Consider the following 72,089-nt stretch of genomic DNA (forward strand, 5'->3'; position numbering starts at 1 on the left):
CACAAAATAGTTTCCTACCACAAGAAATTTATTTTGAGAGTCTTCATAGTTTTATTTTTGAAATACACCAATTTTCATATACTGCAGGAAAAACGAAAATAAATATTATACTGATAATTTGCAAAAAAGCAGCATATGCATCAAAATAAACTATTTCCAGCAGTGCAATATGACTCCTAAGCATCCCAGAAACGACACAGAAAGTCATAAAGTCAAAGATAACTTTTAAAAACACAATTATAGGCTCATGAGGTCCTGATGGTAAAAAACTACATTTCCGCGAAAATGAAGTCACTTCCGGTTTCGGGCAGGTAATGGCGGACTTGCGAAAGTTCGCTCTGACGTCTATTCCAACGTAGAAAACCTTTATATTGCACATTAATCAACTGAGGACAAAGATGTTGGATCTAAACGGGTGCAGCCGAAGATAGCGTAGGCCCCGCTAGCTGTTCCCCGGCAGACCCCAAGCAGCTGGGGAAAAAGGGCGGCTGGGTGACGGTGAGGAGGAAGCATAGTCTTAATGTATACTTTATTGATCCCCGTGGGGAAATTCCTCTCTACATTTAACCCATTCACTCAGTGAAGAAGCCCCAAGTACACCACCAACCTGTCCATGTGTCTAACCGTTTTTGCCCACTCGGCGAAACACCCGCTGGGGGTCAAACTCTGGTAATTGGGGATTCTGTTCTGAGACATGTGAAGCTAGAGACACCGGCAGCCATAGTCAATTGTCTTCCAGGGGCCAGAGCAGGCGACATTGAGGGAAATTTAAAACTGCTGGCTAAGGGTAAACGTAAATTCAGTAAAATCATAATTCACGTCGGCAGTGATGACACCCGGTTACGCCAATCGGAGGTCACTAAAATCAATATCGAATCGGTGTGTAACTTTGCCAAAACAATGTTGGACTCTGTAGTTTTCTCTGGTCCCCTCCCCAATCAGACCAGGAGTGACATGTTTAGCCGCATGTTCTCCTTAAATTGCTGGCTGTCTGAGTGGTGCCCAAAAAATAATGTGGGTTTCATAGATAATTGGCAAACCTTCTGGAGGAAACCTTGTCTTGTTAGGAGAGACGGCATCCATCTCACTTTGGATGGAGCAGCTCTCATTTCTAGAAATATGGACAAATTTATTAAACCCCCCAAAATATGACTATCCAGAGTTGGGACCAGGAAGCAGAGTTGCAGTCTTACACGCCTCTCTGCAGCTTCTCTCCTCCTGCTACCCCCCCAAAACCCCATTTCCATTGAGACTGTGTCAGCTCCCAAACAGACAAAAAATTAACTAAAAACCAGCAACAAACAACTTAAACATAAAAAATCACAAAGAAAGAACAATACAGTATCCACATCTGAACCAAAGAGTAAAACAGTGAAATGTGGATTATTAAATATTAGGTCTCTCTCCTCCAAGTCTCTGTTACTACATGACTTAATAATTGATCGACAAATTTACTCTGCCTTACAGAAACCTGGTTGCAGCAGGATGATTATGTTAGTTTTAATGAATCAACACCCCCGAGTCATTCTAACTACCAGAAATCTCGAAGTACGGGCCGAGGGGGGTGGCGTGATAGCAATTTTTCACACCAGCCTACTAATAAACGAAAGACCAAGACAGACTTTTAATTCATTTGAAAGCATGATGCTTAGCCTCGTCCACCCCAGCTGTAAAACTTAACCAGTCTTACTTGTTATCATCTATCGTCCACCTGGGCCTTACACAGAGTTTCTCTCTGATTTTTCAGACTTTTTATCTGATTTAGTTCTCAGCTCAGATAAAATAATTATTGTGGGTGATTTTAACATCCATGTAGATGCTAAAAATGACAGCCTCAACATGGCATTTAATCTGTTATTAGACTCAATTGGCTTCTCTCAAAATGTAAAAGAACCCACCCACCACTTTAATCACACTCTACATCTTGTTTTAACGTCTGTGAAGGTTCTCAGTCATCCAGGTCATCGTAGTCAAAGGAGCTTGCAAAGAAAAGCGTCTGGACTTCTTTAAGTTACTTGAAGACGTTTCACCTCTCATCCGAGAAGCTTCTTCAGTTCTAAGGTCAAATGGTGGAGAGTCCCAGATATAAACCTAGTGGGAGTAACCCCCCACAGAGGGACAAAAGGACCCCCTGATGATCCTCTAGTCGCCTGAGGGGTTAGTCTCTCTCTTCACTTGCATACCCACCACGCAGGCCGTGGAGACTGTCAGAAAACGACTACAAGAAGACAGCTCCTTGGAGGACAGGACCAACTTCACACCCGATCAGATCTGCACACTGTTAGACCTCTGCCTCACCACTACATATTTCAAGTACAACGAAGGCTTTTACAGATAAAAACATGGCTGTGCCATGGGCTCCCCCGTGTCACCTATTGTAGCCAACCTTTACATGGAGGAAGTGGAAAGGAAGGCTCTTGGCTCTTTCAAAGGAAGAGTACCCAGCCACTGGTGCAGATATGTAGACGACACCTGGGTCAAAATGTTTGCCTTTCCTGGACTGCGCCGTGCACATTGAAGAGAATGGCAAACTCAACATCGAAGTTTACCGGAAGCCCACACACACGGACCAGTACCTCCTCTTTGACTCCCATCACCCTTTGGAACACAAACTTGGAGTAATTAGGACCCTACACCACCGGGCAGAACATGTTCCCTCTAAGCCTGAAGGAAAAAAGAAGGAACACACACATGTAAAGGAAGCACTCAAAACGTGCGGCTATCCTAAATGGGCGTTCTTAAAGTCAGCAAAGAGGCAGAGAAAAGAAGACCAGACACCAGCAAGGGAGGATAAGAAGGACAGACGCAACAACATTGTCATCCCCTATGTAGCCGGTGTATCAGAAAAACTCAGGAGAGTTTTCTTCAAGCATGACATCCCAGTGTATTTCAGACCCAGCAACATGCTCAGACAGAAACTGGTTCACCCGAAAGACAAAACGCCAAGACACAAACTTAACAATGTGGTGTATGCTGTACAGTGCAGCGAGGAATGCTCAGACCTCTACATTGGAGAGACCAAACAGCCACTTCACAAGCGCATGGCACAACACAGAAGAGCCACCTCCACAGGACAAGACTCAGCAGTCCATCTGCATCTTAAGGATAAAGGACACTCTTTCGAGGATGCCAATGTTCACATTTTGGACAGAGAGGACAGATGGTTTGAAAGAGGAGTGAAAGAAGCCATCTATGTCCACTGTGAGTGACCATCTTTGAACAGAGGCGGTGGTTTACGACACCAACTCTCTGCCATCTATAATCCAGTTTTGAGATCCCTTCCCAGACGCCTTAACGCCCACTCACATCCTGGGCCATCTGACCTCAGGAATTCGCATGATAAGGTGGGTCCAGGTTTCACAATGAACACACCCGAAACTCTGGCTGATTTGGACCCACACCCAGTTTCACACCTTGGCTCAGGCGACTAGAGGATCATCCTGGGGTCCTTTTGTCCCTCTGTGGGGGGATACTCCCACTAGGTTTATATCTGGGACTCTCCACTATTTGACCTTAGAACTGAAGAAGCTTCTCGGATGAGAGGTGAAACGTCTTCAAGTAACTTAAAGAAGTCCAGACGCTTTTCTTTGCAAGCTCCTTTGACTACGATGACCTGGATGACTGAGAACCTTCACAGACATCCCTTAGTTATGCTGCAATAGACGTAGGCTGTAGGGGGATTCCCATGATGCATTGAGTTTTTCCTTTCTCACTTAGTATGTGTTAATAGACCTCTCTGCATTGAATCATATCTGTTATTAATCTCTTTCTCTCTTCCACAGCATGTCTTTATCCTGTTTTCCTTCTCCCACCCCAACTGATCGCAACAGATGGCCCCGCCCCTCCCTGAGTCTGGTTCTGCCGGAGGTTTCTTCCTGTTAAAAGGGAGTTTTTCCTTCCAACTGTCGCCAAAGTGCATGCTCATAGGGGGTCATATGATTGTTGGGTTTTTCTCTGTATCTATTATTATACTCTCTACAGTACAATATAAAGCGCCTTGAGGTGACTGGTGTTGTGATTTGGTGCTATATAAATAAAATTGAATTGAATTGAATTAAGTAATTGACTTTCAAAAACAGGTCTGTTGTAGATACTGCACTCCATGCTGAGGTATGGCACGTTTGTGGCTAATAGCTCATTGGGAATAACTGTGCTGATCCAAAATGCTCATAACCCCGTCAAACTGTTTTATTATTGTCGTACTTTTTAGATTAACCTACAAAATTCTTCCAATAGTAGACTGAATGAGAGGGAACGAAGCGACATGGACAAAGAGGAGGTGCTGTCTTTCAGATGGAAGGGGGAGGAGTTTTCAGTTTCTGATCTATTCCAGGAAGAGGAGTGGTTTGAAGCAGACTTTGTGTTAAACTTTTTTCATGCTTTGTCCCCCTGGAGTTTGAGCCTGCACATAAAGATGTATTAGAACTAACAAAACAAATGTTTAGTTCCCTTGTTTTTCCCCACACTGCACCACTACACTCAAGCTTAGTTCCCACAAGATTCAAATTTTACTTCAACTCTTAGTTATGATCACAATCGATAGAAAAATATCAGTTACAAGTAGCACACCGACATCAATAAAAACCTTGTTAACATTTGTCAAACAATCTCGAATGTCTTCAAGTACATGACTTCAAGTAAATGACTTTACTTGAAGACGTTTCAAAATGTTACACTTGTTAACACAATCTTGCATCATTTCAAGAAATACCAACAATATTTAATCTGTTGGTTAATTTCTGTAGATGAATTAGTCCTGCCAATGATATCAGTCTGCTTTCATCAGACGGGTCCATACATGTATCTACTGCAGTGATGGGTTGGTCGCAAACAAAACGGCTCTTAGAGCCTGCTCTATGAAGTGAACGACAGGAGCTGGCTCCGTATTGGGAGCTTTGTTTTTTTTCCTTTTCTTTCTCTCACCCTCTCTCACTTTTTTCTCTTACTTGTGCTGAGCAGAGGGGGGAGGGGCGGTATATACTTTCGCAGCATTACACAAACACAGCAGGAGGGAGCAAGAGAAAGAGAGCTAGGGGCAACAACAAGAGACAACATCGACACATTAGAAAGATATAGTAAAGAAAATTACTCACCAAGAAGCAAAATCTGGAACCATTTCAATTTTATTGACAATACAAAGGCAGAGTGTAGAGTCTGCAAGAAAAGTATATTGTATAGAGCTGGCTCCACAAACAATCTCCACAGGCACCTGAAAACTGTCCACCCATCAGTGCAATGGGAAAATAAAACAGTCAGTGGAGTGTGATATTAATGAAGGTGCCAGTGTGTCTATTGCAACTGTTGCTGCTGCTGCATAATCATGCAGTATACCACAATAACCACTTAAACCAACCCAGAGCTCTATGAGACAGTTTTTGCAGGAGTCTATGACCTCAGCAAGACACAACTCAATCGACGAAGAACAGGTAAGAACGGTTGCACTTGATTTCCAACTACTTTTAGTTGTGGACAGTGTTGGGAATAGGGATGGGTATCGTTTAGGTTTTATCCGATACCGGTGCCAAACCGGTACTTTTGAAACGGTGCCGATGCTTAAACGGTGCTCAAACCGGTGCTTAAAGAATGGAGAACACAAAATCAGTCCAAAAACCTCTCATGTTCAGCTGTTTTTTTGTAAAAAGATAACAATGTTAGCCTTTTCTGCAGCTATGGGGCATATATGGTATCACTCTTGGCTGGAAGCAGTGCTTAAACAATGGAAAAAACACAAACTTTGTCCAAAAACCTCTCATGTTTAGCTGTTTTCTGTCAGGGTTCCTGGGTTGGTAACCCAGTGTTTTCAGTTTTGTTCATGTTCAGTTTATTTTGCCACTTCCATGTTCTCACTTCCTGCTTTTCCTGTGTCAGTTCGTCTCGTGTCTGTTAGCGTTTGTATTTTTGATTGTCATTTATGCTTAGAAATATTTACTTATATATGCTTGGAGTTTATAATTAGTTGTAGATTGGTAGAGGTTTGATCATACTTAATAATCTGCAAACTTTGTGTGTATTAGACAGCACTTTGGGAGCATGAGAGGTCATACCGTGTCTTATTGTTTTATGGTAGGATTAACGTAGTTACGTCTGTTCTAGTCTAAGTGCTCTTTGTTTAGATGAATTGCAGGACTTCCTCACCGTGTTATCTAGGATGAACCATCTAGGGTGAGGGGGAGGCTACCCTCTTCCTGACCAAGGATATTTGACCCTTTGATCAGCAGTCCACACACACACACACACACACACACACACACACACACAGGCAAGGTACTCTTTGTTTGTATGTAGACGTCATATGTTAATGAACCTATGCATATTCATGTAACCTCAATAAAAGGGCAGTGGTACGGGAGAACGGACGAGAGCAACTGGGGTCAAGTGAAGGAACGGCACTCTGTCCGGTCTCTCCCGTGCACGAGTAACATGAAGAGCTTTGCCTACTTGTGTCTTGCTTTGCAGTGTAATTAATTCAACGTTCCAGCGGATGGGTTCAAGCTACAAACCTATCAGTGTCATTAGCCAGATTATGTTCAGCTGTGTACTCACCGGTCTCTCATTATCATCCTCATCAGTCTGTGTATTTAAGCCCTCTGTTTCTACTCGTTCACTGTCGTGTCATTGATGTTATGTTGTCGTTTCCGCCTGCGTTCAGTCAGCCAGCCATTCAGTCAGTCAGTCCTTTGTTCATTCAGTCAGCCGTCCAGCCAGCCATTTCCTACCTCTGTTCTGTTTGTTCACTCCATCGGCAATAAACACCCACCTTTACCTACCTACCTGTGAGTCCACGACACAAATCCTGACAGAATGACACGACCCCGCGTTGTGGACCCAGCAGACTCGGACCTTTTTGAGCGGCAGGAAGGCAGTGCTCTCCTTGTGGGCGGAAAAGCTTAAGGAGAGACAAGTTTGAGAGCACGTATTCGAGGGTACTTGCTTGGCTCTGGGCGGGCCTCGGAGACGCCATGTTCACCCACCTGCTACCTCCCATGCACCGGAGCATCTGCCGCGGAGAGTGGGCGTTTCGCGCCGTGCTTTGGCGGCTCCCTCCCTTCGTGGGTCCGCTCCTCGCTCACACGCCACCTGCCTCATTCACTGGACCTTCAACCTCGCCATGGCGCAGCGGCTCCGCCCCCCACCTCGGCTCAACAGAGACTCCCGCGCCAGAGGCTCGGCTGTGTACCCCGCCCGCTTCCTCTTCCCGGAAAAAGCGGCGCACACGCCGCCATAACAAGGACTATTTTCAGCAACTCCCGGTGGTGAGTTCTAGTGACTGTTTTCCACCCTCCTCATTTGATTTTTCACCTCAAATAACTAATAGACTCATCTCTGATTCATGGGGAGTCTCCCTCCTAGACGAGGACGTGAACTGGGAAGAGTTTTTCTGCTCTGCTCCCCCAAAGACTGTAAATAGTGGTGGCAGAAAAACCAGAACAATCCCCGATAAACCTGCCAGTATCACACACCCAGTCACAATTTCCACACCCATTACTCAGCCATTTCCCACCAGCACGGCGGCCCAGATTCGGCCTTCCCCTTCAGCCCTTTCACCTCCTCAGATGGCTAGGGCCCAGTCTACACCCACACCAGTGCCAGCTCCCAGGAGGAGGGCAGCTGCGACCCAGTCTACCTCCACACCCGCTTCTGTTTCTCGGGTGGGGGTGACTGGTGTCCAGCCACCTCCGGTGCCTGTCCCAGCGCCCAGGCTGAGGGCAGCCAGAACCCAGCCTGACCCCCCTAGAGGCTTGGAAGAGCTAACCGGTTCACCTGCTACTTCACCACTTCATCTACCTCCTGACCCAGCCTTTCACGCCCTCGCACTATCCCTAGTTAGATTAGCTGACCTGTCCCCTGCCCAGGCACCTGCTGTAGCTGTAGCTTTATCTCTGTCACTAGCTCAGTCTGTAGCTCAGCCATTAGCCACACCAACCTCAGCTCCGTCGTCAGCCTCGCCTACTTCTGTTCAGCCCTTAGCATCTCCACTCCAGTCAGTTCCCTCATCTGCTGTTCAGCTTCCACTCCAGTCAGTTCACTCACCTGCTGTTCAGCCTTCACTCCAGTCCCCTGTAGCTCAGTCTCCTCCTGTCCTCCTGTCCACTCTAGTTCAGTCTCCTCCTGTCCTCCAGTCCATCCAGTCTGCCCCTGTCCAGTCTGTCCAGTCAGTCCAGTCTGTCCCCGTCCAGTCAGTCCAGTCTGACCCTGTCCAGTCAGTCCAGTCAGTCCAGTCGGCCCCTGTCCAGCCTGTCCAGTCTGTCCAGTCAGTCCAGTCTGCCCCTGTCCAGTCTGTAGTCCAGTCGCCTCCTGTGTCCCAGTCGCCCGTCCACCATCTTGTTCAGTTCCCGGACCTGCAGCCACAGCACCCGGAGCCAGCTGTGAGCTCTCCTGCTCCTCAGCCAGGGGTTTTCGCGCCCGCTGGCCCGGCCGCTCCTCAGCCAGGGGTTTCCGCGCCCGCTGGCCCTGCCTGTCTCCAGCCAGGGGCTTCCGCGCCCACTGGCCCTGCCTGTCTCCAGCCAAGGGTTTCCGCGCCCGCTGGCCCTGCCTGTCTCCAGCCAGGGGCTGGTTTTTCTTTCTTTTGGCCGTCGGGTGCCAGCCTTTGAAGGGGGGGTACTGTCAGGGTTCCTGGGTCGGTGACCCAGTGTTTTCAGTTTTGTTCATGTTCAGGTTATTTTGCCACTTCCATGTTCTCACTTCCTGCTTTTCCTGTGTCAGCTCGTCTCGTGTCATTAGCCAGATTATGTTCAGCTGTGTACTCACCGGTCTCTCATTATCATCCTCATCAGTCTGTGTATTTAAGCCCTCTGTTTCTACTCGTTCATTGTCGTGTCATTGATGTTATGTTGTCGTTTCCGCCTGCGTTCAGTCAGCCAGCCATTCAGTCAGCCAGCCATTCAGTCAGTCAGTCCTTTGTTCATTCAGTCAGCCGTCCAGCCAGCCATTTCCTACCTCTGTTCTGTTTGTTCACTCCATCGGCAATAAACACCCACCTTCACCTACCTACCTGTGAGTCCAGCGTTTGGGAAATCCTCCTCCTCTCATCCACGACACAAATCCTGACATTTTCCACTTTTTCTTTGGTCATTTTAGCCTTTTTGGCCAGGGTGAAGGGAGTATCTGCCATCAAACAAGAAGACAGCCGCATGTAGCTATGATGATGTTTGCTAGTTTACCTTACATGCATTAATGTAATAACGTGGTTAGCCTACTCAACGTAAATTACACACGAACAACATTAAGCTACTCACGCAGAGAAGAACGGCTGCTGCTGCCATCATCATCCGTCATCATTTCTGCTACACTGGCAGGGCTAGGGGCCAGGACTCTCCTCTTCGGGTTTTTGGGGGATGTTGCTAACTCCGGGTCCAATAATAGGCACAACACCCGCAGTAGATGTGCCGGTGTGAGGTCTCGCAGCAAGCTATCAAATACGGCGCATTTCTTGGCTTTTAAAAAAAACGCTATGCGTCGCCAGGTGTTTCATCGGATTTGAGGTGTCACCTCCTTTGACTGTATCACAGTATCACCTTAAAGCACTTGTTGCAGGCTGCTGAGTTTGCATCTTTTGCTGTAAAGTACAGCCAGACTTTTGACCGCTTCGCCTTGGGCATTTTTAATCTTTAGCTCTGCTCTAAAAGAACATACGTACTTGGACCCGCCTACTATCCTCGGAAACGTAAAATGATTGCCTAGAATCTAAAGTGTATCACAGCTCAGGGAAAAAAAGCACCGAAATAAAGCACCGAAATGTCACGGGTAATGGGGAAATACAGACTCAGTCGCGGAGCTCTGGATGCGAAGCAAACAGTGCGTTTATTTACAGTGCTCAAAAACAGTCTCAAAACACAAAGCGAAGTACAAAAATCCAACGGTGATCATCTCCAAATTCCCAGTGGTGTGCAGGTGAGTCTCCCAAGTGATTATCTGAGTGTGTTTCTCCTCCGAGGGCTTAATCCAGCGGACTCCTTCTCTCCAACCTTCTGCTCCGTATCACATCCTCCTATAAACAAGTGACGACAGCTACAGGTGAGAAGGGTAGCCGGCTAAGGCTATGTTAAAAGTAAGAAAACACTCTTTACTACCGAGCCTCCAGTACAATCCAGCGTCGACTGCCATCCGGACACATAGTTAAGTACCTCAGTCCACAACGAGGATGATCAGTGACAGCTGGATGGCAAATTAGGTGCAGGTGTGTCAGCCACTGGGTGGAGGAGGAGAGAGAGAGACACACACATATACACACAGACAGGTCGCTCCGGGAAGGACCGTCCGACCATGACACGAAATGTGCAATGCTTTTCGGTCTGGTTACTACCAGTACCCATCCCTAGTTGGGAAGGTTACTTTTAAAATGTATTCCACTACAGATTACAGAATACATGCCCCAAAACGTATTTTGTAACGTATTCCGTTACGTTACTCAATGAGAGTAACGTATTCTGAATAATTTGGATTACTTAATATATTATCATGCTTTTTACAACTACATGAATGTACTATTGCTGTGTGATCTATTACTATTACTGAAGGTCCGCAGCTCCGAACTGTAGTAAAGGGACCTCTGGCTAAAACATCGGGTTCCGTGTCGGGCTCGTAGCCGAAAACTAGCTTTACTTTGTTGTCTGGGTCAAGTTTGCTAGCGAGAGACAGAGAGAGGCGTTGAAAGACTGCTCCAACGGAACTTATTGTTTTCGGAGGAAAACACGAACACAGTGTACAGTCGAGTCTTAATAGCTTACTTACAACTGGGCTTGTCAAGCACTCTTCTTGGCTGCAGTGGTTATTATTATATTTACATGCTTCCAGCTCCCGTTTTTGCTCAATGATAACTCGTACTTTTCCACTCTCCTTTTTCTCCCTCCTCGCGCTCACAGACACATAACGTGTATGGCAGTCCATTCTCCCTGCAGCACGGACTACACTGCCCATGAGGCTACATTCTTTAGGGCTATGTCTGTAACACTCTGCCTATTAGCTTAGCACAACAACAACAAAAAGGCGCTCTCTCACCCAGGAAATACACTCGCAAAGAGAGCGCACGTCACCATCTAACCATGGCAACCGTAACGCTGCTGCCTGGAACAACAGAGCATAGCTGTCAAACAAAACCCAAATAATCCTGACAGTACCGCCGTGTAATCCATTTATTTCAACAAAGTAACTGTATTCTAAATACCACCTTTTTAAACGGTAACTGTAACGGAATTCCGTTACTCCCCAACACTGGTTGTGGAGGATAAAGGATTCATGAAGTTTATTAATGTACTGAATCATATGTACGCAATTCCAAGCAGGAAAACACTCTCCCAGAAAAATTATCCCAGATCTAGCAGCTCGTCTTCTGACACGTACTAAAAGATGTGAACACATTTCCCCAGTGCTTGCCTCTCTTCATTGGCTCCCTGTCCGCTTCAGAATTAACTTTAAAATTTTATTGTTGACTTACAAAGCACTGAATGGACAGACTCCCGGGTATTTGTCTGACCTCTTGCAGACTTATACCCCCTTTGTCACGGTTCGCTTGAGGACTCACACGCAAGACTCAGAGGCACAGTCAGTATTTATTACAGTTCCACCAGGTGTATATACAAACAGTGCAGGGGATAGTGCTATATACAAAGCGGTGACAGGGAAAAGGCTCCGGGGAAATCTAGGTAGGGAAAAGACACTTGCTCCTCTTCTGATTCTCTCTCCAAACACTCACACAAAAAGGGAATCCGCTCGGGGAATGCAGAGTCGGGTCCAGGGGATCTATGTACAGAAGGAAACACACGTTAGAGGTTTTGCACAGGGAAGCAAAAGAGAACTTGCTCAGAGCCGGGCTGCACTGACGCGAGTCACACACAACGATCCAGCGATGAGTAGAAGCCACTCCCTGGCTTAAATGCTGGCTGCACTGATGAGGCCCAGGTGTTTCCTCTTCAGAGGGGCATGGGCCGAGGGTGTGAACCCACCATGAGTTCCGCCTTGGCGAGAGAGAGAGCAAGAGAGAGAGAGAGAGAGCAAGAGAGAGAACACTACTAGTCAGCGGCCTGCTGATCCCCTGGCCGTGACACCCTTTAGATCTCTTAGATCAAGTGATCTTTTGCTTTTAGCTGTACCAAGGTCGAGGCTGGTTCATATAGGGAGTGCAGAATTATTAGGCAAGTTGTATTTTTGAGGAATAATTTTATTATTGAACAACAACCATGTTCTCAATGAACCCAAAAAACTCATTAATATCAAAGCTGAATGTTTTTGGAAGTAGTTTTTAGTTTGTTTTTAGTTTTAGCTATTTTAGGGGGATATCTGTGTGTGCAGGTGACTATTACTGTGCATAATTATTAGGCAACTTAACAAAAAACAAATATATACCCATTTCAATTATTTATTTTTACCAGTGAAACCAATATAACATCTCCACATTCACAAATAGACATTTCTGACATTCAAAAACAAAACAAAAACAAATCAGCGACCAATATAGCCACCTTTCTTTGCAAGGACACTCAAAAGCCTGCCATCCATGGATTCTGTCAGTGTTTTGATCTGTTCACCATCAACATTGCGTGCAGCAGCAACCACAGCCTCCCAGACACTGTTCAGAGAGGTGTACTGTTTTCCCTCCTTGTAAATCTCACATTTGATGATGGACCACAGGTTCTCAATGGGGTTCAGATCAGGTGAACAAGGTGGCCATGTCATTAGTTTTTCTTCTTTTATACCCTTTCTTGCCAGCCACGCTGTGGAGTACTTGGACGCATGTGATGGAGCATTGTCCTGCATGAAAATCATGTTTTTCTTGAAGGATGCAGACTTCTTCCTGTACCACTGCTTGAAGGAGGTGTCTTCCAGAAACTGGCAGTAGGACTGGGAGTTGAGCTTGACTCCATCCTCAACCCGAAAAGGCCCCACAAGCTCATCTTTGATGATACCAGCCCAAACCAGTACTCCACCTCCACCTTGCTGGCATCTGAGTCGGACTGGAGCTCTCTGCCCTTTACCAATCCTTTACCAATCCAGTCACAGGCCCATCCATCTGGCCCATCAAGACTCACTCTCATTTCATCAGTCCATAAAACCTTAGAAAAATCAGTCTTGAGATATTTCTTGGCCCAGTCTTGACGTTTCAGCTTGTGTGTCTTGTTCAGTGGTGGTCGTCTTTCAGCCTTTCTTACCTTGGCCATGTCTCTGAGTATTGCACACCTTGTGCTTTTGGGCACTACAGTGATGTTGCAGCTCTGAAATATGGCCAAACTGGTGGCAAGTGGCATCTTGGCAGCTGCACGCTTGATTTTTCTCAGTTCATGGGCAGTTATTTTGCGCCTTGGTTTTTCCACACGCTTCTTGCGACCCTGTTGACTATTTTGAATGAAACGCTTGATTGTTTGATGATCACGCTTCAGAAGCTTTGCAATTTTGAGACTGCTGCATCCCTCTGCAAGATATCTCACTATTTTTGACTTTTCTGAGCCTGTCAAGTCCTTCTTTTGACCCATTTTGCCAAAGGAAAGGACGTTGCCTAATAATTATGCACACCTGATATAGGGTGTTGATGTCATTAGACCACACCCCTTCTCATTACAGAGATGCACATCACCTAATATGCTTAATTGGTAGTAGGCTTTCGAGCCTATACAGCTTGGAGTAAGACAACATGCATGAAGAGGATGATGTGGACAAAATACTCATTTGCCTAATAATTCTGCACTTCCTGTAGAGGCGATCGAGCATTTGCAGTCGTAGCGCCTAAGCTGTGGAATAATTTACCCCTATACATCGGACAGGCTCCCACTGTCAATCTTTTTAAATCTTCAAACGCATTTTTATTTACTGGCTTTTAATACAGCATGAGAGTTATTTCTTAATTCATATTTGGTGTTTGCTATCAATACTCTAAAGTTAGTTTATTAGGTATGTTGTATTCTTGTACAGTTATTTTATTATGTATGTTGTATTCTTGTACAGCACTTTGGTCAACGCTCCTGTTGTAATTAAATGTGCTATATAAATAATTAAACCATTAAACCATATGACAGAGACGTGCATCACTGCAAGAGAGAGTTAACAAAGCCACAGCAGTCTGTCTAACAATCAACAGCTAGACATCCCAAACCATCACATCCTTCTTGTCAGTTACATGTCACTTTATTGAAAATTATATAATGGTATCGTGTCTTCTGGATTGTTTTGAATACAGCGACAGAAACACTTCTGAGAACTTAGCAGAAGAGCTGCTCAAAGTGGCAAAAGAGTGGGATGTGGTAAAACAAAGTGGTTTGCTGTGTTACTGACACTGCAGCTAACATAACAAAAGCAATTAAAATCCTGAAATGGATCCATCACCCATGTGTTGCACACACAACTAACCTGGTTGTAAGAGATGCTTTGAAGGTGATGAAGCCTCACAAGTGAGGTGATAGCGGAATTTTTCCCCAGGAGCAAAACAGCCTCACACAAGCTCAAATCTACCCAACAACTGATGGACATGCCTGAGCTGAAGCTCAAACAAGAATGTATCACAAGGTGGAACTCCACCTTTCACAAGCTAAAATGCATTCTGGAGTCCAAGGATGCAGTCATCTCTACCCTGGCAGTTATCAATGCACCAATCGACCCTGTGAGCCAAGAGGAATGGGAGGTACTGCAGGAGGCATACACTGTTCTGGAGCCATTTGAGCAGGTCACTGTGGAGATCACTGCAGACAGGTGAGAGTGCAAATGTTATTGCATTATTATTATTATGATTATTATTAACATTATTAGTAGTAGTAGTTCCTTTTCTTGTTCCCTTTGCTTTAAGGTATGAAAAGCAGATTAGACATGATCATAAATAATAATATACTGCTGATTGTTAAAAAAGCATAATTTTGAAACTTGTTATTTACTCTTTTTCAACCATGTCACAGCCTCTAAAATGTTAATCCTGTGCAAGGGTCTGCAGAGAGTGACAGCTGAGCACCAAACCAGAGTAACTACAGGAAAAGTGAAAGAATTGGTGAATGCTCTCTGTGCATCAATGGACAGAAAGTTCCACAAAACGGAATATAACGCTCTTCTCTCTGAAACCACCATTCTTGATCCAATATTCAAGAAGCTGGTATTTAATCACAACAGAGCGGTGGCACAGTGGTTAGCACTGTTGCCGCACAGCAAGAAGGTTCTGAGTTCAATCCACCATCAGGCCGGGGTCTTTCTGTGTGGAGTTTGCATGTTCTCCCCGTGTTTGCGTGGGTTCTCTCCGGGTACTCTGGCTTCCTCCCACCGTCCAAAGACATGCAGCTTGTGGGGATAGGTTAATTGGATAATCCAAATAGCCACTAGGTGTGAATGTGAGTGTGAATGGTTGTCTGTCCCTGTGTGTTAGCCCTGCGACAGACTGGCGACCTGTCCAGGGTGTACCCTGCCTCTCGCCCTATGACAGCTGGGATAGGCTCCAGCACCCCCCGCGACCCTGAAAAGGATAAGCGGAAGCGAATGGATGGATGGATGGAGAGCGGTGGATGAAGCTCTTCAGAGAAGAGCTTCATCCACCAAAGATCGAGCCAACCAACTCCACTGCCAGGGGACCAGAGAGAAGAGGCAGAAGAGGGTGAAGAAAAGGAGCAGCAAGCATCTGCTGTTTTGAGGTTCTTTGAAGAACGAGCAAGTAGAGACACTACCAGAAGGAATCCCTCAGCAGATGTAATACTGGAAGTGAGATCCTAAATAGATAACGTGCAGACCCACTGAGCTGGTGGGAGACCTGGGCACGTCTTACCCAGGTGATGACACGGAGACTGTGCATTGTGGCAACATCTGTCCCCTCTGACAGAGTGTTCTCCAAAACAGGGCAGATAATTACTCACAGAAGAAACCGGAACAGCTCCTCAAAGCTCAGGCACTTGGTATTTCTAAATGTCAACCTTTACCTTAATGAAAGACCTGGGTGTTCATTTTTTTCTTTTTGTTTTGCATATTTTGATCTATATTTTATTGTGTTGTGGTTTGCAGTGTTTGGTGTTGTTTCACTTTAAATGCTTTTAGAAGGAAAAAGCTGAAAATTTAAATAGTTAAAAGCTGAACTGTAAATAGTTTTTTATTTTTATTTTATATGTTTAAATAATATATATATATATATATATATATATATATATATATATATATATATATATATAAAATCACCAAAAAGACAAGCAAATAAACAATTCCTCTAAATTAAAACATGGCAATGCATATACTTTAAAAGCTACACTGTTAACCTTTGCTGTATTTTTCACAGTAAAATACCACAAAATGCCCAGTAACTTACCTGAAAACATTTCTACAGTTAATTACTGTAATTTGCTTTGCATTATTGGTATATTAAGGTTATTTACATTTACTTACTGTATTTCTTAAAATTGCGGTACTGTTATACCTACCGTTAACACATTAGCAGTAGTGCTACTGTATTATGTGATTTGAATGGTTCATCATACTGTTTGTGTATTTTTACTCTTTGAGTGGTCGGTTGCAATAGTGCATTACATTTTAACTCTTTCACTGCCACCCATTTCCAGATTTTCCTCCAACCTATGCCATTTGTCAGTATGATACCAGTGAAAGTATTATGGTTTTGACTTTTTAGGGGACTTGCCTGTGTGTAAGGTTCAAGAATTCTGATCATCTAATCTGCTGCATGCAGTTGTATGCACATGCACAGCTGCTGCAAGTGTGTGCTTGCCACTGCGTTGCCAAAGGCGAACTTCAGTCAGTGGAGAATATTGTAATAATTTGGCGGAGGCTTCTCAGTCGAGCAGTAACTGAATTGCTCATTTACTGAACGTGCAACATGTACAGAACTCTTCTGGGAACTAGTCAACCCAACTTAGTGAAACACACACTGAATGCTTGCTGGCCCCGCCCACCCAACCACCTCTACCAACCACCACTCCATATCCTGACTGACATGACCTGTGATCCAGTGATTGACAGGAGAGGAAAGACAGGCCAACTTTGTTAACTCTTCGTTACGATATGCTCGAGAGGACAAAAGATTTTGCACCTCGTTATTGTTGGACCTCTGTGTGGAAACTGCAAACGGGACGTCATAAGGTAATGCAAAGGACTCTCCTACCTAACATACTCGTTTATTAATTCTTAAGAGCATATATATTTTTTGTGTGTGGGAGGGAGGGGGGGCTTAAAATCGGTGTTAGCTTGGTCGGAATAGCACATTAGCTGAATTATTCTGGAAAAAATAGGTTGTGTGTGTTTTTTTCTTTTCTTATTTAAATATATATTTAGATATATATATTTTCCACGGGGAGGGGCGAGGAACACAGGCTCAACGACAGTCTTTGTCTTTTTCCCGCCGAGTGTGGTGCATTGTTCTCCTGCGCTTCTGTTCTATGACTATTGAGAAGCTGGCCATGCTAACAGTGGGACATTTAGCTTCAGCTAAAGCAGCAGGTAAAAATACACATTTAATAAGAATAAAGAAAGACAACTTTTTTTTTGGAAATTTAGAGACTGCTAAAACAATCTTATCCAGTTTTGAGCTTGCTCATGTAGGTTAGCCTGCTTTATTGAATTTTGTGTGAGCTGCAGTACACAACATTAAAAAGTTAATATAACATTAGGTTGGTGGCGCGAGGAACTCCAACCTAAGTTTAATATTTATTATTTTTTTAAGTGGGAAGGGGAGCATGTTTTTTTTTCCTTTAATACAACGTCTTCCAGGGTCTTTTTCATAGGAAAACCATGTAACGTCTGTGTTAGGTTGGTAAAAAGAGCAATTAGTTGAATTATTCTTGAAAAGATGGGTTGTGTGTTTTTTTTCTTTTATTTACTTATGTAAATATATTTTTCAAGGGTTAAATAAATGCAACATTAAATTAACAATGTCTCTCTGTCTTTTCCCGCCCAGTGTGGTGCATTGCTGTTCTCCTGCCCTTGCTGGCTGCGCTGACAGTGTGATGTAGCCTCAGTGTTTGTGTTTTAAAGGCTTTTTCCACCAAGATGTCTGTTGAGAGAGAGATGACCTTACCTATCACACCAAGGGTAATAGCGCTTGGTAAGTAAATAGTTTCAATCCTCTTGTAATATTTTTGTAAAAAATCTATGTAATTATTGTGGTATTTGTACCCACAACAACTTACTTAACAGGGGTTTGTCTGTTTTATATTGTATAAAAATAGAATCCACACAGTTTGCTGCTGTTTCTCTTATTATTTATTATACACAATGACCAACAGGAAAAAACAGCCTAACATTTCAGCACAGGCCAAAATGCCAAAACATTAGGCAGTTTTTTCCTGTAATTGATCATAATTTTCATTACATAATAAATAATAAGAGAAACAGCAGCAAACTGTGTGGATTCTATTTTTTACAGTGTGAGGCCTGCTATCCAGCATTCTTGTGGAAACCTTATTTGTAAGGGTGAGCACATTGTCTTATTGGACTCTTGTCTGTTTTTAGGGAATAATTTCATGTCTGCAAGCCGCTGGATGATCAGTTTGGAGGGCAAGGTATTTTATGAGCCTGAGCAGATGCATGACTTTGCCAGCACCCTTGCTGTCTTCTTTGCGTCATACTACGTTTTCAACCTTGAGTATCAGGAGTCAGCGTCCATCACACAGGAGATGATACAGAGGTAAATACTTTACACCATTAAAGCTTACACCATTTAAGAATGAAATATATGTGATAGCTTGACTACAGTTGCAGAAACATATAGGCGATTGCTGTAATGTATGTTTTAATTTTGAAATTAAAGCAGCCTTTTTTCCGTTAAAAGGTTCTTTGTGAGGATCAATCCAGACATGGGAACAAAATGCCCTGCAAAACTTGGTACAAGCTGCAAGACAGGTCGTGTCGTAAAGAGGAAGGTTACAAGCATCAGCCCTCGGATCACCACCTTCCTCCAGCGGCTCTCTGAGTTTGAATGGAGAACTTCCAACTAGGTAAGAATACAGAGATGATAATATCTTTTACATAGCTGATAATTATATACATACTGTACACACATCCATACAACAGTATGAATGATCTCAGACAGATGTGAACAAGTGAATAACCTGAGCAAACATGAATATTGATGATGTGTCTTTGACAGGTGGTGATAAAGACTACGCTGAACCCGACCATCCTGGTAACGGAAATCTAAATCCCATGTCACATTCTATTTCCTGGGACCCACTGATAATTATTACATTTTGTAAATGATTTTTGTTTTACAATTGTAATAGTTTATTTAATGTTCATGCTGGTGGGTTTGTCCTGTTTTTAGTGGAATGAAAAACTGTTTTCCTTAAAAAAATCAGACAAAGTGGTTGAACTGTAAAACATCACAACAGTAAAGATACTGTAGATCAGTAATTACAGTAACTTACTGGCAATAGTGTTGCCAGTAAGTTGCTGTAAAAATACAATAAAATGTCTAACAGTGTATATTTTAATCAAACATAACAGCTTGTGTAGTTTATAAGATATACAAACTGGGTGTTTTACATTAAATCGCTATTCAGATCGATCCCTTATAAAGTACAAATATTTTACAGAGTTTAAAACAGTCTGTATTTTTTCTCTGTTCAGTGAATGGCACTTTTCCTGAGTTGAACAGATACATGTAAATGTAATTACAGATTTCTTTTTTAAAACAAAACAAATCATTTACTAGAAAACAAATAATAACATGTCAAAGTAGGACCCATAAAGTTTTACTGACAGATGAAGAAACAGCACATCAATGATCTCTGAGTAACAACAATGTTGACCGAAGATAGTGGAAACTAAAAAACTAAAAAAAACCTGTGTTAACCATCTGTCCTTCAATAATTTCCGTCTATTTCAGTTTAATGAACTCTGCGGTGTCATTGTCATAATAAAAGAACCGAAGTCCAGCATAGAGTGGCTGAGTGAATGTGGTCTGGACTCTGTGGAGGAGAGTCATGGTTTCAGAGACGCTGTAGAAAGACAGAATACCTGCTCTGTGATCCAGGTACACTCCTACTCTGGAGGACCGAGGACCTGAGAGGACAGTTTGGACTTCATTGTGCCAAAACTGAAAACCATTTGTATCATAACGTAAAGACCAAGATTTGTCGTTGAATCCAAATTTACATTCACTGAGGCTCCCTGTTCTGCTGATATTCTTGTATGCAACTGCAACACCAACCCCTCCCCCTCTCCACTTCACCTCCCAGTAACAACGTCCAGTCAGACTCTCTCTACTCAGGACCTGAAGCCATCCAGTGAATCTGCCTGGATTATCAGAATATGACTGTTGTTGTTTCATTATTGTTACTTCTCTGTTCCCCTCAGATAGTAACAGATGTGTGTGTGCTGTGTTTGGATCCAGTGTGATTTCATGTGAATATTTTAAGAATCCAGTTCTGGTCTTTGGCTCTGGTGGTGACAGTAAAACATCCACTTCAGCAACTCTCGGTGAGATATTTGTCCATTTCTCTTGCATCCCTGCAACTGTGCAGATGTTCTCCTTGAGCTTCTTGTGGGAACCTGCAGCTTGGGGTTCAGTCTTCTTCTGTTTCTCTACTAACTCTGCTAACAAGGCGTTTTTCTCTAGGACAGGCTTTGGCATGAAGTTCGTCCTGCACTGAGGGCAGCTGTGGATTCCCGTCTTGTCCTCTTCATCAAAGTGACTTTTGATACAGTCCATGCAGTAGCTGTGTCCACAGGGAATAGTCACTGGATCCTTGAGTAGATCCAAACAGCTTAAACAAAGTATTTCATAATCCATTTTAATTTCCTTCTGCGCCAATTTTCTTCTTAGTAACAATGACTTGCAGCTTTGTCCTTTGTAGAAGTGAAACTAGTCTGAGCTCTGATTTAATCAACAGGAAACAGAGGCTGTTAGCTCTTACATGTCACCACATGTCGGTAACGCCCTTCTTCAAACTGTTGACTGAATGGGAGGGAACGAGGAGTGTCTACAACCACTGTAACAAACAAACACAAACACACTCAGAACAAGTCCTAGAACTAAATTTGTCACTGGAAGTTCAAAAACGACAAAAAACATGTTTAGAACAATGCCTACAGCTACACAACACAACCCCCACAAGTAATACAACACTATAGCTAAACTAACCTGTGACAATAATGCAACACCTACAATGAAACAAGCAATCACTGACAGTACACCTGCAACTAACAATGGCAATGGCAGCATTAGAAACAGAAGCGCTGCACAAAAAAAAAGATCACTTTTCCAATTGAGATGTAGCAACTTTGAAAAAAATGCAACCAAAGACTGCAACTTGTATAAGAAATGTAAGAATTTTTAATCTGTAGCTCTGCTCTAAAAGAATGTATGTACCTGGGCTCGCCTACTACGCTCGCAAAGCGTGAAAATGATTGGCTAGAATCCAAAGTGTATGACATCTCAGGAAAAAAAGCACCGAAATAAAGCACCGAAATGTGCGCTGCTTTTCAGTCTGGTTACTACCGTTTGTGTCAGAACCGGTGCCATAATGGCACCAGATACCGGTACCCATCCCTAGTCGCAACTACACAACCTTCAAACTACAGCGGCATTTTCTACTAAACATGGTTGTTAGAGTTTGTATTGTTGATTGTCATTTATGCTTACAAATATTCAACCATGTATACTTAGAGGCATATAATTAATTGTGTGTGATCTTTAACAGGCTGCAAAGGCTTGGTGTGTATTCCACACTAGAATGCACACCCACATCCTGGGAGCACGAGAGAGGTCATACCTTCTCTTATTGTTTTATGGTAAGATTAACGTAGTTACGTCTGTTCTAGTCTAAGTGCTTTTTGTGTATAAATGAACTGCTGGACTTCCTCACGGTGTTATCTAGGATGAGGGGGGGTCTACCCTCTTCCTGACCAAGGATGTTTGCTTGTGTGCTTTTATGACCCTTTGATCAGCAGTACCCACACACACACACACACACACACACACACACACACACACACACACACATTCAACACACACACATCCAACACACACACACATCCACCACATAGGCCAACACACACACAGGCAAGGTACTCTTTGTTTGTATGTAGACGTCATATGTTAATGAACCTATGCATATTCATGTAACCTCAATAAAAGGGCAGTGGTACGGGAGAACGGACGAGAGCAACTGGGGTCAAGCGAAGGAATGGCGCCTGTCCGGTCTCTCCCGTGCACGAGTAACATGAAGAACTTTGCCTACTTGTGTCTTGCTTTGTAGTGTAATTATATTGTCTTCAACGTTCCAGCGGATGGGTTCAAGCTACAAACCTATCAATGGTAACTTCTGCATTTAAACCAGCAACTGAAACTACATATAGCAACTCCAATCAGTATCAATGACTGAAACTACAGCAGTTCATCAGAACATGTCACCCAGAAAACAACAACCCCTACAACTAGACACAGCAACTTTTGTACCAGCACATTTATCCCATTGTTGCATTATTTCCATTTGTTCCATGATGACTATGAATAAAAACTGTAATAACTGCTTGTTGTAAAAGATTTTCTTTTTAACTTTGTGACCAAATACTTATTTTCCACGCTGATTTACGAATGAATTCTTTACAAATCCTACCATGTGAATTCATGGATTTTTTTTTCACATTCTGTCTCTCACAGTTGAAGTGTACCTCTGGTGCAAATTACTGACCTCTGTCATCATTTTAGGTGGGGGAACTTGCACAATCGGTGGCTGAATAAATACTTTTTTGCCCCACTGTATTTAGTCAGCTTCCTTACTGATATAATTTGTAATAAAAATAGTGAACAGATTTCTGATATACTATATACTATAATATCACATCATGAATTATTTATTTATTTATTTATTTTAAATAGAGACATTCACTTAATTTCAATATTTTCCTTTTCTTTATAGTTTGAGAAGATCATATTTTTATAACTCTTTTTTAACAGTTTTATGTTTGGACATTGCTTTAATTCCATATTCAGACTGTTCCATAGTTTCACTCCATGAACAGAAACACAAAAGCCTTTTCTTGTAGTACGTACCTTCCCTGTTTTTGTCATGGTCCTGGGCCATGTTGGCCCAGTATTCTTAGTTTTCTTGTATTTTTGTATTTCGTTCCCTATTTAGGCCATGTTTCCTGAGTTGCCCTGTTGTGTTGTTCCCTAAGTATTTTCCCTTCGTGGCTTTTACCCCCTGTGTGCCCCTCTGTGTATCTGTGAGCCCTCGTCTCTCCTTATGTTTTATTCCATGTTTCCCCTGCCCGTTATGTCTAAGTTCTCCCCGTGCTCTCTCTCCCCCCTGTGTGCCCTCTGTGTATTTATGAGCCCTCGTCTCCCTTTGTGGTCTGTGTTTTCCCCGTGCTCTCTCTCCTCCTGTCTGAACCTCTGTACTTCCTGTTTGACTCTGCCCGTCTCCCGTCAGTGTTATGTTCACCCCGCCCTGTCTCATTATGGTTATCTGTGTCAGCTGTGTTCCCCGTGTGTTCCCACTTTCCTCGTTAATCCTCTGTGTATTTCTGTCTGCGTCTCCCTCTGTTCGGCGTCGCGTTCTCCCTCATGCTGTGTGTGAGTCTCCCCGTGGTTCCTGGTTTACTTTATGTTTAGCTTTCCCAGTTTAGTTTAGTACTGTTTTCGTGTTCCACTTTTTGCCAGCATTAAAGCTGTGTTTTTGAGTTTATGTTTTGTCTCCGTGAGTTTGCGTTTGGGTCCTCTCCTTCCTGCCACACAGCCGAATCATGACAGTTTTGAAGTTACAAAAAACCCTTAAATTATAACTTCCTTCTTTTAAAAAAAAACATACTCTGAATATTACCTGACAGTTCTTTATTTTTTGCTTTGAATAGAATTTGTGCTGTTTGGAATTTCACTAGATCGTCAATTTTCAATATTTCAGACTGCAAAAATAGTGAGTTTGTATGTTCCCTATAACCTGCATTGTGGATGATTCGAATTGCTTTCTTTTGAAGAGTAAAAAGTGAATTTAATGTGGTTTTATAGTTATTGCCCCAGACCTCTGCACAATAGCCTAGGTATGGTGTAACCAGTGAACAGTAGAGAATATGAAGTGATGTTCTGTCGAATACCTGTTTTGCCTTGTTTAGTACTGCAATGCTTCGTGATACTTTGGAATGAATATATCTTACGTGAGCTCTCCAGTTAAGTTTTTCATCTATTATTACCCCCAGAAATTTATTTTCACTGACTCTTTCAATATCAACACCATTTATTTGAATCTTCGCATTTGTATTTAAACTATTATTTCCAAATAACATAAGTTTAGATTTATTCAGATTTAATGATAATTTGTTTTTATCAAACCAGAACTTCACTTTACTTATTTCATTAGTCATATCCTCCAAAAAATTCTGCAGATCGTCACCAGAGCAAAAAACGTTTGTATCATCAGCAAAGAGAACCATTTTTAATACTTTGGACACTTTACAGATGTCGTTAATGTACAAGTTGAAGAATTTTGGACCCAAAACTGACCCGTGGGGTACACCCCAAGCAATGTCCATACATAAGGAGTGTCAAGACATGTATTCTAAGACACTTCTTCAGCTGAGAATCAGAGAGGAGAAACACACAGTTTTTTAATTGCTGCAAGGGCAGTCACAGAGCACCCGCACGAGAGTGAGAGCTCAGGGACTTACGCTCTGCCACTGCCCTGGTATTTATTTATAGACATCAGTGGGTGTTTGTTCCTTTCATTGGAATGTGGATATTTATATGTGTATACGTTGGAATGTGGATGTTCATATGTATGTGTGCGCATGTGTGCGTGTGTGGGGTCAGAATGTGACCCCATAAAGACTTCCCTAAACCTGCTGGTCTGGAAGTCCAGCAGTTCATCTAAACAAAAGGCACTTAGCCTAAAACAGACATAGATACATTTATCCTACCACAAAACAATAAGAGAAGGTATGCCCTCTCCCATGCTCCCAGGATGTGGGTGTGAATGCCAGAAAACTCTGGAATGCACACAAAGTCTTGTAGTGAACAACAGCCTAAGACATCAAAAGGTCAACATGCAGTATTCTACCATATGCAAACTTATATTATTAAAAGATTATACTGACTACTAAGTACAATTTTCCATTGACAAGGAGCAACCACCATTTAATTTCACAAACTGCTTCCTGTCACCTAAATAACTCCGGACCCAATCTAAAACTACCTCTCTGACACCATAACGTTCCAGTTTTCTTATTAATATATCATGATCTATAGTGTCAAATGTCTTTGTCAAGTCTATGAATAACCCAGCCACATATTGCTTTTTGTCTATGGAATTTGTGATGTATTCTATTGAATCTAACAGTGCCAGTGATGTTGATCTGAATCCGTACTGACTCTCGGTGAGTAGTTTATGTTTATTTATAAATTTTTCCAGTCGGTTTTTAAACAGTTTTTCAAGAACTTTTGAGAATTAAGGTAGTAAAGAGACAGGCCTGTAGTTTGTGAAATGGTGTTTGTTGCCAGATTTGTATAGAGGTATAACTTTTGCTATTTTCATTCTGTCTGAAAATCGACCAGTTTGAAATGATAAATTACAGATTACATGGTATAAATCAGTAAGAGAATGTATGACCTCTCTCATGACCTTAAGATGTGTGTGTATGCCAGAGTGCTCTGGGAGGCACACAGAGTCTTTGCAGACGACTAAGGATCAGACCTCTATCATTATGCAATCGATTGTAAAACTCTAAGCATATATATCACGGGGTGCCGAGGAAGGCCGTGTGGATTAATAACGGACCCAAGATGCAGACTGCTTAAGTGGAGGGTGAGCTTTATTAACAACAGGTGAAGTACAACAAAAAAGGGTGGCGAGAAACAGAACGGTAAAAACTCTAAACTGGGAAAACTAAAACTAAACACAAAGCCAGAACACGAACGAGGGTACCTTGCAGGGAGAATGACCAGGAAGCCGGAGGAATAAACACAGAATGACGGCGGGGAATAACGCAGACGAACCAGCAACTAACAGAGGCAGACATGAGGTTAAAATACACAGAAGGATAACGAGGGGATGAGACACAAAAGGAGGGCACAGCTGGGAGTAATCCGACCTGACGAGACAGGGGAAAAGTAAACTGAACACACTGAGAACAGACACGGACCTTCAAAGTAAAACAGGAAACACATACACATAATGACATAACACACCAACTTAACACAGACTGGGGGACACAGAACATAGGAACATGAACCATGAAACAGAAGAGTACAAACACCCAAGGTAACCAAAACCACAGAATAATAATAAACTAAACAAAAACACGGAGTCACAGACTCCGGACCATGACAATATATTTCTAAGCATAAATGACAATCCAACAATATAAACCTAACAACGTCCTCGCTAACAATGGGTGATAAGGGATGAGGATGTGGTGCGGTTTGGGGAAGGTCTCGAAGGGGAATGGCGACGGCTCTCGGGCTGGGCAGATCCCCATGTACTAACGAGAAATGAATGAAGAAAAGGAAGAGAGGAGAATAGGAGAAGAGAGGGAAAAATAGGGGGGAGGGTGGGGTATAAAAATGAGAACAGCCAACACGTTCTCACTCCCAACTCGTCAAATGTGTGACGCATGGTCAGGCTCCCTCTGCTTCACTTATCGACGCGCAGGGTACCCCCCTCGCGTCGAGAATTGACGTGCAGGGTCCTCTCATTGAATACTATAGAGCTCCCTAAACGTTGCTTATTGACGACAAGAGATTGCCGCGGAAGAGCCCGTTGTCCATATATTTATACATTTCCAAAATCACATTGTAGTGACGTATACAGAACACAATAAATTATATAATGTAAGCAACTACCTGAGAAACAGCAGATACAGCAGAGAAATTAATTATAGGCTGTTACTTTTGTATTGTTTATTGCATTTATGGAGGGAGTGGTGTATGCTGGGTAATGGCACAGCTAGCTACTGGGTGACTTTATTCACCCGCTTCGGCTGTTATCAGTCCATACAATGGGCGTTATTAGGACAAATCAGTCCCATAGATATGGGCCATCTCCTGCTAGATTGTTCAGAAGGTTGTTCTCATCCATCCAGATGGAGGATCACTAACAGGAGCGTGGAAGACTCCAGAATCCACTCTGGCTGCAATCCGGTGAATACAGCAGTACAGGTAAGGCCATTTAAACGGACAGCATTTATAGAATGACTTTTAAAAGTCAGCGAGTGTCAATAATGTTAATGTGGTTATGTTAGTAATACACCGAGTGCTAATATAACAGCTTTAAGATGCATTTGTAGATATTATTACGTGTTTTACCGTCTTTATGGTGCTAGCTTAAAGTTACGGTCTAAACGTTAGCTTATATTGGAGGAAAGCTATTACTGTTTAAACGATGTTAGCACAGAAATATTAGCTTCTGTCAATTCAATTCAATTCAATTCAATTTATTTACTCATTTCATTCATTCTCCACATGATGTTCATTTACAGAAATGTTTCACAGGAACTGATTCCTCCCAAAGGGTGAACTAGTGTGTTTCCATAGATTACCTCTGTATGAATGTACTTCTTAAATGAAGGCAAGTGTTTGTCCTTTTTTGTTCCTCAGGTACAGTACGTGATATCAAGGGCAGGCGGTCAACACTGGGGGTAGACAAGAAGCAGACGTACTTCCAAGAGGGAGCTGCAGTGAGGACACAGCCAGGTCACTCTCACACACACTACTGAAAAATTTTACCTCTCACACACACTACTGAAACGCTCTCACACACACTACTGAAAAATTTTACCTCTCACACACACTACTGAAATTTCAGTAGTGTGTGTGAGAGCGTTTCAGTAGTGTGTGTGAGAGCTAAAATTTTAGTTGTGTGTGTGAGAGCGTTTCAGTTGTGTGTGTGAGAGGTTTCAGTAGTTCAATTCAATTCAATTCAATTTTATTTATATAGCGCCAAATCACAACATAAGTCGCCTCAAGGCGCTTCATAGATACAGGGAAAAAAACCCAACAATCATTTGACCCCCTATGAGCAAGCACTTTGGCAACAGTGGGAAGGAAAAACTCCCTTTTAACAGGAAGAAACCTCTGGCAGAACCAGGCTCTGGGAGGGGCAGCCATCTGCTGCGACCGGTTGGGGTGAGAGAAGGAAGACAGGATAAAAGACATGCTGTGGAAGAGAGACAGAGGTTAATAACAGATATGATTCAATGCAAGAGGTCTATTAATACATAGTGAGTGAGAAAGGTGACTGGAAAGGGAAAAACTCAATGCATCATGGGAATCCCCCGGCAGCCTATGTCTATTGCAGCATAACTAAGGGAGGATTCAGGGTCACCTGGTCCAGCCCTAACTATATGCTTTAGCAAAAAGGAAAGTTTTAAGCCTAATCTTAAAAGTAGAGATAGTGTCTGTCTCCCGAATCCAAACTGGAAGCTGGTTCCACAGAAGAGGGGCCTGAAAACTGAAGGCTCTCCCTCCCATTCTACTTTTAAATACTCTAGGAACAACAAGTAGGCCTGCAGAGCGAGAGCGAAGTGCTCTAATAGGGTGATATGGTACTACAAGGTCATTGAGATAAGATGGGGCCTGATTATTTAAGACCTTGTATGTGAGGAGCAGGATTTTGAATTCAATTCTGGATTTAACAGGAAGCCAATGAAGGTAAGCCAAAACAGGAGAAATATGCTCTCTCTTTCTAGTCCCTGTCAGTACTCTTGCTGCAGCATTTTGGATTAGCTGACGGCTTTTCAGTGAGTTTTTTGGACATCCTGATAATAATGAATTACAGTAGTCCAGCCTGGAAGTAATAAAAGCATGAACTAGTTTTTCAGCGTCACTCTGAGACAGGATATTTCTAATTTTAGAGATGTTGCGCAAATGGAAGAACGCAGTCTTACATATTTGTTTAATATGTGCATTGAAGGACATGGTCCTGGTCAAAAATGACTCCAAGGTTCCTCACAGTGTTACTGGAGGCCAAGGTAATGCCATCCAGAGTAAGAATCTGGTTAGATACCATATTTCTAGGCTTTTCAGGGCCGAGTACAATAACCTCAGTTTTATCTGAATTAAGAAGCAGAAAGTTAGCGGCCATCCAGGTCTTTATGTCTTTAAGACATTCCTGCAGTTTAACTAATTGGTGTGTGTTATCTGGCTTCATGGACAGATAGAGCTGGGTGTCATCAGCATAGCAGTGAAAATGTATGCTATGTCTTCTAATGATACTGCCTAAGGGAAGCATGTATAATGTAAACATAATTGGTCCTAGCACTGAACCCTGTGGAACTCCATAATTAACCTCAGTGTGTGAAGAGGACTCTCCATTTACATGAACAAACTGGAGTCTATTAGATAGATATGATACAAACCACTGCAGTGCAGTACCTGTAATACCTACAGCATGTTCTAATCGCTCTAATAGGATATTATGGTCAACAGTATCGAATGCTGCACTGAGGTCTAGCAGGACAAGCACAGAGATGAGTCCACTGTCAGAGGCCATAAGAAGATCATTTGTAACCTTCACTAAAGCTGTTTCTGTGCTGTGATGAACTCTGAAACCTGACTGAAACTCTTCAAATAAACCATTCCTCTGCAGATGATCTGTTAGCTGTTTAACAACTACTCTTTCAAGGATTTTTGATATGAAAGGAAGGTTGGAGATTGGCCTATAATTAGCTAAGACTGCTGGGTCTAGAGATGGCTTTTTGAGTAAAGGTTTAACTACAGCCAGCTTGAAGGCCTGTGGTACATAGCCGATCATTAGAGATAGGTTGATCATATTTAAGATCGAAGAATTAATTAATGGCAGTACTTCTTTGAGCAGTTTTGTAGGAATGGGGTCTAAAATACACGTTGATGGCTTGGAGGAAGTAATTATTGAAGTTAACTCAGAAAGATCAATTAGAGAAAAAGAGTCTAACTTAACATCAATGATACTAAGAGTAGCTGTAGATAATATTACATCTGTGGGATGATTAATGGTAATTTTTTCTCTAATGATATAAATTTTATTTGTGAAGAAGTTCATGAAGTCATTTCTAGTTAACGTTAAAGGGATTGTTGGCTCAAAAGAGCTCTGACTTTTTGTCAGCCTGGCTACAGTGCTGAAGAGAAACCTGGGGTTGTTCTTATTTTCTTCAATCAGTGACGAATAGTAAGATGTTCTGGCTTTGTGGAGGGCTTTCTTATAAAGCAGCAAACTATTTCTCCAGGCTAAATGATGATCCTCTAAATTTGTGACACGCCATTTCCTCTCCAGATTATGAGTCATCTGCTTTAGGGTACGTGTTTGAGAATTATACCACGGAGTCAGGTACTTCTGATTAGAGACCTTAGTTTTCACAGGAGCTACAGTATCCAGAGTCGTACGTAGTGAGGAGGTGAAATTATTAACAAGATAATCGACCTCTGTTGGGGTAGCGTTCAGATAGCTGCTCTGCTCTATGTTGGTACAGGGCATTGAAGATGATAACAGTGGGTGGATTATATTCTTAAACTTAGTTACAGTGCTTTCAGAAAGACATCTACTTTGATAAAGTCTACTCTCCACCGCTGTGTAATCAATTATTGTAAATGTAAATGTTATCAGGAAATGATCAGACAGGAGAGGGTTTTCAGGAAACACTGTTAAATATTCAGTTTCTATGCCATATGTTAAAACAAGATGTAGAGTGTGATTAAAGTGGTGGGTGGGTTCTTTTACATTTTGAGAGAAGCCAATTGAGTCTAATAACAGATTAAATGCCATGTTGAGGCTGTCATTTTTAGCATCTACATGGATGTTAAAATCACCCACAATAATTATTTTATCTGAGCTGAGAACTAAATCAGATAAAAAGTCTGAGAAATCAGAGAGAAACTCTGTGTAAGGCCCAGGTGGACGATAGATGATAACAAGTAAGACTGGTTTCTGAGTTTTACAGCTGGAGTGGACGAGGCTAAGCATCAGGCTTTCAAATGAATTAAAAGTCTGTCTTGGTCTTTCATTAATTAATAGGCTGGTGTGAAAAATTGCTGCCACACCGCCCCCTCGGCCTGTGCTTCGAGGTTTCTGGTAGTTAGAATGACTCGGGGGTGTTGATTCATTTAAACTAACATAATCATCCTGCTGCAACCAGGTTTCTGTAAGGCAGAGTAAATCAATTTGTTGATCAATTATTAAGTCATGTACTAACAGAGACTTGGAGGAGAGAGACCTAATATTTAATAATCCACATTTCACTGTTTTACTCTTTGGTTCAGATGTGGATACTGTATTGTTCTTTCTTTGTAATTGTTTATGTTTTAGTTGTTTGTTGCTGGTTTTTAGTTTGTTTTTTGTCTGTTTGGGAGCTGACACAGTCTCTATGGAGATGGATTTTTGGGGGGGTAGCAGGAGGAGAGAAGATGCAGAGAGGCATGTAAGACTGCAACTCTGCTTCCTGGTCCCAACTCTGGATAGTCATATTTTGGGGGGTTTAATAAATTTGTCCATATTTCTAGAAATGAGAGCTGCTCCATCCAAAGTGGGATGGATGCCGTCTCTCCTAACAAGACCAGGTTTCCTCCAGAAGGTTTGCCAATTATCTATGAAGCCCACCTCGTTTCTGGGACACCACTCACACAGCCAGCAATTTAAGGAGAACATGCGGCTAAACATGTCACTCCTGGTCTGATTGGGGAGGGGACCAGAGAAAACTACAGAGTCCGACAGTGTGTGTGAGAGCGTTTCACTTGTGTGTGTGAGAGTGTTTCAGTTGTGTGTGTGAGAGCGTTTCAGTAGTGTGTGTGAGAGCGTTTCAGTTGTGTGTGTGAGAGCGTTTCAGTAGTGTGTGTGAGAGCGTTTCAGTTGTGTGTGTGAGAGGTTTCAGTAGTGTGTGTGAGAGGTTTCAGTAGTGTGTGTGAGAGTGTTTCAGTAGTGTGTGTGAGAGCTAAAATTTCAGTTGTGTGTGTGAGAGCGTTTCAGTTGTGTGTGTGAGAGCGTTTCAGTTGTGTGTGTGAGAGCGTTTCAGTTGTGTGTGTGTGAGCGTTTCAGTAGTGTGTGTGAGAGCAAAAATTTCAGTTGTGTGTGTGAGAGCGTTTCAGTTGTGTGTGTGTGAGCGTTTCAGTAGTGTGTGTGAGAGCTAAAATTTCAGTTGTGTGTGTGAGAGGTTTCAGTAGTGTGTGTGAGAGCGTTTCAGTAGTGTGTGTGAGAGCGTTTCAGTAGTGTGTGTGAGAGCGTTTCAGTAGTGTGTGTGATAGGTTTCAGTAGTGTGTGTGAGAGCGTTTCAGTTGTGTGTGTGAGAGCTAAAATTTCAGTTGTGTGTGTGAGAGCGTTTCACTTGTGTGTGTGAGAGCGTTTCCGTAGTGTGTGTGAGAGCGTTTCCGTAGTGTGTGTGAGAGCTAAAATTTCAGTTGTGTGTGTGTGAGAGCGTTTCCGTAGTGTGTGTGAGAGCGTTTCAGTAGTGTGTGTGAGAGCGTTTCCGTAGTGTGTGTGAGAGCGTTTCAGTAGTGTGTGTGAGAGCGTTTCACTTGTGTGTGTGAGAGCGTTTCAGTAGTGTGTGTGAGAGCGTTTCAGTAGTGTGTGTGAGAGGTTTCAGTAGTGTGTGTGAGAGTGTTTCAGTAGTGTGTGTGAGAGCTAAAATTTCAGTTGTGTGTGTGAGAGCGTTTCAGTTGTGTGTGTGAGAGCGTTTCAGTTGTGTGTGTGAGAGTGTTTCAGTTGTGTGTGTGTGAGCGTTTCAGTAGTGTGTGTGAGAGCAAAAATTTCAGTTGTGTGTGTGAGAGCGTTTCAGTTGTGTGTGTGTGAGCGTTTCAGTAGTGTGTGTGAGAGCTAAAATTTCAGTTGTGTGTGTGAGAGGTTTCAGTAGTGTGTGTGAGAGCGTTTCAGTAGTGTGTGTGAGAGCGTTTCAGTAGTGTGTGTGATAGGTTTCAGTAGTGTATGTGAGAGCGTTTCAGTTGTGTGTGTGAGAGCTAAAATTTCAGTTGTGTGTGTGAGAGCTAAAATTTCAGTTGTGTGTGTGAGAGCATTTCAGTTGTGTGTGTGAGAGCGTTTCCGTAGTGTGTGTGAGAGCGTTTCAGTTGTGTGTGTGAGAGCTAAAATTTCAGTTGTGTGTGTGAGAGCATTTCAGTTGTGTGTGTGAGAGCGTTTCCGTAGTGTGTGTGAGAGCGTTTCCGTAGTGTGTGTGAGAGCTAAAATTTCAGTTGTGTGTGTGTGAGAGCGTTTCCGTAGTGTGTGTGAGAGCGTTTCAGTAGTGTGTGTGAGAGCGTTTCCGTAGTGTGTGTGAGAGCGTTTCAGTAGTGTGTGTGAGAGCGTTTCAGTAGTGTGTGTGAGAGCGTTTCACTTGTGTGTGTGAGAGCATTTCAGTTGTGTGTGTGAGAGCTAAAATTTCAGTTGTGTGTGTGAGAGCGTTTCAGTAGTGTGTGTGTGAGAGCGTTTCAGTAGTGTGTGTGAGAGCGTTTCCGTAGTGTGTGTGAGAGCTAAAATTTCAGTTGTGTGTGTGTGACAGCGTTTCAGTTGTGTGTGTGAGAGCGTTTCCGTAGTGTGTGTGAGAGCGTTTCCGTAGTGTGTGTGAGAGCTAAAATTTCAGTTGTGTGTGTGTGAGAGCGTTTCAGTAGTGTGTGTGAGAGCGTTTCAGTAGTGTGTGTGAGAGCGTTTCACTTGTGTGTGTGAGAGCGTTTCACTTCTGTGTGTGAGAGCGTTTCAGTAGTGTGTGTGAGAGCGTTTCAGTAGTGTGTGTGAGAGCATTTCAGTTGTGTGTGTGAGAGCGTTTCAGTTGTGTGTGTGAGAGCGTTTCAGTTGTGTGTGTGAGAGCGTTTCAGTAGTGTGTGTGAGAGCGTTTCAGTTGTGTGTGTGAGAGCTAAAATTTCAGTTGTGTGTGTGAGAGCGTTTCAGTTGTGTGTGTGAGAGCGTTTCAGTTGTGTGTGTGAGAGCGTTTCAGTAGTGTGTGTGAGAGCTAAAATTTCAGTTGTGTGTGTGAGAGCGTTTCAGTTGTGTGTGTGAGAGCGTTTCACTTGTGTGTGTGAGAGCGTTTCAGTAGTGTGTGTGTGAGAGCGTTTCAGTAGTGTGTGTGAGAGCGTTTCAGTTGTGTGTGTGAGAGCGTTTCAGTTGTGTGTGTGAGAGCTAAAATTTCAGTTGTGTGTGTGTGACAGCGTTTCAGTAGTGTGTGTGAGAGCGTTTCCGTAGTGTGTGTGAGAGCGTTTCCGTAGTGTGTGTGAGAGCTAAAATTTCAGTTGTGTGTGTGTGAGAGCGTTTCAGTAGTGTGTGTGAGAGCGTTTCAGTAGTGTGTGTGAGAGCGTTTCACTTGTGTGTGTGAGAGCGTTTCAGTAGTGTGTGTGAGAGCGTTTCAGTAGTGTGTGTGAGAGCGTTTCAGTTGTGTGTGTGAGAGCGTTTCAGTTGTGTGTGTGAGAGCGTTTCAGTTGTGTGTGTGAGAGCTAAAATTTCAGTTGTGTGTGTGAGAGCGTTTCAGTTGTGTGTGTGAGAGCGTTTCAGTTGTGTGTGTGAGAGCGTTTCAGTAGTGTGTGTGAGAGCTAAAATTTCAGTTGTGTGTGTGAGAGCGTTTCAGTTGTGTGTGTGAGAGCGTTTCAGTTGTGTGTGTGAGAGTGTTTCACTTGTGTGTGTGAGAGCTAAAATTTCAGTTGTGTGTGTGTGAGAGTCTTTCAGTAGTGTGTGTGAGAGCGTTTCCGTAGTGTGTGTGAGAGCTAAAATTTCACTTGTGTGTGTGAGAGCGTTTCAGTTGTGTGTGTGAGAGCATTTCAGTTGTGTGTGTGTGAGAGCGTTTCCGTAGTGTGTGTGAGAGTGTTTCACTTGTGTGTGTGAGAGCGTTTCAGTAGTGTGTGTGAGAGCGTTTCCGTAGTGTGTGTGAGAGCGTTTCAGTTGTGTGTGTGAGAGCATTTCAGTTGTGTGTGTGTGAGAGCGTTTCAGTTGTGTGTGTGAGAGCGTTTCAGTAGTGTGTGTGAGAGCTAAAATTTCAGTTGTGTGTGTGAGAGCGTTTCAGTTGTGTGTGTGAGAGCGTTTCAGTTGTGTGTGTGAGAGTGTTTCACTTGTGTGTGTGAGAGCTAAAATTTCAGTTGTGTGTGTGTGAGAGTCTTTCAGTAGTGTGTGTGAGAGCGTTTCCGTAGTGTGTGTGAGAGCTAAAATTTCACTTGTGTGTGTGAGAGCGTTTCAGTTGTGTGTGTGAGAGCATTTCAGTTGTGTGTGTGTGAGAGCGTTTCCGTAGTGTGTGTGAGAGTGTTTCACTTGTGTGTGTGAGAGCGTTTCAGTAGTGTGTGTGAGAGCGTTTCCGTAGTGTGTGTGAGAGCTAAAATTTCAGTTGTGTGTGTGTGAGAGCGTTTCAGTAGTGTGTGTGAGAGCGTTTCCGTAGTGTGTGTGAGAGCGTTTCACTTGTGTGTGTGAGAGCTAAAATTTCAGTAGTGTGTGTGAGAGCGTTTCAGTAGTGTGTGTGAGAGCGTTTCAGTTGTGTGTGTGAGAGCGTTTCAGTAGTGTGTGTGAGAGCGTTTCAGTTGTGTGTGTGAGAGCGTTTCAGTTGTGTGTGTGAGAGCTAAAATTTCAGTAGTGTGTGTGAGAGCGTTTCAGTTGTGTGTGTGAGAGCGTTTCAGTAGTGTGTGTGTGAGAGCTAAAATTTCAGTTGTGTGTGTGAGAGCGTTTCAGTAGTATGTGTGAGAGCGTTTCAGTTGTGTGTGTGAGAGCGTTTCAGTAGTGTGTGTGAGAGCTAAAATTTCAGTTGTGTGTGTGAGAGCGTTTCAGTTGTGTGTGTGAGAGCGTTTCAGTTGTGTGTGTGAGAGCAAAAATTTCAGTTGTGTGTGTGAGAGCGTTTCAGTAGTGTGTGTGAGAGCGTTTCAGTTGTGTGTGTGAGAGTGTTTCACTTGTGTGTGTGAGAGCTAAAATTTCAGTTGTGTGTGTGTGAGAGTGTTTCAGTAGTGTGTGTGAGAGCTAAAATTTCACTTGTGTGTGTGAGAGCGTTTCAGTTGTGTGTGTGAGAGCATTTCAGTTGTGTGTGTGTGAGAGCGTTTCCGTAGTGTGTGTGAGAGTGTTTCACTTGTGTGTGTGAGAGCGTTTCAGTAGTGTGTGTGAGAGCGTTTCCGTAGTGTGTGTGAGAGCTAAAATTTCAGTTGTGTGTGTGTGAGAGCGTTTCAGTAGTGTGTGTGAGAGCGTTTCCGTAGTGTGTGTGAGAGCGTTTCACTTGTGTGTGTGAGAGCGTTTCAGTAGTGTGTGTGAGAGCGTTTCAGTTGTGTGTGTGAGAGCTAAAATTTCAGTAGTGTGTGTGAGAGCGTTTCAGTAGTGTGTGTGAGAGCGTTTCAGTTGTGTGTGTGAGAGCGTTTCAGTAGTGTGTGTGAGAGCTAAAATTTCAGTAGTGTGTGTGAGAGCGTTTCAGTAGTGTGTGTGAGAGCTAAAATTTCAGTAGTGTGTGTGAGAGCGTTTCAGTTGTGTGTGTGAGAGCTAAAATTTCAGTAGTGTGTGTGAGAGCGTTTCAGTAGTGTGTGTGAGAGCGTTTCAGTTGTGTGTGTGAGAGCATTTCAGTTGTGTGTGTGAGAGCGTTTCAGTTGTGTGTGTGAGAGCGTTTCAGTTGTGTGTGTGAGAGCTAAAATTTCAGTAGTGTGTGTGAGAGCTAAAATTTCAGTTGTGTGTGTGAGAGCGTTTCAGTAGTATGTGTGAGAGCGTTTCAGTTGTGTGTGTGAGAGCGTTTCAGTAGTGTGTGTGAGAGCTAAAATTTCAGTTGTGTGTGTGAGAGCGTTTCAGTTGTGTGTGTGAGAGCGTTTCAGTTGTGTGTGTGAGAGCAAAAATTTCAGTTGTGTGTGTGAGAGCGTTTCAGTAGTGTGTGTGAGAGCGTTTCAGTTGTGTGTGTGAGAGTGTTTCACTTGTGTGTGTGAGAGCTAAAATTTCAGTTGTGTGTGTGTGAGAGTCTTTCAGTAGTGTGTGTGAGAGCGTTTCCGTAGTGTGTGTGAGAGCTAAAATTTCAGTTGTGTGTGTGTGAGAGTGTTTCAGTAGTGTGTGTGAGAGCTAAAATTTCACTTGTGTGTGTGAGAGCGTTTCAGTTGTGTGTGTGAGAGCATTTCAGTTGTGTGTGTGTGAGAGCGTTTCCGTAGTGTGTGTGAGAGTGTTTCACTTGTGTGTGTGTGAGAGCGTTTCAGTAGTGTGTGTGAGAGCGTTTCCGTAGTGTGTGTGAGAGCTAAAATTTCAGTTGTGTGTGTGTGAGAGCGTTTCAGTAGTGTGTGTGAGAGCGTTTCCGTAGTGTGTGTGAGAGCGTTTCACTTGTGTGTGTGAGAGCGTTTCAGTAGTGTGTGTGAGAGCGTTTCAGTAGTGTGTGTGAGAGCGTTTCAGTTGTGTGTGTGAGAGCTAAAATTTCAGTAGTGTGTGTGAGAGCGTTTCAGTAGTGTGTGTGAGAGCGTTTCAGTTGTGTGTGTGAGAGCGTTTCAGTAGTGTGTGTGAGAGCATTTCAGTTGTGTGTTAGAGCGTTTCAGTTGTGTGTGTGAGAGCGTTTCAGTTGTGTGTGTGAGAGCTAAAATTTCAGTTGTGTGTGTGAGAGCGTTTCAGTAGTGTGTGTGAGAGCGTTTCAGTAGTGTGTGTGAGAGCGTTTCCGTAGTGTGTGTGAGAGCGTTTCACTTGTGTGTGTGAGAGCGTTTCAGTAGTGTGTGTGAGAGCGTTTCAGTTGTGTGTGTGAGAGCTAAAATTTCAGTAGTGTGTGTGAGAGCGTTTCAGTAGTGTGTGTGAAAGCGTTTCAGTTGTGTGTGTGAGAGCGTTTCAGTAGTGTGTGTGAGAGCATTTCAGTTGTGTGTGTGAGAGCGTTTCAGTTGTGTGTGTGAGAGCGTTTCAGTTGTGTGTGTGAGAGCTAAAATTTCAGTAGTGTGTGTGAGAGCTAAAATTTCAGTTGTGTGTGTGAGAGCGTTTCAGTAGTGTGTGTGAGAGCGTTTCAGTAGTGTGTGTGAGAGCGTTTCAGTAGTGTGTGTGAGAGCGTTTCAGTAATAATGTCCCTTACGGCACCTCATATAAATGTGTGAGCTGACATAGAGGACAGCTACATGCAGTCTGAAAAACCTTTGTTGTCAAGTTTGCAAGTCTATCAGCATGAGACATTCTTACATAGAAGAGACGTTAAAGTCTCTAACTCAGTGAAGCATTATTGGTCCCGTCTGTTTGGATAAATATAGTAAGTTGATGTTTGTCCATTTATTGACACATTTTCTTTTTTTTCTTTTTTTTCTTTTTTTTTTTGGCCTGTCCTGTTTGGCTCTTTTGCCATCAGAATTGTTGTCTAAAGGCAAAGAAAGATGCCCAACGGATTTACTTTACCAAACTGACCATCCCAGCCTTGCCGTAATGGTCCATTTGATTCACCTTTTATTGTTTATTTTATTTTCACTTACTGAATACGGGACAGACTTGACTGGGGGAAAGAAGGGGAGAAAGAAAGAGGGAAAGAGAAACAGCTGAGAAGAGGGACGGGGGAGAAGGGCAAAAGACAAAAACCAACAGAACGGGCAGAGGAAAAAAATGCATATATCAATCACCTGGATCACCTGCTGAGAAAGAAAAAAGAAAACAAGCAGAAGAGAACAAGAGTAATAGAATAAACAACATCACAATGATATATGGGAATATGACAGTAAATACTAAATGTTAAACATTATTGTGCAGCACATAAGATCAACAGAACACAGTGTGCTTTGAGGTAGGAGCCAAAAAGGGTGTAGTTTGTGGGTGTGATCACCCGTGTGTACACCTGTGAGCATGGACGCGCTTGTTTTTTGTTTTTTAAAAGGTTCCTTCATATAATAATCTGCTAGAGGGTGTGGGGGGGCCACAGCCCCGTCCTCCAGGGCGTGAAGCAGGTGTGGAGGAGATCAAAACTCCAGACATCCAGAGGCCCCCAGAACACAAGAGACAAAGGAAGACCAACAGAGGGGCAGCTGCGCCACTGTCCCGGAAAGAGCTGAGGAGAGTCCCAGATGAGGGATCACTCAGCAGCCGCGGAGCACAAGCCAGGGGGAGTTGCAGTGACGCGCCCGTGAGCTCCGCCGGCAGCCAGCTGCGCCTGAGTGACCGAGCCCCAGGCCGAGAGGCCGGGGGCACCCCACCTCCGAAGTGGCCCGAGCGAGCCCCAGGCTCCAGGCCCCGATAAGCGGCCGCCAAGGAGTGAGCCGGTGTGTACCTGGACGCCCATCCCCGGACACAAAGAACCACCAACGCACCGATGTCTGAGGGGGTCCGCCACTGGCAGGGGAAGTGGTGGTAGGGGGAGATAGGCCTCCAAACCTTGGAGGGCCTGAGATGTCCCCAGAGAGGTGTCACCTGACACCCAACCTGACATATAGACACAGACATACAGGCACACACAGATACAAACATCCATTCCCACCCTCATGCTCTCATATGCACTTACTCCACACTCAACCAATGTGGAGACAGACATAAAGAGACGTTGTACACACGATCACACTCCCCAAGCGTACTCTACAAACCGGGTCTAGGTGCCCCCGCCCCTGGAGGGGGGAACTGCACCCAGACCCAGGTGGTGTTTCCCTTTTCCCTGCGGTGGGGGGAGGCAGACCGCCCCGACTCCGCAGCAGCAGGAAGGCTCCACACTCCAGACCGCAGTCGGACGGCCAACTCCTCCTCCTAGTCCTAGCCCCCCTGCTCCAGCAGGTCGCAGAGAACGGGGGTGAGAGAAGACTCCAAACCTCCCTCCACCCGCTCATTGTAGTGTTGATGCATGTGTGTTCTAAGGTGCATTTAAAACCCAGGAGGGCTTGGAGCTACCTGCCAGAGAGCAGCAGGTAAGCGCATGGTCCCTCCTGATGGCCCTCAATGTCTACGTGTATTTAAAATTGAGAGGTGGGCAACGATGCCAGGGGTGGGGTGTACACCCTGATGGTACTTTGGACTCCGTGTATCATGCCCACCCCCAAGATCCTATATGTATGTGTAATGAGAGTGTGAGTAATGTGAATGTCTAAGTTGTGGGATAAAATTGAGGCAGAGGCAGCCAGAAGGGGACAGAGGGGGGGGGGGGGGGGGGGGGGGGGTAGCCTCCTCTGCACCCTGGTGACATACCCCTACTCCAAGGCCCTGCATGTGTGGGTGGTTGTGGTGGAGCGGGAAGAGGGAGGCAGCTAGAGATGGGGAGGGAAGGAAGGGAGGGGCAAGTGACCCCTCCCTGGGGCCAGCTCCCCCGCTGACCCCAGTAGGCACCCCCATACTCCGCGACCCGCCAGGGAAAGGGGGCCCAGGCCCATCCAGACCGGGCCCAGTGCAGCAGCGCCGCCCGGCCCCACAGAGCCCGGGACAGTCCACCCAACCCCACCACAGAGAAAACTGCACCCACCCCACCATCCACTCATCTTCCAGACTACATAAGACAATAAACACCCAGGCTGAGATCTTCCTCCACCTCTCCTGTATCTCCCCCTCCTGCAGAGGGAGCTCCTGAGGAGAGGAAAGCTCCTGCAAGATGTGACAATCTCCCCCACCAGTTGAAGAGCCCCCCAGGTGGCTCGACGCACCGGCGGCACCCTGCTCCAGGGCTGGGCCCCCATGCACCCACCCGCCCACAACCCCGGCAACACACCAACCAGGACCCAAGCCCCCGAGGCCCGGTCCGGGTCCCAGCCCAGAGACGGAGCGCCCCCAGAACCTCACGCCCATCCCGGACCCACCCAGGGGCAGCCAGGCTACCAGGTCAGTAACCCACGTCCGTCAGCACAGACCCTCCCCTAGCCCCGCTGCACGCAGCCGCGAGGAAACAGTCACCGGAGAGCCAACAGAGCCCCTAACCGGACATGACCGCTACCCCGGGTTGAGCCCCCCAAGGAAGATGCCTCCGGGGAACCCCCCGACGCCCTAAGCCTGTCCCTACCCCCACACCAATCACAACAGTGAAGGCGGGACCAAACTATGACCCCCCACCCCCACTAGGTGATGGAGCTGATCAAAGGAGCCCAGAGCAATTGATCTGATGTGGTGGCAGAGGCTGTATCAAGACTAATGTAATCTAATAGATAATTTCTATATTGGTTAGAATTAAGATTATTTTTATTTTTCCAGTTCATGAGGACTGTTTTCTTGGCTATGCATAGGGCAGTGAAAACCATATGGGCGATATTCTTTTCTGAAGTGACATTATCTAAGCTGCCCAACAAACACACTAAGGGGGAAGTTGGAATGTTACATTTCAGACACTTCGATAAGTCTTCACATATCTCGCACCAAAACTTCTGAACTGGTGGACAGAACCAAAGAGCGTGGATATAATTGTCCGGTGAATTGGTTTGGCAGTGTGAGCAGTTGTTGGTAGACGTAAAGCCCATCTTGAACATCCGATGACCTGTATAGTGCACTCTATGTAATATTTTGTATTGAATTAATTGAAGACTGGGATTTCTAATTAGATGAAAGGTTTTTAAGCAAATCTGAGACCAGAAGTTTAGGTCTAAGTTAACTGATAAATCCGCTTCCCATTTTGCAATAGGAAGTGATATTGATTCATCTGTTTTAGAAAGCATTCTGTATATTTTGGATAGTAATTTGGGGGGTTTAAGAGTAAGAAATTGAACCACACTTGGTGGTGTTTGTAGTTCAACTTGACCCGGTTTAAATTTCTTTTTTACTATGGATTTAATTTGTTGATATTCTAAAAATCTTTTCTTGTTGATCCCATATTGTGTAACTAGTCCGTCAAATGAAATAAATTCTGTTCCTTCTAGTATATGTTCTAAATATTTGATTCCTTTATCACTCCAATCTGAAAAGTTTATCATATTATTGTTTTGTAATATGTCAGGGTTGTTCCAGATAGGTGTACGTTTGCATGGGATTAATGAAGACGCCGTCAATTTTAGAAACTCCCACCATGCTGTCAGAGAAGAGCTGATGTTGATGCTTTTAAAGCATTCATGTCGTTGGATGTTTGAGCTGATAAATGGTAGGTCTGAGATCTCTAGATTATTGCAGAGTGCTTGTTCTACATCTAGCCAAGGTTCATCTAAGAGGGTGTGTTTTAGCCATCCTGAGATAAAGTGAAGCCTGTTGGCTAAGAAGTAGTGCTGAAAGTTAGGCAGTTCCAGTCCTCCTTTATCCTTGGTCTTTTGTAGTGTTTTTAAGCTTATACGTGGGGGTTTATTTTTCCAAAGGAATTTGGACATACATGAATCTAGAGATCTGAACCAATCTTGTGGCGGTTTAGTTGGGATCATTGAGAATAAATAATTTATTTTTGGTAAGACCATCATTTTTATAGCGGCAACCCTTCCCATGAGTGATATGGGTAGACATTTCCATCTAGATCATCTTCTACCTTCTTTAAAAGTGGGATATGGTTTAATTATTTAGATCTGCAAGCTTGGCAGAAACATTAATACCTAAATATTTTATATTTCCCGATTGCAGTGGTGTAGAAGAGGAATTATGGAAGGAGCAATTAATCGGTAGGACTGTAGATTTTGACCAGTTAATTGAGTAATCTGATATTCTTGCAAAAGAGTTTATCAATTCAATCACCCCAGAGATATTGGTTTGTGAATTTTGGAGAAAGAGTAACACATCATCCGCATAAAGGCTGATTTTATGTTCCACGTTCTTGCATTTTATGCCCTTAATTACTGAATTCTGTCTAATTGCTGCTGCTAGTGGTTCAATAAAAATTGCAAATAGTGAAGGGGAGAGTGGGCATCCCTGCCTGGTGCCCCTCAAGAGACAGAAGCTGGAGGATGTCTGGTCATTTGTTCTAACACAAGCTGTTGGGGAATTATATAATATTTTTAACCAGTTTATGAAAGAGGATCCAAAACCAAATTTGTGTAAAGTTGCAAATAGAAATTTCCAGTTAACTCTGTCAAATGCTTTTTCTGCGTCTAAAGAGAATATTGTAGTTTCTAGGTTTTTACTGTATGAGTAGTCTATCAAATTAAGTAATCTACGTGTATTTGTTGATGAGTGCCTACCTTTTATGAAACCAGTTTGGTCAGGATGAATTAAGAGGGGGGTTATTTTCTCCAGTCTCTTTGAGAGAGCTTTGCAGATTATTTTAAGGTCTACATTTATAAGGGATATTGGACGATAGCTTGAGGGATATACAGGGTCTTTGCCTGGTTTTAGCAGGAGATTAATGTTTGCAGAATTCATATTTGATGGAAGTCTGCTCTTTTCTTTAATTTCCAACAACGTTCTGTAGAAAACTGGTGCTAGAATCGACCAGAATTCTTTGTAGAATTCTGCAGGAAAGCCATCTGGACCTGGAGCCTTATTATTGGGCATACTTATCAGGGCTTCCTGGAGTTCACCTGGTGTCAGTGGTGAATCCAGTGCCATTGCTTGACACATAAGAAAATGTGCTATTAACACATTTTCTTAAGTGCTTATCCAGTTCAGGATCACAGTGGAGCTGCAGCTGGATATGTTCAGTAAATAAACCTTACAAAAGTCAACAATAAACCTGCATCTCTGTACGTTGTTGTCCACAGGATGAGAAAATCAAGCTGGAAGGCTGTGGAACATGTTAATAAATGTTTGTGTGTTTATGCCTGTGTCTTTCACAGGAGGCGCTGGAAGGTTTCCCTAATAGTTCCTGGTGAATCAAAGCAGAACCATAAAGGTTGCTGGACTGCATGATGGCCTTACCCCTGAGCAGTCATCCTGTTAAAGGAGGAACCAGTTAGAAGCTGTTTTCAAAGTAGCTGAGCAGATTTCATCTCAAGTAAGCGATTAACTGTTTGTTCGTTTGTTCTGCCACTTAAAGGACATTTAAGGACATCTTTTGAGTGTCCATGTCATGGTCCATGGTCATTTCTACCTGTCATGAGTCATGTCTGCATGGTTATGTTTAGTTCATGTCATGTCTAATCTCCATGTTTCCTGTTTTACTTTGAAAGTCTGTATTCATTGTCAGCGTATTCAGTGTCACTTCTCCTGTCCTGTCGTTAGGTTCATGTGTGTCAGCTGTGCTCCCATGTGTGGCCACTTCCCCTGATCATCCCTCATGTGTATTTAGTCTCGGTGTTTCATGCAGTCTGTGTCGCGTCGTCTGTGTTCCCACCCTCCGTGTTTCCATGCCCAGTCTTTTGTATTCTCAGCCATAGCCTTACCATAGTTTGTTCCCAGTTTAGGTTTCTGTTTAGTTACTGCTCTTGTGCTGCCCTCATTCTTGTTTGTTTCTTTTGTGATTATCAGCCACAATAAAAGGCTCGCTTTTGTTTAAGTTCACTCCCGTATCCTCACTTGTGTCTGCACCTGAGTCCTCCACACACTCTCCACACGGTCTGCCACTGCGGACCGTGACAGTCCAGTTGAATTAATTCTACTGGCTCTCATGGTCATTTGTGATTATGGACATATTTTTCATGTTCATCCAGCTATTTAGTAAATTCTATCTATTTAGTAATATCTGTCAGTTATAAACTGTAATATAAATATAAAAATATCTAAATATCTCCTGCCCTTTATGTTTTAATGATGTAAGTCTGTTATCGTGTTACATTAGCATTCCTCACATATCAATGAGATGCTGTACAGTACAATCCTACTGACACAGCAGAGGGATAACGACAGCTATTCAACATCGTTACACGACACATTCGAGCTGCATGACGCAGACAAAGTGACTAAATCATCTTTTTTGTGGTTTATTGTCCTCAAACCAGCAGACAAAGCCGATTGCAGAAGATGTCAGAGAAGAACTTCAGGCCGTGGACTGAAAAGGTATTTTTTTCTTGTTATCAAAAGACATTTGGAGTGGCAGCTTCTACAACTGGTTGTGCTGAAGTAAAGCTTACAGTCTAAGAAATCACAGTGTTGATATTCAGCACAAAGAGAAAAGCTCACTTGTTTGAATTTATTTACAATCATAGTTTTATAAATTCTGACTGTAAACAGCTTTTACAGCTTTGATATTGTTTGACACTCGATATCAGGTTTAATTTAAAGGTTTCTGTGTCCCTATGAGCCATTTACACTGATCAGTGTCAGTTTAACTGTAACACATTCATTATTTAGTTCCAACAGAGAAATAACTGAATGTAAAAATGGCAGCCCTCAGGCAGGTTTATAGAGATATATGCATACATTATGAAATTTATGTATCCCAGATAATTGTTTTACATCTAGTCATGGCAGACCCACCTCTTCCTCCCAAGTTAACTGCAACCCAAAAGAACTAGTGGGGCTATTTACACACTCACAACCAGTGTGGGGTAAAAAGAGCCACCAAAAAGCTGTCAGCCACAGATGTGCTAGAAGAGTTAGAAACTCTACTTATGGAGAAACTTTCTAAGTCTAACAGGGGACAGGTACTCCTGCCCAAATAACATGATATAACCCCACATACAGCCCAGCCATAAAGTGAACCAAGTCATTTAGGTAAAGACAGCATGGGACCAAATGCATGTAACCAGCCTGCATCAACCTGACATTTCTTCCTCCTGAATTAAATGAATGAATGGATGAAAGTTAAATGACTACAAACCTAAAGCCACTAGTTCCCACACTGGAGCTCCCTGACACTGTGTGTTAACCGTATTTAGCTTGTATCAACAGTTGTAACAGGCTAAGCCACCTGAGACACTGCATTGAATTTGTTCCTGTCTTAATGGTTTCAGCTGACTGGTTTCAACTCAAATGTTCTGCTTTTTCCTTTCAGTAGATCAAAGCAGCTCGTGCTCCTTCTGCTTCCAATTTAGAAGAAGAAGAAGAAGAAGGCGAAGGCTTCAGCGAAGTGGCGTTCATGGTCTCAGTGAACAGTCATGGTCACACACTGCATGTGGTTTTAAAAGCAACATGTCTGTTCACCACAACAATGGAGATGTGTAATATTAGTGCAGCTACGGTTTGTTCTTGAACATCAGTTCTGTTTTCTATTTTGATCACTTAGACCAAAAAGTGTTGTTTTCAGATTCTTTCTTTTACATCTATAAAGCACCTGTTCATTTTTTTATTACAATTAGTTTCACATAAATGTTAGTGTTTCCTTTATGATCTTTTAATGCTTACACTACACTGTACATGTCTACATTAGAGACATTTCTGTTTCCTGTTTCTGTTGACTCAGAGTTGTGAAATGTTCTTTTATTTGATGCACAATATGAAGCTCATAATTTTCTTACAAATAAAACTCTAATGACAAACATGAACAGCTGTGCTTATTTCTAAGACATGAGCTTTTGAATGTGTTCATATTTAGACAGTGTGCATCTGTCTGCTGAAACTGTAATGGTGAACCTGAGGTGATGGTCAACAGAAGGCAAACATATATAAATATAAAACAATATTGAAGTACTGTCTTTACCCTCTGCAGCGGGTGCACGCAATCACCTTATTCACTGTAGTAAACGTGCACCGCTAGCTCACGTGACTGACTGTCTCCACAGTTACATCGTATATTCTTAGCTATGTAAACAGCTTCCATAGCTCTCTGCAGCTGTAACACTTTCACACTTTGCAAATCATTTCACGTGTTTGATAGTTATGAAGACAGAATATGTTTTTAAGGTCATGCTAGGCGGTTAATGGTGGTTGCTGTGGACTTGGGTGGACCGCGTCCGATTCCTGTTATTAGCTGTCCGCCGCAGGAAGGCTGCGTTCCATTTACAAGTAGTGACAGTCTGCCGCAACTCGAACTCAAACCCCGCTTTGTTCTTTAATTATAGGCCTTTTATAGCCGTTCATGACACGCACACAAATAAAGCACTTTGCCTCACCATGAGAATGCAAGTTTACCTAACCTAACCTTAACGTATCTGATATAGTATAGAAAAATGAAGCAACCAGAGATTTAATGATGAAGACTCTGGGTTCTGTAGTTCACGTTTTACAGTCCTGAATGACTCTTTGCATATGATTTATTGAAGAGGAGTTTAGAATGCACTTTACATTTAGACTGTTGCTGTTTCATTTTTTACATTGTTGCCGTGTTATGTCATGAATAAGGTTCACCTGCTGGGGGTTTGATGGATCAGCTGGACAATACAGTCAAGACAGACTTCATTCATCATATGCAAGAATCCTAGTTGGATTTTTGTTGTCACTCATGTTTTTGAACCAAATATTGAAAACAATTCTGACAGACTGGATACCTGGTCAGGGTCTACATTACCTTGTACTCAAGCATCCCAGGACAGAGCCCTGCCCCACCATGAGCCTGGGTGGATATGTGGTTATAATATAAAAGGACCAATACTGAATATGAATATTTCATGAAATTCCTAGGTGTTTGTTATATCCAGTAAGAGTAATATTGATTACATATGTCTGAATTGCTAACCCTAACCCTAGCTCAACAGACCACAATGCCCTGGACTGTCAGTATTATTACATGCTGTGAACATAAGTACCTTTGATCACAGTTTATGTTGTAAAAGAAAAGGAATATTTAAAAAAAGATCAAAATTGTGATATTATTTCTTCCAAACTGACCAGAAACATGCTTGTCAGACTCTCACAGCAAAGGATCAGACTCACTGTGCATGACAGCTCAGGCCAATGATGTCTGTTAGATTGTCAGTTGTTTAGTGCTTCTGTACAGTTAGAGTCACCGTCCCTATTTCAGAATAATTAATATGCGGAAAACACTAAAAGTTGATTGTCTTCCAATATTCTAGCATAATTAAAAAACTTTGACTTTGTAAGTACATATTATTAGTCCTAATGCCAGTATGATTCTTCATAACTCCTGCTTTGAAATACTGAACTTTGAAATTGACCTGATGAAAGATAATTCACAGTGGCACTCTGTCAGGATAATTCTGACTATAAGATCACTGTATTAATCTGAATCCTTCTGAAATGTGCTGTGAATGAATGCTGATGCAACTCACTGTGGGAAAGCTGTTAATAAAATGAATCTGTGACACATGCAACACATTCACAGAGGAAGAGGACACAAAGGGAGGACACGCAGAGGCTGTGTTGAAGTCAGAAATCCAAATCTTTATTAAAAAACAGGCGGCGGTTACAAACAGGAAGACAAGCAGTCCATCAAACAGTCTACAGGGTCAAACATACAGAGAATTCAAACAGCAGTACAAAAAAAATAACTGGACACTGAAAAACTTAAAGCAATGTGTGACGCAATAAAAGGAAGCAGCGCAGTATATTCACTGAATTATCATCAATTACAACAGAGAAAAAGAGAAAAGGAAAAAAACGATGATTTCTAAGAAAATAAACCTTGATGGAAACATACAGAATGTAAACCGTGTGAGTTTGGTGAACTTTGTTAGTAACAAATGAGGTAAAAAAACAAAAAAAACAAAAGAGAGACAAAAACTCAGTATTCATTAATAATTAGAAAGCATCTAAACATTCTGGTCGTGGATTTTTACAGTCTTAGTTCCGCTCGCTGTCATCATTATAATCATCAGGATCAATGGCGAGGTCCTGAGGTGGGCGGGGCTGTCTCTGGTGATGTCACCATGAAGGAACAGCATTTCAGTACACTGGTGTAGTGTCCTCTCCAGCTGTTTGACATGTGACACTTCAACATTAAGGGGAAGAAGAAGAAACAGTGTTAGGTCAGGTGACCACATGGTTTCTAAAGTAACTGACAGGAAGTAACCAGGCCGTTAGAAATGGATGGCATGTGTTTAGAGTTACTGGAGTTGGGTAACTCTACTTACCAAAAGCAGAAGCACACAGATGAAGGATCAGATGCTGAATGTTGCAGGAACATGCTCATGTGTGGTGGTCATTCAGTGCTGCAGGTTAGACAGTCCAAGACTGATATCCTATGTTGAAAGATTTTGAGTTTTGTGTTATGTTTATTTGTAGCTTCATTTAAAGGAAGAAGAGCTTGTGAATTGAACAATTGCAGGAAAAGGGAGTAAGACACTGTGTGCAGAAAATATGTGCTGTGTCAGCTAAACAGCTACCTCCTGTTTCAACAGATAAGCTGAGGTTTCAACAGATAAGTTAACGGTCTCTCCTTTTAAGGAGTTGTTGTTGAGTTCTGTACATGCCACACCTACCAGTTGTGAAAGTGTTTGAGTATAAATAAAGGCTGTACTGAAAGCCCCACGCGATTCCCTCTGTGACAGGGCATCGTCCATGTACATGTAAAAAATCTTTGAGTCTGTGTTTCTTTGCCTCCTAATAATTTTCTCCTCACATCCTGCCCATCTGAGAGTTTGAAAACACACATGCAAAGATTTATTTTGTATTACAGTCAAGGTTGGATGTTCATTTTTGTCCTTTAAAAATGTTTGTGTATTTGAAAGCACTAACATTTAAGGATGACTTGGATCGTCTCCTTTAAAGGGGAGTCAAGTGTATCCACTGATCTACGTCACTTTACCTGGATGATGACTCCTCTCCCCCTCACTCAGAAACACTCCTAATATAACCAAGAAAATGAATAATATTGAAGATTTACTTACATCATTACAAAAACATCAAAAACATCTCCCTTTGATTCTATTTCTCCATTCCTGCTGAACATCAGGCAACAAATATCCCAGTAAATCACAGTAAAATGTAAAGCTTTCTTTGTCTAACCTCTGCAGAGCCTCTGTCAAGAAAAACATAACTGTAAGCATAAAACAAATATACATTTCATAACATGTCACCGGACAAACCTCGGTCAGCTGATTTCCTCTGTGCAGTGCAGACGAACATCAGTCAGCAAGTGACTCTGCTGGTTCTTCTGAGGAAACACCACCGTCTCTCCACACCGTCACCATCTGTGAGCACAAACTGCTGCTCTGCCAGCATGTAGGAAATCACATATCACACACAGGGGTGAAGAAACATTAGAGCTCAACTTTGGATACTTTAGATCTAAACAGATCAAAGCAGCTCTTAGTTTCAGCAATCAGACAAACAATGATACCAAACTGATTCTGTATGAATACAATATGGTATTTTCAATACAGGTGTCAAATTAATTTATTAAAACTAATACAGATATATGTATATTTTTTTGATAAATTAGTTTGCTAAATTATAAGAATATATATTTATTTTTTTCATTTAACAATTGCAACTGAAAGAAATTAAATATTGAACAAAAAATATATTGTCACATTCTGAGCATGCTCAGCACGCTGACAGACTTGAAGTTGCTACAGATTTTAAGAAGTGATAATTATAGGGAAGAAACTTCTCTTTTTCATCCGTTTAATCAAACATTTGATGCCTCAGCTGTCTCAGTCTATAGCGTTCTGCAACTACAACTAACCTGAGTCTTGGATTTGGCTGCAGGTGCCCCTGTACATCCTTCTCAGCAGCACACATGTGGGTACCATTTAATCCCACTTCTTCCTGAGCTTTGCTTCATCACAAGACCAAAGGTGGCATCCCGTGTCACAGTCTTATCATCATCCAGAACAAACATTTGAAGAAACATCATGGAGAAGAAACATTTACGTGCCTCCTGGTTTTGTTTTCTGATCCTGCAAAAAGACTGAGGACAACAAAGCCCAGAGAACACGAGATACACAACATCCAACATTCAGACTCAACAGCCTCCATAAATGAAGAGCACCAGGTTGGTTCAGTTATAGTAGATATGAGCATACTTCACATTACTGGGTATGAATAATAATGAGGAGGCAAACTTTGAAGATGCAGAGCATGATGTCCCATCATCAGACTGTAAACAAACATCCACCAGGCTTCTTTGTTGCCAAAATTGATGATTCTCCCATCAGGGATCAGTAGCGTGTATTAACCTGTGGTATAAGCAGCAGTCAATGAAATATTACTCTTTCAGATAAGAAATCTAGGACATAAAAGCCAGGGTGGGAGGGATCTCTACAAACTGACTTACCTCTGCAAGTGTGAAGCTCAACAAAAATCTGACTCTCCAGTCACAGACAAACAAAACCTCCAGCTGGGAGATAGAAAACGCTGTCTGGGTCCTGCTGGATGTTGCTGGTCAGAGTCCACACATTAGCAGAGTGCTTCTTGGTCCCACTGACCCATGTGGACAGCGACTGTGGAGAACTGTTCTGGAAAACAGAAAAGAGAATTAAAATAACAAAAAGCCAAACAGGATTTCCACAAAGACTCTCTTGGAATCAGCAATCAAAAAAATCACTGGTTCATATTTCAATTAAATATGAACAGGTTCCTCAAATGTACACAGTTCAGATCTGATTTAATTTAATTTCCTTCACACAGCACATTCGTCCAGGCTGACAGGTAAACATAGAATTAATCTCAGGTAACATGACTCATAGTAGAGATTCAGTAAGAAAGATTGCAGGCTCTAATATTATTACCACACAATCCAAGGACACACCAACAGCTCCGATTTCTAGAACTATTTAAACAAATGTCTTCTGAATATTCAATTCAGGCTCACAGTGGGAGGGGGGGGGGGGGGGGGGGGGAGGTGTCCTGGAATTTTTTAAATAAAGTCTGCAACACAGAAAGAGCTGTGATCAAGCTATTTATTACTGCGCCAACACACATCAAACATCACAGTTCACAGTCAGCGCTGCCACAGAAGTTGTGCTCCTCCTCCTTTATGCATTCCAAGGAAGAGGGAGGAAGTTAAACTGATCCTACCACACTTCACGTGTCTCGCTATGAAACCTAACGGATCAATGGTTAAGCTGTTTTGTGCCCTTGGCCTTATCAGCACCTGTAAAGGGAGTTGTTTTCTCAAACTGCTGACGCTGAAGTAAAGTCATCTAGTTTTAGAAACTTTCACTGAACAGTAACAGTGTCACAACTAAGCATATGCATAATCACTTAAATACTTTAAATGAGAATAACAGAAAATTTCTATTACAGAGGCTAGAGCCTGTCCCAGTAGTCATAGGTAGAGCACACCTGGACAGGTCACCAGTCTGTCAGAGGACTAACACAGAGACAGACATCAGAGTAACAAATCTATTTAAAATTAATGTAAGTTTGCTGCAGCTGTATGTATGAACATGTGTTTCTGTGCTCACAGTCCACCTCTCAGGAACCTGCAGTTCACTTTTAGTCTACTTTAAACAGACGTCACAAAAGGCTGATGTGGCTGGATCAGTAGTCTGATTTAAGTACGATACCTTTGGCCAGGGATTAATCTGGTGCATCGCTTCACTGCAGTCTTACGTATTTTCCCCACACCTGAATAAAAAATACTGATATATACAAATAACAGCTTCAGCTGATGCAGCCTGACTCAATCCTAAATGTTCAGCACACAGAGACACAGAGCCAGGAAGGGCATTTACAGGGAAAAGGGGGCACAAAGCAATACGTTTCTTTCTTATTGTTATTTAAAATGTCTAGCTTTTAATAAATAATTATCTGAATCTTAGAACCAGTTTTTATCTTTTGCAAAATTAGGGATGGGTATCGTTTAGGTTTTATCCGATACCGGTGCCAAATCGGTACTTTTGAAACGGTGCCGGTGCTCAAACGGTGCTCAAATCGGTGCTTAAAGAATGGAGAACACAAAATTGGTCCAAAAACCTCTCATGTTCAGCTGTTTTTTGTAAAAAGATAACAATGTTAGCCTTTTCTGCAGCTATGGGGCATATATGGTATCACTCTTGGCTGGAAGCAGTGCTTAAACAATGGAAAAAACACAAACTTTGTCCTAAACCTTTCATGTTTAACTGTTTTCCACTTTTTCTTTGGTCATTTTAGCCTTTTTGGCCAGGGTGAAGGGAGTATCTGCCATCAAACAAGAGGACAGCCGCATGTAGCTATGATGATGTTTGCTAGTTCACCTTACATGCATTAATGTAATAACGTGGTTAGCCTACTCAACGTAAATTACACATGAACAACATTAAGCTACTCACACAGAGAAGAGCGGCTGCTGCCGTCATCATCCGTCATCATTTCTGCTACACTGGCAGGGCTAGGGGCCAGGACTCTCCTCTTCGGGTTTTTGGGGGATGTTGCTAACTCCGGGTCCGATAACAGGCGCCACACCCGCAGTAGATGTGCAGGGTGTGAGGTCTCGCAGCAAGCTATCAAATACGGCGCATTTCTCGGCTTTAAAAAAAACCGCTATGCGTCGCCAGGTGTTTCATCGGATTTGAGGTGTTACCTCCTTTGACAGTATCACAGTATCAGCTTAAAGCATTTGTTGCAGACTGCTGAGTTTGCATATTTTGCTGTGAAGTACAGCCAGACTTTTGACCGCTTCGCCTTGGGCATTTTTAATCTGTAGCTCTGCTCTAAAAGAACGTACGTACCTGGACCCGCCTACTATCCTAGGAAACGTAAAATGATTGGCTAGAATCTGAAGTGTATCACAGCTCAAAAAAAAAAGCACCGAAATAAAGCACCGAAATGTGTGTTGCTTTTCGGTCTGGTTACTACCGTTTATGTCAGAACCACCGGACACCGGTACCCATCCCTACTCATAAAAATATAAAAGCAGAATTCAAAGAGCTTTAAATAACTCATAAATACGACAAAGCTTCAAAGCTTCCATCAGTCTGTGCTGTGGCTCTTTATTCTCACTGTCAGAGGAATAGCGAGGACAGCAGGTGTGACAGGTTGAATGACTATTGCATATAAAACCGTTCAGTTAATACTAATTCATATCTGTTGATATAAGGATTAAAATAATGTAAATATGGTAAGAAAATGGCTAAGAGTTTATTATTTTTCATGTTATATTAATGGCTTTCATGTTGCTTAAGAGAACTGCAATCTATACATCAGTGATCGGCTAGTAAGCCTTTTCTGGGATCGATTAGTAGTGTCTCTATTCTCCACTAGGGGGCTTTCGCGCGTTCTCCTCACTGCAATAAACTACTGCATGAGAGACGCAAGTCATAATCACTCCCGTGATTCTTTTCCCCCTGTTTTCAGGGGTGTAACATTTGGAGGCACCGCTGGGATAGCTGCTTAGATGTCCGGTGTCCACAATCTGCACATCGTAGTCCAAGCCAGCTAAATCCCCCCACTACAACCCAGGCAGACTGCAGTGAGGAAAGTGTTGCTGTCGAGGCGAACTGGTAGCTGTGTTTTAGCGCATGTTTCCTGAGGCCAGCCAGAGATCATCAGGGGCTGCAAAAACGACTCAGCTCAGCGTCACCTGTACATGCGACATTCTTCCTGCCTACTGCCACAATGTCTTCGGTGGAAGAGCTGCGAGAAGAGGTTGTGCGTGAAATGCACACTCTGTCCAAAGATCAGCTAGTGTCAATCTGCGAGTTCCTTGGCATTGCAGAGAAAATAGATGTTAGCAGAAAAACACGACTGTCACTGCTAACACACATCCAAATACACATTGAGAGAGAAGGTATAACAGTACTTGAGGATGAAGGAATGTCAGAACTGTTATTGCTTAATGATAAGATTGCTGAAGTAATGAAAGAGACAATTGTTGAGACTGAACCAAATGCAAATGAAGAGGGTGATTCAGGACACAGAGAGCAACCAAACACTGCAACCTCACTGGTAACAGAGACAGCTAATGCAGTTAACACAGCGGTTGTTTCTCACTCCCAAGGTAATCGCTTTGTCCCTAACTCATCTGTGTCAAGTACCCCCCAACGACCAAGCCCTTACTGGCAGAAAGATTTCAAAATATCAGGCCAGATTGGCGAACCAGGTCCAAAAGATAAATTGACATTTTCCAGTCTTGCTCACCAGATCGAAAATGGACTGAGCAGAGGCTACTCAGAGCTTGACATTGTAGATGCTGTCATCAGAGCTATCTTGCCAGGTCTACAACTACGCAGCTATTTGGAGGGAAAAGCTCAACTCACCCTTCCGACTCTACACCGCATACTGCGCTCCCATTTCCAGGAGAAGAGCGCCACCGAACTATATAAACAACTTGCCTCTGAGGTACAGACCCCAAAAGAGACTGCTCAAAGCTTCCTGATGAGAGTTTTAGATCTAAAGCAGAAAGTCTTATTTGCTTCCCAAGAATCTGAGTCAGGACTCAAATACGACCCAGCTCTAGTCCAGCGTATGTGTTTGCACACCATACTCACAGGCTTCCAGAGTGACAGTGTCAGGATAGATATGCAGCCACTCCTGTTAGACTCTAAGACATCTGATGAACTCCTGTTAGAGAGGTCAAATATGGCTTGTGCCAATGAGGCAGAAAGGAAAAAACAAGAAGAGATGTTTAGCATCACAGACTGCTACAAGTGTGAGTGCAGTGCAGTCAGATGATGTGTCACCAGCTAAGAACCCTGTGAAAGAAGTTAAAGCTAAGATACCACCCGAGCTTTTAACTGAGTTAGCGGAGCTTAAGACAGGTGTAGCCTCCCTGAAAGGTCTCAGTGCAGAGATAGCTCAGATTAAAGAGACTCTACAACAGCCGGTGGCTGGTCCTCAGTCATATGCCCCACCACCAGTTATGCAGTATGATAGGGACCAGCAGTATTATAGCTTCCAGGGCCCCCGTCAAAGGCCACCACCACCTCAGTATCCTGTACAGCACTACACAGGTAGTCCAGCCCGCCGTGAGAGGAGGTGCCACATCTGCCAGCAGAATGGAGTCAACGAGCGCTGCACCCACTGCTACCTCTGTGGGAGTAGAGAACACTTTCAGGCTGGATGTAGAAGCAGAGGTATGAGACCATATAAAGAGAAACATTTAAACCAGCAATGGTTACCACCGAGGGACGAGTGTTAACCATGCCCATCATCCACAAGTCCCAACATTGCTCCAACTGTAAACAAGAAAAGTCAGGCATGAGACAGTGTTCAGCATGTAAAAACGCACTTTATTGTTCAAGACCATGCCAGAAACAACACTGGAGACAACATAAGAGACAATGCACTGGCTTAAAGACTAAGAAAGAAAATGAGACTGTCCAGGTACCACTGTCGCCAGCTCATGTAAATTCCCTTCACAAAGTCACATCTCTGGTGGGCAGGCAATGTCTGGTTGAGTGTTTCCTGGACGGCCACAGGCTTCAAGCTCTATGGGACTCAGGCTCACAGGTATCAATCATCGATGAGAAGTGGAAAAAGGACTATCTGCCACACACAGAGCTGAGAGATGTAGCAGATATTATGGACACATCTGAACTCACCCTGACCGCAGCAAATGGGACCAACATGCCATATCTTGGGTGGGTTGAGACAACCTTCCAACTTGTTTCCGGAACGGAACAAACTGAGAAATTGACCATCCCCATGTTGGTAATGAAAGGTTTTCAGCTCACATGCCCCATTATAGGCTACAATGTAATTGAATACATTGTGAATAAGACTGACCAAGCTAAACTGTACAGCACAGTGAGAAAAGCATTTCCCAGCCTCAAAAGACACAAGGTGAAAGCTTTTATACAGGCTGTTAGTGCAGATGCAGTTGACGAGTACAAAGTGATGACAAAGAAAAACTGTATTACTGTACCTAAAAAAAGCCACATGCATGTTGAGGGTCGTATAGCAGCAGGACCATTTAAACAAGACATGGTCATGATATTTGAGCCAGACTTAAACCCCCAGTGGCCAGACAATCTTGAGTTTTTTGACACTGGTTAAAGTTAAGAAGGGTACTTTACCCGTCATAACAGTAGGTGTTTCTAACCCAACTGACCATGAAATTGTCATTCCAGGCCGTACATTAGTTGGCTCGGTTCAGACTATTACAGCTGTTTTACCTGCCCAGGTGTTTGAAAAAGCCACATCTGTAGCTACTGTTAACCAGACAAATACACAAGCCCAGTGTAGCGCTAGTGAAGAGTGGGACCCACCTGTAGATCTTAGCCACCTGGGTGAAGAGCAGAGAGTATTAGCAAAACAGATGCTCAGAGAGGAATGCCAGTCTTTCTCTAAAACAGACAATGATATAGGCTGTATTGAAAAACTGAAAATGACCATATCACTCAAAGACTACGAACCAGTCAAACGCACATACCTGTCTGTGCCACGGCCGCTCTACCAAGAGATGAAAAGTTACCTGCATGATTTAATAGCACAAGGCTGGGTCAGGAAGTCAGACTCGTCATACTCCTCACCAGTTGTTTGTGTTAGAAAAAAAGATGGTACTTTAAGACTGTGCATAGACTACAGAGACCTGAATCGGAAAACCCATCCTGATCGCCAGCCCATCCCACGCGTCCAGAACATTATGGACAGTTTGGGTGGAAACTCCTGGTTTTCGCTTTTAGATCAGGGGAAAGCGTACCACCAGGGGTTCATGTCAGAAGGAAGTCGTCCACTCACTGCTTTTGTGACCCCCTGGGGATTATATGAGTGGATTCGCATCCCCTTTGGACTTATGAATGCCCCTGCAGCATTTCAGCGCTGTATGGAAGAGTGCCTGGATGGGCTTCGCGACAACATCTGCATCCCCTATCTGGATGACACATTAGTTTACAGCAAAACGTTCAAAGATCACTTGGAGGACGTGAGAAAAGTGCTCCAGAGATTGAGAGGCTTTGGTATAAAGCTTAAGCCAAGTAAGTGTGACATGTTTAAGTCTGAGGTGCGCTATTTGGGCAGAATAGTGTCTGCAGAGGGCAGTAAAGTGGATCCTGCAGATTTTGAAGCAGTCAAAGCACTCAAAGGTATAAAACCACAAAATGTTGGTCAGCTCAGAAAAATGTTAGGCCTTCTCTCCTACTACAGACAATACATAAAAGACTTCTCCAGAAAAGCAGGTTGTTTGTATGAACTTTTAAAAGCTGACAAAACCACAGAGAACTCAGACACCACAAAAGGGACAAGGGCAAGACCAAAGAGAGCCAGTCAAGTTGTGCCCTCCTCAAAACAAATCGTGTGGACTGACCAGCATCAACGTGCGCTTGAGGAACTAATAGACTGTTTGCTCCACCCACCAGTGCTGGGGTTCCCAGCTTTCACACAGCCGTTCATCGTACACACAGACGCCTCACACAAAGGGCTAGGCGCAGTGTTGTACCACTGGAAATGTTTCATACAGCTTTGTTTGACAGAAATGAAGGAGAACATATTTTGTTAATTTGTTTGTTTGTTTCTACATGACCTTTGTGTGATTTGATAATTATCTGAGGCTGAGCCCACGGGACTGTAAAACATGATTGTTGGGCTTCATTTCTGTACTGAACAGTCATTTTAAGATTAGCTAGTAAATAACAATTAGCTAATGTTGTTCATCAGACTAAAGTCATCTCACTTTGGTAATGTAAATATAATATGGCCAATATTACATTTAGTATATTAATCATTATTAGTTATTACAGCAGTGAACTTGAGCTTCAGTAAAGATTCAAGTTGCAGTTATTTATATTTCCTATCACCTTAACTCTTCACTCAAAGACAAGTTTCTTTGACAGTGTATATATAGATGTATTATATATAAGAGACAAATATTGTTCGTTCAATATGCATTATTACATTTGGCTCAATGTGTAAAAAGAAAATATACAAGCTGTGATAACTGTTTCTGATAGAATGAAGAGTAGACTGATATATTAAATATTCCTTTATTGGGTGAGAAAATCAGACCGTGTCATAACTGCTTTAAGTCATACAGAACAGATATCAGAGCTTTAAACAGGCTGACTTCTGCTAAATGGGTCAAACTGGTCAGAAAGTCTACAAACACATAACATCCTTATAGAATATGATGTAACACTATAGATCAACTTACCTCAGAATATATAAAGCATATAAACAATTACAGCAATATGATGCAACAAACACAGCAGTGCTACTAATCCAAAATACTCAAAGCTTCATAGAACTTGTTACGGATTCAAATATTGGGGATGGATACAAGAGGAAAAACCACAATAACAACACTGGTCCGGCCGGGTTGAGTCAAACGATGATTTTAATGATCACACACGTGGGAGATGGACACCGTATGCAGACAGCATCAGATCTCAAAATGGTGGAGCATTGATCAAACTCTTATAGCCTCTGGTGCCCCCACCTAATCATAAAAGCCTAAACATTCACATGCTTTCTCTCACACAGCGCCTAAGCTACGACCTTGGCTCCATGTTTATCTGCTCCTGCTGAGATGGGGCAGAAAACTCCAGTATATTCTGTTCTCTTCTAATCAGACAAATAAGGCGATGACTTTCTGCGAACAGTATTTCTTATAACTCAGCAGTATAATGCATCATAAAACAATATCATTCATTCACAATAATTCAGCAGTCTAATGTAATGCAAATCAGTTTAACAAATGCAATAGTTATCAGCTTCTTCTAATTCAGGAGAATAATGCAAACTAAAACTACACCTACACCCTGTAATCCAGTGTTCATTTTCTTCTCACCCCTGAGGCCCTTTGTCCCCCTGTTGGGTGAACCATATGTGAGATGACCTCTGTGTTTGCGCAGTTCAGATGCAAGAAAACTATTATTACAACAATAGCAGGTACAGATGACACTCCCCAGTTCTCCCACAGCTTTATTTTGGTGCTACCTTATACCCTTCAGACGTACTCAGACTAGAACCTCTGTCCAAGGAGCTTTTAGCCTTTATTTTATTGCTGCAGCTACCAGTGTCTTCCAGTCAGGTGATCCTCTGCTCTTCTTTCTTCAACCTCAGGGGTTAGACAACCCTTCAGTCGTTGCACAGATCAGGGGATTATTCTGCCCCGATGTCAAACAACGATCTGTGTATCCTCGGGTCCTGTGTATCCTCCAGAAAAAGGGATAGGAACGTGTCCCGCTTTTGCCCAAGAGCCTCTCAAACCTCGTTGGTCTGGTGTTCCTGGATTTCCGCCAACCCCTTCATGGTTATTGCTGTGTTTATGGGATCCATCCTTTTGAGGTGACTAGCTGGAGCCCAAACGCCATTACACTTGAACCCAGTTGGTGTCTCGGCAGTCACTGTGTCTGTCTCTGCTGTGAAGGATCCTCGTATATCTGTGACCTCGTCTGGTGTCTGTTCCTTTCTCTGTAAGAGACAGAAAACCAAAACACCTCTCTGCCTAGCTCTAATAATCTAATGTTGTCATCTACTGGTCTTCTGGCGATTCAGAATTGGTTTAGAATATTCAGAATGTCCCAGGGACTTATTCTAATCATATCCTATGTGTGTGTAAGCGTGTTTGCATTTAGCCCTCTGCACTCAAAGTCAATACCTGCAATATATCAGTCCGGACCATCACGCCGAACGAAGCTTATGACCTTCAAAAGACCGAGTGCCAAGTCATTATAAGCACATTTGCAAGGTGTGTCTGAAAATTATTACAACCACTCATTTTAACAAAAGACATCAAAAACAAATTAGCCATGTTTAATCCTAACATTTGCCCCCCAAAAATCATGTGTTTGCTTCCGCCTACTGGCCCACGGTTTCCTCTCCAGTGTGGTACTCAGCTTCTCGTGAACACAGGCATTTTATCATCTAACCGCTTTTCAGTTCATTTTAATGATTAATGCTTAAACATGGAAATAATGATTTATGCTTCTCACTGATTCTCTAAAAAAGCCCGGAAACCTCTTGGGTCACTACTAGCTCAAGTTTTACCATACCTAAGTTATTAAAACACAAATGAAGTCATAAAAATGTTCATATAATCCCTGTTTGATGTTAAAACTCAACTTCCCCCCTTTTTTGACACATTCCCATGTGTCAAATCAACGGAGCTAGAAAATTAAAAGAAAAGGTTAGTGACCTCATATCTTAGAAAGTATATGACCTTCTCCTATCCAGTGTCGTTGCTCCAGTCCTGTCAGCCTGTGCCAGGGAATGAAACCAATTTAATTGTCATGTTAGATCTGTTCAACTCCTGGCTCTGCCCAGAGCCTGCGTCTGCAGAATTGTCAAGAAACAAAACCTGTAATAATACGAACCTCACTTGAATATGAACTTGTTGACTACTTTTGACACAGCAAAGGAATATTCTCTCCTCCTCGAGGACAGGCACTGACTCCCACTTATCTCCTGGAGCCAACTGTCCCTTATGGAGACACAATATTGCAGCTACAAGGTTTTGCAGATTGTTAAGTTGATCTGTGTGTAATGCTCTGAATCAGGTATGTAATATTAAATGAATGTTGTTTAATCAACTGCCACTACTTAAAACTTAGCAAAAGATATAACTGAATAAAAGATCACAAAGAATAGCATGATATCAGTGTTATGTAAGCGCGTGCGGCCTTCTATGCTCGAAGTCACACCAGTCCAAACATCGCGTTGACTGTAGCTTTTAACCCTTATTAACTTGAGCACAACTCTATAATGAGCAACAAACTGCAATATGTATAAAAATGATCATGGTTACACCTGCAATGAAAGATCATATGATTATCCTGACAGCTGTAAATAGAAGATTAACCTGAGGTTATAACAATCACTGGAACACAAATGTTAGTACAATGTCAAAAGCTTCAATAAATGATTAATGCAATGCTTGTTATATGATTCTGATGTAACAATAATGCTGATGCTAAAATAACAGTAAAACACCCCCTTTTGTCCTGTTTATAAACGTTTATAAATGCCTCGTTTAAATTTTCTTTCCCCTGTTTTTCCCTCACTGACCACAGCAGGGGAATCTTTGTCTTGATTCAGCCATGAATCCAGCTCACCTGATTCATCAGTGAGCCCCACCGTCACTGGCATCTGACAGGGTGGCGCTGGATATTCTTCCTTTAATGTCACTATTACCAATCTGTTAATTAGAGTGCTTAAACATGAAGTAGACTACGTCCACAACAAATCAATACAGCTGTTAATGTGGCCAATTATCAATCTATTACCAATCAATAACGAAAAATAGCTTTTATTTTATGTATGCTTTTAGTCAACCACTCACCCAGAGGATCTCCAATCCCAGAAAATTCCTTCTCCTCATTTAATGAGTCTGTCCTCCTTCCATGCCCTGGTAACTGGTCCATCCAGAGCCAAATCATCTTGAAATATACATACAACAAGCCAAACCACACCTTGGTCACACCAACCCTTTTCCGCCCTGAAGATGTCCAACGCCAGCTTAGTCTGGACCAGGGTTTTAATAGTTTTGCAATTTTCATTATTTTTTATTTTTATTTAGCTTCGATTTCAGATTTTCAATTTTATATCAGTTGTAATTAGTTTTACCAATTGATTGCTAGTTTAGTTTAGTTTTTATTTTTTGAAAATCCTTAGTTTCAGTTTAGTCTAGTTTTGATTATTTTCAGTTTAGTTTTGGTTGTGTTTGCAATAATTAAGCGTAACAAAATCCCACTCCCATCATATCAGTCATGCTCTTGTGCTTATCTTTGGGTTTGAGACTATTAACTCTTGCAGCACCGGGTGTTCGCAATTTTGGTTCAAGTGAATTGATAAACTTTGTGAAGGCAATTGACTCGCACAGTCATGTAGATATCCCAGTCCTGTTGTCGCAGGATGCATCACGCTGCCTTGCCTGGGGTTAGCTTCTGTTTTCTGGGGATGAGGGTTGAGTGTGCTCCCTTACCTTTTCAAGGTAAGCTAGGTTAGCCTTCTTGTGTGAGCTTTTCAAGTGTACTTTAAGGTTTGTGGGATTTTTTCCCTTTAGAAATGTCCCTCATAATTTGTCTCTTTCCACTACAAGACACTTGCTTTATCCAAAACACAGTCATATTCAAAGTAATCCCAAATTGGACTCTGGCGCTTTCTCCCGACTTTTCCTGGCATGATTCTGCGCGTGGACGGAGCAGCAACACAGACGACTCGACTAACGTACTTGCCACCTGCTGGCATAATGAGACACAGCAAGAAAAAATCTGGAAACTAAACTTCATTTTCACCCTTGACTATTGTAGGACACGCACACATCAATGAAACTAAACACACTTTTGCTACAAATTCATTTAATTTTAGTTAGTTTTGTGAACACTCATTACAGTTTTAGTTAGTTTTCCTTTTTTGCTTTTTATTTCTGTTAACGAAAATGTTTTTTCACTTCTATGTCTGTGAAGGTTCTCAGTCATCCAGGTCATCGTAGTCAAAGGAGCTTGCAAAGAAAAGCGTCTGGACTTCTTTAAGTTGCTTGAAGACGTTTCACCTCTCATCCGAGAAGCTTCTTCAGTTCTAAGGTCAAATGGTGGAGAGTCCCAGATATAAACCTAGTGGGAGTGACCCCCCACAGAGGGACAAAAGGACCCCCTGATGATCCCAGATGAAACCATGGTGTCCTTTGATGTAGTCTCTCTCTTCACTTGCATACCCACCACGCAGGCCATGGAGACTGTCAGAAAACGACTACAAGAAGACAGCTCATTGGAGGACAGGACCAACTTCACACCCGATCAGATCTGCACACTGTTAGACCTCTGCCTCACCACTACATATTTCAAGTACAACGAAGGCTTTTACAGACAAAAACATGGCTGTGCCATGGGCTCCCCCGTGTCACCTATTGTAGCCAACCTTTACATGGAGGAAGTGGAAAGGAAGGCTCTTGGCTCTTTCAAAGGAAGAGTACCCAGCCACTGGTACAGATATGTGGACGACACCTGGGTCAAAATCAAGACACAAGAAGTGGAATCTTTCACTGCGCACATCAACGCTGTGGATAAAAACATCAAGTTCACCAGGGAAGACACAAAGGACAACTGTTTGCCTTTCCTGGACTGCGCCGTGCACATTGAAGAGAACGGCAAACTCAACATCGAAGTTTACCGGAAGCCCACACACACGGACCAGTACCTCCTCTTTGACTCCCATCACCCTCTGGAACACAAACTTGGAGTAATTAGGACCCTACACCACCGGGCAGAACATGTTCCCTCTAAGCCTGAAGGGAAAAAGAAGGAACACACACATGTAAAGGAAGCACTCAAAACGTGCAGCTATCCTAAATGGGCGTTCTTAAAGTCAGCAAAGAGGCACAGAAAAGAAGACCAGACACCAGCGAGGGAGGATAAGAAGGACAGACGCAACAACATTGTCATCCCCTATGTAGCCGGTGTATCAGAGAAACTCAGGAGAGTTTTCTCCAAGCATGACATCCCGGTGCATTTCAGACCCAGCAACACACTCAGACAGAAACTGGTTCACCCGAAAGACAAAACGCCAAAACACAAACTTAACAATGTGGTGTATGCTGTACAGTGCAGCGAGGAATGCTCAGACCTCTACATTGGAGAGACCAAACAGCCACTTCACAAGCGCATGGCACAACACAGAAGAGCCACCTCCACAGGACAAGACTCAGCAGTCCAGCTGCATCTTAAGGATAAAGGACACTCTTTCGAGGATGCCAATGTTCACATTTTGGACAGAGAGGACAGATGGTTTGAAAGAGGAGTGAAAGAAGCCATCTATGTCCACTGTGAGCGACCATCTTTGAACAGAGGCGGGGGTTTACGACACCAACTCTCTGCCATCTATAATCCAGTTTTGAGATCCCTTCCCAGACGCCTTAACGCCCACTCACATCCTGGGCCATCTGATCTCAGGAATTCGCATGATAAGGTGGGGCCAGGTTTCACAATGAACACACCCGAAACTCTGGCTGATTTGGACCAACGCCCAGTTTCCCACCTTGGCTCAGGCGATTAGAGGATCATCAGGGGGTCCTTTTGTCCCTCTGTGGGGGGTCACTCCCACTAGGTTTATATCTGGGACTCTCCACCATTTGACCTTAGAACTGAAGAAGCTTCTCGGATGAGAGGTGAAACGTCTTCAAGCAACTTAAAGAAGTCCAGACGCTTTTCTTTGCAAGCTCCTTTGACTTTTTCACTTGTAGTTTTCGTTATTTCATTTGTTTTCGTTAATAATAATAACCTTGCTCTGCACACTGGAATAAACATAATCAACATGATCAACATTTTACTGCGTGTTATTTCACCATCTTATTGATTCAAATGCTCCATCCTTATGTGGTTTGCGACATTATGTTTATCCACTCTGTCTCTAAATGTTTGAAGAATTTTCAAGTTTGGGGTCAAATTTTGAGAATTTGACTATAAGTGAAAGTTTTGGTGTTATCACCCCCTTCGGGGATTACCTTTCCCAGTTTTGATGATATTCCTCCCTATTCTTTGCAAGTACCCCCTTTTGGTGGCGAGAAACTGTTGGTGTGGTCAAGTGGGTGCTGTAAAAACAAAAGCTCAGGACAGAACAGTTATCAGTCATGTACTTCATACAAAATTTGCATATATTTGATTTCATATTGATCCTCTGAGTGTAATGGTACATTTTAATTTGAATTTATCAAAGCTAAACACAATAATTTTTCTTTATTTTGCTCTTGTTCTTGTGCAGCACCACCTCTCAGCACATGTCCCTGTTGGTTCTATCCTACTTTTAAATTGCTGACTATTTCAAGAAAGCACCTAAACGACGGGGACCAGTGTTTATCATTACATATCTCCATTTTGAGTGTGACAAGTCTATCATTCCCCTGTTATCCATAGATATTAATAGAGGGTTTTTTTGGCTTTTTTTTTACCTCTATAAAAGTTGATTGACTCTTTACAGTGGCCTGCTATGGTTAATAATAACATGTTCAGTCATGAGTGAAATCAAACCTTTTCTTTACTTTAGCATTTAACATCCCCAACAATATAATGTGATACATTAATCGAAACACAGCTACTAAAACACAATTTTCTTAATGCAAACATCAGTAACTCAAAATTAGCAACCAAAGGGTTCAGTCTGCAGTTCACACTCCTGTGCAGCTACAGCCTCCCCCCTTAGTCTCTGTCATCCTTCTGTTCTTGCAAAAACAAAACAAAACAAGACAAAACATCCACCCTTCTTTTGCAGGCTGGGTGAATTGTTTGTGGACATTTACTAATCCTAAAGTCGGTACCGTTTTTGTCTCAGTATCAAGTCAGTTAAAACTTTTAGTTGTCAGTCCATCACAGTTCAGTCAGATGCACACATCCACAGACATTCATAATGGAGTCTCACGCGCAACCTATTCGAGCCTCCCTCACCAGCAAGATGACGTCATCATTTTAAAGGAAAACAGTTCCTTGTTTTTTGGACTGGATTGACGCGCTGCAATCCTTTTAGGCTCAGGACTTCTCATGTGATCAATGTCCCATATAAGTGAATTTCTCCCAAGCCCATTATAACTGCATGACTTTTCACTGTGGCAGTATTTTAAAAATACTTTGCGACTGTTTCCAGTAAGAATATTTTATAGCGCTTTAAAGTTCAATCTCTCAAGCCTGGATTAAAGAGCTGATTTGTTAAATCAGGAACTCACAAAATACCAAAATATCACCACCGGTGGATCACACCTCTCTGATGTTCTTATTTCAGTGCACTGTAACAAAAGCAAAAACAAACGTAACCAATAAAATACTCATATAATAACAAATACTGGGGCCCATTGCAAACATGTCCAAGCATAAAACCATCTTTCTCTCTCTTAGAGAAAGAAAACAATCCAAACCTCACTAATAAAATCAACCTAGTGTCAAACAAAACCCAAAGATCAACCAAAGCTCCACCAGAAAGTTTTTCTCCCTCCCGGGACAATATTGTGTAGGAATACAGGTACCGTAACTCCTCTTTACACTAAAAAATGTTGGATTTACTTGATTCAATAGTGGACACTGGTTGCACACAAATGTTTTGCTTTGGCAGAAACTTAAACAACTGAGTTAAATCAACACAACCTTTTCATATTCAGTAAACCCGTGCATTTTGTGTTCATAAAACACGATTGAAACATGTTCAGATAAAGTAAGTTGAGCTCCTGGAATATTTTAATCCTTCAATTCTGTCAGTTTATTTCAACACTATTCAGTAACTTTTATCCAAATACTACATGTTGTCTTCATATTGCATGCGGTTCAACAAAGCCTAGATCCTGGTTACCATAAAAATTGAAGGGGTCTACAACAACTACCATCCTCCTATCTTTATAACAGCAGGGCTGGGAAATAACCCTGAAGTGAACCCCGGACAGCTGACCAGTCTATCAGATAGAAATAAACAGCCGTTTACCCTTACATTCATGGATAATTTAGAATCATCAATTAACCTAGCTCTAATAACTGCATGACTTTTCACTGTGGCAAGAAACCAGAATACCCAGAGAGAAACCACTGCAAACTAGCCAGACTGCGGACTTGCACCCAGGAGCTTCTTACTGTCAAACAACAGCACTAACCAGCATGCCAACAATGTAGGAAATACAGGAAAGCTATGATTTCCTGTATTTGAGGCAGAATTCTTTTGTTCTTGCCCTTGACAGGTTAATCCACAATAAATGGCAATAGCTCCTTCAGGGCTTGCTCCTGCTGTTGGAGCTTTTCGTCAGGTTTGGCGACCTCCTGCTCCAGCAAGCTCCGGCCTGATTTCAAGTCCTGTATCTGGGACTCCAAGCCTGACTGATGGGTTCGATTATCAGCCAGCTCCTCCTGAGCCATGCTCAGTCTCTGCTCTGGTGCCTTGAGCTCTTACTGAGGGCAGAAACCTCAGAGTCTTTTCCGTACACATCAGATTGAAGTTTATTGATGTTTCCCTTGCTTTGCTCCACGGCCCTCTGCAGCTCTGCTGTTCGGCTCTTCTCAGAGGTCAGCTCCTGGCCGAGCCACGAGACCTGTGCCTTCAGCTTATTCTCTTCTTGTGCTTTTGTCCATTTTGAGGTGCCTCCTGACCTCAGTTACTTCTCCTGTCTCTGGCACGCCCTTTTTGCTGCCCGATCATCCGTGTTGGTCACTGTCCTGCACAGTTTTAATGCAGAGTTGTTAAGGTCAGCATTCTTTTGCTCGGCCTCACTTTTCATCCGGGCTTAATGGGCATCTCGTCACAGCTCTGTCAGCTGAAGCTGTCTGGAAATCTCCCCCGTGTAGTGAAACGGGCCTTGGATTTAACGCTCTCCGTCTCCGCTGCATGAGATCGTTTTCCTGCAGCACTGTTGACATTTTCAGGTTGTTGTTGTGGGTCCAGCTGCTGTAGCATTTGGTCAGGGTCACATCAAAGATGGTAGAGGAGTGAGCAAAGATGGTAGAGGGGAGAGCAGGAGTCCAGGGTCAGCCTCGGCTTTCCGGGCCGACAAAGCAGCCTGTAATCAAACATAAAGAGAAAAAACAAAACAAAAACAAAACAAAAACAAAACAAAACAAAAACGGACGAACAGGAAAATGATGTTGTGTTGGCTGTGTTATTCAGAGAGGGGAGAAACAATGGGGCCAGGCCCTGTGTCAGCCTTCTCTCCCCCTTTTTTTGTTTTTTCTCACCATATAATCAACTCCTAACCCACCAAGTTGACAGGACAACACAGGCACACGTTAAAATTCTTAAGATTATGTTTAAAAGCCCAAAAAAGGAATTTTCTTTCATTCAGTAATCATTTATATTAATCAATCAGCAGAAAACATGTCACAATTCGAATCTTCTAACCACTAAATTTGTCGTGTCATCACTGGTTGGTCAGACCAGTGTCTTCTTTTTTTTTTTTTTTTTGAAGTTAAGTTGTTGTCCTGCAACCCAGAGAGTTTATTTGTTAGTAGTGGATAAACTTGATCATTTAACAACAGGTGTATGTTAAGTTTCGCTGCTTTAACCTTGCTGGAAAATCTTCACGTGTTCATGAAGCTGTTTCTTCATTGCATGTGTGTGCGTTTGTAGGTGGGTTAATTTAACTTTTTTCTCAAACGAGGCATTCCTCTAACACGTGTCTTTCTCATACATTTCTCCAGTTGTGTGTGTGTTTTTGTTTTGTTTCCCAAATTGTGATTTCCCACCTTAAATAACAGCATTCCATGTCTTCAGCCAGGAATTAGAGCTTGATTGTGAGATTCAGGGACACATGGTGCCAATAACAATTCAGCCAAAAACTTGCCTGAAAATTTCCAGTGATGGTAACCGATAACTGGAGGAGAAGATGTCCTTCAAGCTTCTTTTCCGGGTGGGGACAAAGTGAGGTCAAGCTGTAATTTTGAGCCAAAGCTTGGCCTGTCTGTCGTCCCACTTCTGTTAATTTATCCTTTTGCCGCTCAGGTTTGTACTCAGGTTTCCAGGTTGAGAGAAATCCACCTGTATTAAAACACTAAAACATTCACTTAGTATTTCTTTTCTGAAAACATCCATTCGCTTCATCTGCCTAGATTTTACTCTCTCTCTCTCTCTGGGTGCATACTTCACACAGTCAGGCAGTTGCCTTCTATGGGCATGCAGAGTTCCTGTCACACACACAGCTACTCACTCCAGCAGCTGCAAAGCTGTCTTCACGTCCTCTCTCCACGCTCTCCGCCACAATCCTCCATCCTCAATATGAATGTATAAAACCAGTAATAATTATCCCTAGAAACACACAACTTCAAGAAAATTCGCTGTATTTAATCATCTATTCGTACTCACTGTGACAAATGCAATTCATGGAAAGAAGATCCCCTATATGTGAAATTTTAATTTGGCACGACCCCAAAATAAGCATGCCTTTTATCTAAGTAAAATGAAATTACTACACCACCTCTAGTGCTGAAATTCGTGCTTGATCACACCCTATATTATGATAAAACTAAAAGTAAATCAAATGTAACTGCCTATATTATTGAGCTGAACCAAGAGTCACTTCAAAATCTTATAAATCCTGCTTCACACCACAAAACTGAAACAAATCACAGCTGTATTTATCACTCAATCTTACCCTGCCGACTGAAGTGCCGGTCTAAATCATGCACGATTTGTCTCTTCTATATCAAAACCCAGCCAAACATCAAACATTCACCCTAGTCATTCAAAACCTTATTTGTAATATTTTAATCAGCAAAATCAGCGTTTTAATTACAGGCATGTATCATTGTTTGCAAATCATAATTATAAAACTCAAAAACACGCTAAACAGGAAGTAAAAGTCCTCTGTGCGCTTCACAGCAGCCACCTCATTTGCATGTTCACACACCGTCTAAAAATAGCTCGCAGCGCTGCAGCTGCACGTCACACACAGGGTCACACACAGTGACACACACTCTCAGGCCTGACAGCTTTAGCGCCTACACAATTTCGACAAATTTAAGTTAACGTGTCCAACCGAAGAAAGTCCAACTTTTTTGTAATCAATTAACCAGTATCAGACTCTAACTGTATCTGGCCTAATCTCTAAAATCCCTAACTCAATTTAAAAGTGTCCAACACCCAAGGTCCAACCTTTGCTGCCCAAAAAAGCGCAGATACCGTTCCAAACGGCAAAGTGGTGCAACCACTAGTTATTCTGGAGTGCCCCAAGCTCCACAGTGACCAACTGACTATCCCTCAAAGAGGACAAGGCCTAGGCGTCCCCGACCTTGGCAAGCGTTACCTCTGAGCACTGCGCTTCCTAGGAGACTCTAACTGCCGTCCTATAATAATTTATAACACTTTAAAACAACAGTCAACGCCCGAAAACAAGAGTCTGACTGAGGCAGGTGCAACCTAGAGGTCAATGGAGACTCTAACTCACAACATGACCACCCAGGTCCACTCTTATAACCAATTTGGACTCTAACCAACAAAATGACCAATTCCCTACCAAACTACTTGAGACTCTAACTCAATTTCTTGGGACTCTAACCCAGTATTTAAACTTTTAGCAGACTCTAACTGCTTCAACTCATGAGGTTTTTTCATCAAAATCAAAACAGACATCCACCAGTAATTTCAGTGAGTAGACTTTAATTTTATCATGTCCAATTTGGCACACTTTGGAAATAATTCAACAGGTAGTGCCTTACCTTTGTATAAGCCGGCTTATGCCCACTCACGTCAGACCACTGGCTTGTGCCTGTCCGTTCGACAACCTCGGACCGTCCAATCCTCCAACTTCCACCCCAATACCAAAGGACGAGCCCCCAAACTGTTACGGATTCAAATATTGGGGATGGATACAAGAGGAAAAACCACAATAACAACACTGGTCCGGCCGGGTTGAGTCAAACGATGATTTTAATGATCACACGCGTGGGAGATGGACACCGTACGCAGACAGCATCAGATCTCAAAATGGTGGAGCATTGATCAAACTCTTATAGCCTCTAGTGGCCCCCACCTAATCATAAAAGCCTAAACATTCACATGCTTTCTCTCACACAGCGCCTAAGCTACGACCTTGGCTCCCTGTTTATCTGCTCCTGCTGAGATGGGGCAGAAAACTCCAGCATGTTCTGTTCTCTTCTAATCAGACAAATAAGGCGATGACTTTCTGTGAACAGTATTTCTTATAACTCAGCAGTATAATGCATCATAAAACAATATCATTCATTCACAATAAATCAGCAGTCTAATGTAATGCAAATCAGTTTAACAAATGCAATAGTTATCAGCTTCTTCTAATTCAGAAAAATAATGCAAACTAAAACTACATAATAATTCACAATCTTTAATTAGGGGTATAACATGGCATAAAATAATATTATAATCCCACAAACTGAAACAAACATTTATTTTTAGCTCCATTCTGCTGCTGATACATACTTTAGGTTTCTGAATATTACACTTGTTGCTGCCTTTCATAGTGTGTAACTTGAAGGCCCTGAGTACTTTCTCCCACACTGAAAACACTGGAATGATAAAATTATTTGAACATTACCTAATAAGACTGATTCAGGACAGACAATTAGTTATGTTAAACTTTTCTAGCAGTCCTTCACAAACAGGGAACAGTCTGTCTATTCTCTCCATCTGTCAGCTGCTGCTGGCTCTTCCTCCTCCTCTTCCTCACACACTGCTGAGTTTGTCCTGGTGGATCATCAGGGGTGCAACGCCTCACAGATGATGTGCAGCAGTGGGTCCCTCAGTCTGTCCTCACTCTGGACACTTGCAGTTGTCACACATGGAAATCAAATGTGTGATAAGCTGCAGGATTCAAACACAAGTGTAACTTATAAATACATGTTCATACTTTTATTCCATAATCAGAGAGAAAGAAAAAGAGAGAGAGTGCAGGACAGACAGACAGGTGACAGTCTCAGGTGTATACACTGCTACACAACAGCACCAGAGAAGCAGGATTTAGTGTTTGTGTTATTACGAGTGTAAACAAGAAGAGTACCAGATGGTGCAGTGGACACATGTGTGACTCCTGTGATTAAAGCATCTTTCTTTCAGCTTAACGAGTGAACCGTCAGCTCGTTCAAACACACGTTAAAGTCTGTTTGGCTCGACACCACCAAGCAGAGGCAGCAATGTAACATAGCTAACATTAACAGTGCAGTGAATCCTGCTTGTGCCGTGATATTCAGGACTGCAAACCGAGCAGCATCACTGACTTTCAGCTTGTTGTGTTTGTGGATATATTATATATATATATATATATATATATATATATATATATATATATCATATATTACACACAAACAATCATCACATTCTCTGTAAGATTAAGGTTGACTATTGAAGGCGTATATTTTACAGTAAAGGCTTTAAACCCAAACTAACGCTGAACGTACAAACATCACCAATGTCACATAACTTGCCGACATGTGGCCAACAGTAATGTTTTAATGTTCTTCATTATTAAACATTTGCACATAAATAAGTGGCATA

At 42.6% G+C, this 72,089-nt stretch overlaps 3 protein-coding genes across 3 annotated transcripts in view; 2 read left to right on the forward strand and 1 right to left on the reverse strand.

The window, feature by feature from the left end:
* The window catches only part of LOC147334790 (uncharacterized), a 7,520-nt gene extending 6,368 nt beyond the window's left edge, over positions 1-1,152 (forward strand). The window contains exons 2-3 of the mRNA XM_086285997.1: positions 418-541; positions 581-1,152. Of these exons, the coding sequence (XP_086142123.1) occupies positions 418-541; positions 581-1,152 (696 nt within the window). The remainder of the gene's footprint in view (positions 1-417; positions 542-580) is intronic.
* Positions 1,153-17,865: 16,713 nt separating this feature from the next.
* LOC147334791 (uncharacterized) lies at positions 17,866-19,252 on the forward strand. The gene is made up of 4 exons (XM_086275203.1): positions 17,866-18,004; positions 18,412-18,586; positions 18,731-18,896; positions 19,049-19,252. The coding sequence occupies exons 1-3, from the start codon at positions 17,950-17,952 to the stop codon at positions 18,894-18,896; spliced, it is 396 nt and encodes a 131-aa protein (XP_086131329.1). The 5' UTR covers positions 17,866-17,949; the 3' UTR covers positions 19,049-19,252.
* A 525-nt stretch (positions 19,253-19,777) lies between these two features.
* Positions 19,778-20,611, reverse strand: LOC147334792 (tripartite motif-containing protein 16-like protein). Its single transcript, XM_086285998.1, has one exon. It carries the CDS (start codon positions 20,609-20,611, stop codon positions 19,778-19,780), a length of 834 nt encoding a protein of 277 aa, XP_086142124.1.
* Positions 20,612-72,089: the final 51,478 nt, after the last annotated feature.

The sequence above is a fragment of the Aulonocara sp. 'chitande type north' Nkhata Bay genome, linkage group LG3, assembly GCF_057382095.1.
Source record: "Aulonocara sp. 'chitande type north' Nkhata Bay isolate Kocher_YH1m ecotype deep benthic linkage group LG3, A_spYH_male_GT1.1, whole genome shotgun sequence".
NCBI lineage: Eukaryota > Metazoa > Chordata > Actinopteri > Cichliformes > Cichlidae > Aulonocara > Aulonocara sp. 'chitande type north' Nkhata Bay.

What these genes read in the sequence shown, in the direction of transcription:
- LOC147334791 (XM_086275203.1), top strand. Translation starts at nt 17,950, where the DNA reads ATGTCTGTTGAGAGAGAGATGACCTTACCTATCACACCAAGGGTAATA. An exon ending in ACCAAGGGTAATAGCGCTTG is followed by an intron (nt 18,005 to 18,411) that starts GTAAGTAAATAG and finishes GTCTGTTTTTAG; the next exon opens with GGAATAATTTCATGTCTGCA. An exon ending in ACACAGGAGATGATACAGAG is followed by an intron (nt 18,587 to 18,730) that starts GTAAATACTTTA and finishes TTCCGTTAAAAG; the next exon opens with GTTCTTTGTGAGGATCAATC.
- LOC147334792 (XM_086285998.1), bottom strand. Translation starts at nt 20,611, where the DNA reads ATGGACTGTATCAAAAGTCACTTTGATGAAGAGGACAAGACGGGAATC.